Source organism: Ipomoea nil, unplaced genomic scaffold, assembly GCF_001879475.1.
Source record: "Ipomoea nil cultivar Tokyo-kokei standard unplaced genomic scaffold, Asagao_1.1 scaffold2219, whole genome shotgun sequence".
Lineage (NCBI taxonomy): Eukaryota > Viridiplantae > Streptophyta > Magnoliopsida > Solanales > Convolvulaceae > Ipomoea > Ipomoea nil.
In genome coordinates this window covers 66,428-136,554 of record NW_017618647.1, presented here as the reverse complement: position 1 = coordinate 136,554, position 70,127 = coordinate 66,428, and the positions used below count along the sequence as shown (strand labels likewise).

General features: G+C 36.6%; 3 protein-coding genes and 2 non-coding genes across 5 annotated transcripts; 2 read left to right on the top strand and 3 right to left on the bottom strand.

Annotated features, from left to right (window-relative positions):
• The first annotated feature begins 1,589 nt into the window (after positions 1 to 1,589).
• LOC109150196 lies at positions 1,590 to 2,978 on the top strand. Its single transcript, XM_019298111.1, has 2 exons — positions 1,590 to 1,884; positions 2,539 to 2,978. The coding sequence occupies exons 1-2, from the start codon at positions 1,638 to 1,640 to the stop codon at positions 2,766 to 2,768; spliced, it is 477 nt and encodes a 158-aa protein (XP_019153656.1). The 5' UTR covers positions 1,590 to 1,637; the 3' UTR covers positions 2,769 to 2,978.
• Positions 2,979 to 8,543: 5,565 nt separating this feature from the next.
• On the top strand, positions 8,544 to 8,624 carry TRNAL-CAG. Its single transcript has one exon. It is a non-coding gene; the product is annotated as a tRNA-Leu (tRNA).
• Positions 8,625 to 20,040: 11,416 nt separating this feature from the next.
• TRNAL-CAG lies at positions 20,041 to 20,121 on the bottom strand. The gene has a single exon. It is a non-coding gene; the product is annotated as a tRNA-Leu (tRNA).
• A 12,600-nt stretch (positions 20,122 to 32,721) lies between these two features.
• Positions 32,722 to 34,788, bottom strand: LOC109150202. The gene has a single exon (XM_019298119.1). It carries the CDS (start codon positions 34,786 to 34,788, stop codon positions 32,722 to 32,724), a length of 2,067 nt encoding a protein of 688 aa, XP_019153664.1.
• A 20,040-nt stretch (positions 34,789 to 54,828) lies between these two features.
• Positions 54,829 to 57,002, bottom strand: LOC109150201. The gene is made up of 4 exons (XM_019298118.1): positions 56,898 to 57,002; positions 55,557 to 56,792; positions 54,998 to 55,349; positions 54,829 to 54,848 (listed from the first exon to the last, which is right to left on the bottom strand). Exons 1-4 carry the CDS (start codon positions 57,000 to 57,002, stop codon positions 54,829 to 54,831), a joined length of 1,713 nt encoding a protein of 570 aa, XP_019153663.1.
• Between the last annotated feature and the right edge of the window lie 13,125 nt (positions 57,003 to 70,127).

Genomic DNA, 70,127 nt, shown 5'->3' with positions numbered 1-70,127 from the left:
TGTTACGTGGACCATGGTCCAAAATAAAATTTTCCATCACAGATGAGGCCCAAATTCCATGGTAATTATGCGAAATTATATTTGATCTTCAAGCTTGAAGTTTCAACGCACGCAAATTTTTCTGTGAGTCCGGGTCTAAATATTCACAATTTACATACTAAATGTTCAAAATTTACTTTTTAAAAATTCATAATTTGTATACTACGAACACACAAGTATTCACAAGTTCTTTTCAAATATTGCAGTTACACAATATTAATATATTAGTATTTGATGACCCAGTATTATATCCCTTCTATAATTGTTATGTGTTTTAACTTAAAAACACAATTTATATTTTGCAAATTCACAATTTCAATATTAAAATTACACAATTTATACATTATAGGACCAAAGTCCACTTTGCAAGGTGGACACTAGTCCATGGTATAATAACTCTTCCGTGCAAATCCCAAGTAGTACCAACTTCACTCCTAAGTAAAATGCTATGTATTCTACATTTATAATTTCTTATCAAGTTTATTTATTTATTTATTTATTGTTAGTTTTACACTCACTATGTATAATACAAAAAAAATACCAAAACTAACACTTAGATGTACCACCATTCCAAGGTAGTACTTTACTTCTCGAATCTATAGCACTTAGATAAATTTATCTTTATTTCATCTCAATCATTCCCAACTCAAGTCTTAGAATTGAAAATCTACTATCATTCAAAGATTTTGTTAGGATAATCAGCAATCCGTGTTGACATAGCAAAAAAAAAAAAAAAAAAAAAAAAAGTCCCCACGAGCACAAGGCACCCCAACAACATCCTTATGGATAATCAAATCCAGCTCTTTATGAGGCAGGGCGACAAAAGCACTAAACTAGTTTCCATTCTTCGATTCTTCGCAAGTCAATCAGAAGCCTGGTTCTGCCCCTGCAACACGAGGTAACATCTCATATCCTAGTCCTTCATCATCCAATTCCTTCACTCAAAAAAGATATTGTTCAAGGAGCTTCTGCCAGATACAACATTCTTGGGATCGTTGATCCATATTTCAATTGTGCTTCAAACCTTCAACAGAAATTATTTTATATTTCCCTGTTTTAATTAATTAATGGGATAAAGCTCAAATAAAACTTGAATTATTTATGGAAACACAATTAAGCACTCGAACTAGAAATAAAATTCTATTAGACGCCTGAATTTTAAAAAAGTACAATTAACCTCATTTGACTTGTTATTGCAGGTAACTTTCAAGTTGAAGCTGATTGGAATGCTATATCAATATGTTTTGGTGACTTATGCCTTATTCGCATAATAATAATAATAATAATAATAATAATAATAATAATAATAATAGTTATTGTTGTTGTTGGGCATCCAAGTCATCAAAACATATTGATATGACATTTTAATTATCTTTAACTTGAAAATTAACTATAATAACATGTCAAATGAGGATAATTACACTTATTTTCTAAGTTCAGATATTTAATTCAAACTTTTTTTTTTTTTAGTTTGATGACTTAATTCCACTTTCATGAATAATTCAAAAATACACTTATCCCTTAATTAATTAATTTTTCTTCCATAAAACTAAAAAATCCTCCCAAGTCCTAAAACCCTAACGACCAGAGATTCGAAAATGAAACGTTCAATCTCAAGAGCGATTTCACTCTGCTCTCGCAATGTTTACCCCATTTTGCCCACCAATCAAACCCCTATACGCTTCCCGTCACTACGACCTCCACCCTCTTCAATTTTGATGCACTATCGGTTTTTCACCTCCGAAAATCCTAACCCTAATTGCCCGATTCCTGAGTTAGAGCCGGAGCAATTCGAAAGGGTGGCTGACACCGACTGTAATGATTCCCAAGACCTCAGCAATGAAGGTTACTTTTACAAATTATAAGAAATGATCGAGCTTTTCTGATTCTGTTTCTGACTTTTTTTTTTTTTTTCGTTTAATTTACTTGTGATTGTTGGTGATTGATTTTGTAACTTTAAAAAGAATGGGAGTGAGTAAAAGTGGACATTTATTCTATCTGAAGGTGACTTCATTGTAGTGTTTCCTGAAATACTTTTTTTATTTTTTATTTTTTATTTTTTATTTTATTTTATTTTTTCCCTGAGAGAGAGGAGACTATATTTTGTTTCTGTTGCAGCATTGAAGAAGAAGATAGAGAGATGAGTAGGAATAAATGTTTATGAGAAATTTTAGTAGTCTTATTATGCTCTGAATGACATTAAATTCTTCCAAGATTCTAAACTTGTGTGTGTGTATCTAAGACGTAGTGAATGATACCAATTGTAGAAATTACTGTTGTAGTGAATGACCAATTCTTATGATGAATGTATAGTGTTTGCTTTGCTTTCCCCATACTTGTTGTATTGCAGCTGAATATGGATGGGATCAAGTGGTTATGATAGTTTAAAGAATAAGAACAGATCATTGAGAATGTATTGCATCTTTACTTAATGGTGATGAGATTTTATAGTTTGATTGCCCTGAGAGAGGACTGAGAATGTATTTTGATCTATTGCAGCATTGAAGAAGAGGATAGAGAGGCTAATTGAAGGAGATGGGGAAGCAATTCCCGAAATATTTGAGGTCATATTGAAGAGGAAGTTGAGTGGGAAAAGTGAAGAGGCAGATGAGGAGCTGATGAAAGATATTCGGAGCCATCCTCAACTTGATCGGATTTTTAGTGACAAAGAGTTTGACGTAAGTGATGAAGATTATGATGACAGTGGCAAAGAGGATGAATCAGATTGACTGCAATTCTGAAGAAAGAAGTTGTGCATTGATATAGAATGAATTATCTATGTATTCCTTAAAAGAGGTAACTGCTTGTTGGAAAATTGTCAACTAAATGTTTTGGTAATTATCTTGGTTCTGCTAGATTATAACATGGAAACCCAAACTGTCACCTTTGATGCTATCTGATGAACATCCTTTATAAATCTGGATGGCCATAGTTTCTGATATTCTGGGAGTAGTCACCATATCTGGTATACCCAAGAAATGGGTTCTCCCCAGCAAAGTCTATCCTTAGTTTCAAAATGTTTCACTTTTACCATGAGAAGTAATTAAAGATGGTGTCTGTAGGGTGTTGTGGTTATATCCTGCCTGTTGAAAAAGTGATTCTGGCATGTATGTCATGCTGAACAGAATACTTGTACCAATCAGTCTATTGTATTGATAACGAGCAAGAAACCTCAACATTGGTATTCTAAGAGCATCTCCATTAGTGCATAAGAGCATCTCCATTAGTGCATTTTAGTGAGGATTTTTCTGACTTTTAGCTTAAGTGGAGGTGAGAGTAGAGAGAAGAGAAAAACACATTTTGCAAGAAACCTTTTTTTTTTTTTTTTTTTTTTTTTTTTTTTGCACGTGCTGGTTGGGTGTGTAAAAGGTGTCCAAATTAATTATTTTGTTTGCTTTTTGTATCAGTAACATATCGAAACAATCTCTTCATTAAAAGTCAAATGATCTTCAGTAGGAGCGTGCATATGTTTATATAGTTTATTAATTGCAAAATTGATATTAGGTTGAGTCCAAGTAAGATATTGCAAGGCACCTACCAATTGACGATAAAAGGGTAAGATCAACAAACAAGGCACCTGTGGCTGAAATCAAGGTTGCAAAATACGCTAAGCACTAGTTGGGAGCTAAAGGCTCACCTAGCACCTAGGCCTGCCTAGGCGGAAAACACAAAAAAAAAAAAAAAAAAAAAAAAAAAAAAAAAAAAGGTTGTGCGTGTGTGTAATACATTAAACACACACACGCACAAAAATAAAAAAATTATTACACATGACTCTAAAATTAAAAAAAAAAAAACAATAAAAAAAACCAGTCGAGTCAATCGAGTTAACTCAGTTGACTCGGTCAAGTTAGGCACCTAATCGGCCAACCGACTAGGTGGCGCCTAAATGGTAACTTGCTACGGTCGAGTGGAGCCTATGCTTGATTTTTACATCAGTGGTTGAAATAGATGTTGAAGTTGCAATAGGTGTTTCTGTGGGTGTACAATTACGCATACCCACATGGTGCATAATGTCTGTCTAGTCACTTAAGACCTCAAAGTCAAAAATAAATAAATAAATAAATAATTCAGGTCTCCAAGATCTCGAATCTTGAAGGTGTCTACAAGCTTGGAGATAATAGAATTTAAGAGCACACGCTTATTGCCAATAATTAAAATATTATCAACATACACAAACTGATATATAAAGTCACCATTAGCCGAATAGATGAACAAAGAGACATTCGTCTTGGATGCTCGAAAACCAATGGCAAGGAGATGATCATGCAAACATTTGACCTAAACACGAGATACTTGCTTTATTTAGGCCATATAAGGAGTGCCGAAACTTGCACACATAATTAGGGAAGTATTTATCAACATAGCTAAGGGGTTATTTCATGTAAACAATTCATCAAGATTATCATTCAGGAAGACGTTATGAACATCCAACTTTCGAATTAACCAACCATGAAATACACAACAAGAGCGATCATTGGCCGAATAGTAATGGGCATCATAATAGGACTTGAAGTGATAGTGTAGTCTTCACCTTCAACTTGATTGAATCCTTTGGCCACAAGCTATGGCTTGCCTTATGGCGATCAATGGTCCCATATGCCTTGCATTTCACACAAAACAACACACTTGCAACTAATGACGTTCTAAGATGGAGTTCGAGGAACTAATAACCAAGTCTAATTATGAACCATGACATTGAATTCTTGGTCCATGGCATATCGCTATTCGAGGAACTTGACTACTTGTATATAACAAGTAGGCTCAACTGTATAGGGCTCTATGGAGATGCTAGCAACCAAAGATGTGTGACCTATGTCTTGTCCTCGGGTCATATGCCAACCAGGATATGAAGCACCACGTCCTTGTGCAGTTTGCACCACATGCGTAGGTGTTGAAATTAACTCTACTGTTGCAGATTGTTAGTAAAGTAAACACATCTGTATGTGGTCATCAAATCAAAAGGGCATTTATTTATAAACACATCTGTATGTGGTCATCAAATCAAAAGAGGAACTTCAAGGATTGAAGGAAGGATCACTACAACAAAAATAACATTCAACGGCGCACACACAATGTTGGTTTTTACCAAATCGACGTCAAAACAATAAGAAGGAAAATCACGCACTTTAAGCACAAAAATCACGCACCTTAAGAAGGAAAACTACTCACCTTAAATTTGACTTAGATGCAAATTTTACTAAATTGACACCAAATTTTTTAATTATTTTTAATCTTGGACGTTGATTTCGGCAAGATCAATGGCTCTTCTCTCACCGCACAACCTCACCTGCGCGCAAGAACTGCATTTGAACCTAATTATATATATATATATATAGAGAGAGAGAGAGGCCGGGCTTTCGTGTGTGTTGCTACGTCTTAATTTCTTACATAACTTTGAAATTATTTTCATGTTATCTATATAACCGGGTTTTGAAAACGTGGATTGCATCATGCTCATATATTGTTATTTTTTTTTTTATAAAAGTGAAAAGAGATATCATTGTAGAAAATATTAACCGGATAATATCTATTAAAATTCTAGACAAAATATCATATCCATCATGCATATTATGTTGTTGTTTTGGAGGTTATGATACATGGGCCTTGTGGTTAAGCAAGGAAGAAATCTCTGTGTATATATGTGCAACGGCTGTTGTACAAAGTATTTTCTAAAGAAATTTGTTGATGCGTCTAACTTCGATGATGATAGTTATCATGTTCGGCATAGGCATCGACTGTTTGTTTGGGCATTTTCCTTGCATGATTTGAAGCAAATAAGTAGTATGTTGAGGCAAGAGTGTTAACTTATGTAGAGGTATCTAATAATTTTTTCTGAGAAAACAAACTGTAGGAATGACATCCTTGAAAGATGGGGTTTACTATCAGACAAATGTTCTATGTACCCCTAGTAGTGGTGAGATATATTATATTAGATGTGTTTTGATTATAGTATGCAATGCATCATGTTAGTGTCCAATATAATTTGTAGGAAGATGTCTATTATGCTATAGGGTTGTTTGATTATGATAGAGATTAGAGAATATATATATTAATGCAATCGATAAGTCGATTGGGCGTCCACTCATCCCCTTTGGAAGTTGTTTGCAACACTTTTCGTTTCAAATTGTTTAGAAAGGTTGAAAGTAATTTAAGATGCTATGTGACATCATTTGTCAGATGATGTGCAATTAGATTTACATAAAAAAATATTGTGATCAAGCTAGGTGTGTTGTTATTTCTTCATGTGATATAGCTCATGAAGTGTGGACGAAATGCACTAGTTTCCCTGTCATGACCATGAAATGAAAAGTTTTTCTCTACTCCTACTGTTGCAACAACCATATATGGCCATTGTGCAGGCCATAACTCTCAATTCTTGCTTAGGTGCAACAACCATATATGACCATTGATTATTTAGTATGCCCAACTAATGGTGGGGAATTATGTCTTCATTTGTTAGTTGGTCAATAAATCAATTATGAGTATGTATATTATTAAGTTCATTTATTAATTTCGCTGAAGAATATTTTAATCAGTGGGAGTGATCATTTAGAAAAAGATCATTAAGATACTCCACTAAAGTTTTTGGATTTAATTATTGTATTCATACATTCCAAATTGGGTTGTATGTTACACAATAAGTCCAAAATATTCCACAAGTATTAATCTTGTATTTGTTCATATAAATTCATAAGTTCAAATTATTGAACATTTGGTTGTACAACATATTTATGAAAATGTTGTAACAATATTAAGGAATTTATTAGAATAAAAGCATTTCACTTGTGGTGCACTGTAATTTAATAAATTCTTCAGTGATTAATAGAGTCTTTAGTTTCTTCAAAATTAATCCTGGGCCATTTTGATTTGTAAGGCTCAAAACAATTTTGTGGGACACAAAAGTAAGACTCATTATGTTCAGTTCATTTAAAATGGACATTGAAGTTATTTGGAAAGTTATGGTGTATGATTAAGATTCCAAATTTATGGACTTAGACCTTTGGTTTATTGTCTAAGTTATTGGAATATTTCTGTGACTTGACTATCTTTTGGCTATTTTTGATGAGTGGGAGTGACAGACGTGTCAACTCCAAGCTCTTAGCTGTTAGAGATAGTACTTAAAGTTAACTTATAAAGAAGTCATGGAATATAGTTAGCATTATGCTAACATGAAGAGATCTCTACTTAAGGCATGCTTATAAAGTTTTAGAGATCATACAGTGTACTCTTTTGTACAATTTGGATGCGTTTTCTCCTTCAGTTGTGCACATAATGTATTTTGAGAAACATCCCTTAAGGTACCGAGAATAAACATAGGGTTTGTTCATTAAGGACCTAAGTTGGAGAATTAAAATGCATGTGATCATAATGGATACTACTCTGATTAAATAGAGGACATATCACTATGATTCGTGTGTTTTGTTCTTTGATGAAGGTTGTGCTAGTACTTGCACCAAGTGGGAGAATGTAAGATTTTCCCTAATAATATATATTATATATTATATATTAGGGCCTTAATTAAGTGGTGCAAGTTGACTAGGCTTATTAAGTGGTCTGGTTGGACTTAATAACTAGTAGTTGTTAATCAACCAAACTTTGTGCCTAATATAACCTGGATTGATGGGATACAGGATTATGGATTTAGATAGCACATTCAGTTACGGTACTCAGACCGCTCAGTAGATACCGATACACCATCTAGGGTTCTGAGTCAGGTCTGAGACAAAACATGGCTGACGGTCTACCGTTAAGAGGCAACACAACAGGAACATCAACTATGGTTGGAGATCAACACGGCTACGCTTCCGCTATCATACGAGGTTAGATTTCTCGTATACTATGGTACATATAATTAGACTATTGTATATCTAACACTTTTCGTATGCATTTTGAGTCTTAGCGTCATGTCATAATGCTTCCAACATGGATCTTTATCTTTCTTGGGCCTCAACATCGATGTCAAACCCATCCTTACACCTAAATGATGTCAAACCCATCTTTACACCTAAATGAGTAAATGACTTCAAATTTATTCGATTGTTGAACATAATATAACTATTAATGTGCAATCTAACTATTAACTTAGACTATTAGTTGAGATAGAATACGTGCTTCAATTTGGTACCAGGGCTACCCACGTGTTGCTTGGAGCCCAAAAGTAACCGGCTCGCACACGTGAGGTGGCGTGTTGAGCATAATATAACCATTAATGTGCAATCTAACTATTAGCTTAGACTTTTAGTTGAGAAGGAACACATGGATTAGGCTCAATCTTTCATAATTTAGCCATTAACACCTCCAACTCATTTAAACACAATCAATTTGCTCTAAAATATATAAGCAACAAGCAAATCGATAAATAAATAAAAAAGCATGGGTAAAGGTAAAACAACAAAAAATATGGAATTCATCAAAATCTAATTCCCAAATAGGAATAAATAATACTCGGTAAAACCTTTTACAAGAAGTTTGAATGAATATTTTGTAAGAAGTTTACAACAAGAGTCAAGATGGCCGAGTTGGTCTAAAGCGCCAGTTTCAGGTACTGGTCCGAAAGGGCATGGGTTCAAATCCCATTCTTGACAATTCATTTTCATCCTGCAAAACCTAATACTAAAGTGACAAAAGAAGATGAAACTAGAAACTGTAGAGGCCCTTCTAGTACTTAGAAATTTTTGATGTCATTCCTGTTCTCGAAACGAACATCGGTTTCCATGTCTGAGAACAATGAATATCCCTGCAGCATGAATCTCTTCTCCGATGCACAGCATCCTCCATTTCTGGCATGCCTTACCAACCAGCGCGTGATCTTTACGCAACAACACACGGCAGAGAAAGGACAGCAAACGAAGAATAGGCCAATTGTGCAGGTTGTCTCCGTCACCTCGTGGCAGCTGCAGGAGGTGGCCGGTGGCGCGTCTTGGAGGCGGTGATGAGGAAGTGGTGGTGGTGGAGGTGAAGGAAAGCATGAAGAAACCCAAGATTTAGAATGTTTTCCCATCATGATGCCAACATTGGATTATACCATTTGATCTGAGATGAGCATTATTGGAGAGCCTTATAATATATATATACCTATATATATAGACTTAATTTTCATGAACATAATTAGCAGCGCATTATGAAATCTTATTTGACATTTATTATTACAACTTCTGGAGCTTTGTTTACACTTTTTCTTATCTTACTTTGAAGAATTCTTTTGCTCTGCTGCTTTCTTATCAAGTTGGAATAACAGAAGTATTTGATTCCCTCCACCATAGACATAGAGATTCTTGAGTCAAGACCACATTTGATTGAATTGGTAGCTTAGAAAGTTCAAAGTTTCCCGAGAATTTAAAAAGTGATGAGAAAATCATTTTCACGTTTTATGCAATTTATGACTTAGGAAAGTTGAGATTTAAATTGTAAGGCACACTAAAAACTAAAAGAGTTTCAAACAGACGTTAAAGTTCAAGTCTAAAACATTTCATGCATAATACAAGGCATTCAAGGCAAACTATTATGTATTACACTAGGCATTTCAAAACAATGTTAGATATGAAGGGATTTACAGAACCAAGTATAATTCAATGTTAGATAAAAATAGTCGTGGAGGAATTTAAAACTCATTTCTCAAAACATTTTTCAAGTATGACACATATTACACATATATACAGAGGTATCCAAATCTCTCTAGTGGGTAGGAAAATCACCGCAGCGAAGTCCCAAGTGAATAGTAAGTCCCTATTGAACACATCGCAAGCCCCCACTTACCAAGGTGGAAATAGAACCGCTATCTTAAGTGTGCACATCCCCTAGAGTGATTCCAAGCCCAAAAGAGTAGTGAACCAACCCTTAGCAACCCAGGATGTTTTCTACCGGGTTACCCCTCAACTTATAAATATCCAAGATGTTTTCTACCGGATAGGACCGCAACCCTATATAGAGCGGCCCGAGCATCAAGTATCCAGGATATTTTCTACCAGATACAGTTCACAGTGATATGACCACAGCCCAAATCACAAATCCTCCAAAATATGTACATTTTTATAGTTATTTCCTCCAAGAGTAAAATATTTCAGATATACCCTCCCAAAATAATATTTGTAACATAATCATCTAAAATACATTTTTATAATAATAATACCCTCCAAAATAAAGTAAGTCTTTTTCAATGCATAATGCCCATAGGCTATAAAAAAATACCCTTCCCGAATGCAACCCGAAAACAATACAATACTCATGTATTTTTCGTCAAAATAGATTTCGAAAACGTGCATAAAATCCCACTTCAAAATAATTATGGTTATCCAAAACAAGGCAATTTCAACACACGGTATTTCTAAAACCATTTATAGACATTTCCAACACAACATGTATTTTTAAAATAAGTTTTGGACATAAAAACACCATACCAACACACACTCGCAGGACAAACCCGAATGACCTTGCGGGTCTAGGGGACTTGCAAGTTGTTCTAGGCTAGGGGCTCTTGATGGGACTAGCGGGTCCTGCCAACAGAGCCCCGCGGCTTGGTGTGGCGGGACCTATTGATCTGCCACACCTTGTCATGGCCTCCTTGCGGGTCTAGCCGGCAGCGCTCCCAAGCCCGCGGCTAGTCCCAAAAGGCAAAATAGACAATGAGGTAATGGCCTCCTTCTCCGGCAAACAAACCACCAGAAATCCACCATTAAGAGCCACAATAACACCTCAAACATTTTATAACTAAGTATAAAGTCATAATATAGTCTTAATTAACACCATAAATATACTAATATATCACCATCTAACAACATTATAAAGACCAAGTGTAACACCCCTAATTTTTAAAATAATTAAAGCTTATATAAATAATACAAACTATCAATAATTATCCCAAACAGAGCATAAAACTATCCATAAGAGTTGGGGTGTTATGCCACACCTAGGTTTGAGAACCTAGATGCACAGGCTAAACTAACCAAGCATATTTAATCCGTAAATCAATACTCAAATACAATCCAAGGCACGCAGGCCATTTACTATGCTAAAGCTAAGTCCAAGGTTCCGACTAGCGCGCTCCGTGGCTAATGCTCATTACCTGAAAAACATTCGGTGTACAACCGTCAGCGCAACTGGCTGCCCTCAGCGCATATGTATACAGTGAGTAAGCCATTAGCAGGATTGATTTATAGGATCGGGACCAAGAAGCTAGTCGATCTAGGTAAATGGATCTTTGATCATGTGCTGACCTTAGTGCACCCAAGAGAACAAAAAGTCAAACTGCCATACCCAAATCTGATTTATGGTATGCTGACACAACAAGGCTTAGTTCCCCTGGCTAATGAGACGATTCAAGCCTCTCAATCTACACTGTGGATCCTCGTCTCCTCACTGGAAAGCATGTTCGTGATGTGAAGCCTGTTGAACCTGTCCCTGTTGTTTCAGATGATCCCTCAGACAACACTCCATATGTGAATGACCTCCAGCTGTCCAAAATTCTCAAAGTTCATGTTGATGAGCTGCACATGGCAAGCACTATCATCAATACTCAGTTGCATATTGCCAGGATTGAGCTAGCAGCCGTGTTACTACGCTTAAGCCTTACCGGAGCTGAACCTGTTCCAGATGCTGCTCGTGAAGGAGAAGAAGAAGGCCCCTATGATGTTTGATATTATCTTTGTCTATTTTGTGGCAAAAAGGGGGAGTGGAGTAAGGGGGAGTTGTGTTGTGAGCTGCTGCTTTTTGGAAGTTGTTGTTGATAGGGGGGTGTTTCACTCTTTGTTTGATGTTTAAGTCCCTTCTGGCCCTGTCTGGGCGTGTTATGGTTGGAAGTTTGTAAAACTTTAATTGGGTACTTTTTGGTACTTTAATCCTTTCCAGCACGACTTGTGTGCTGTGTTATTTTCAAAGTTTGTAACCTGACGTTGGTCTAGAATATTATGATTGTTTCTGCTAGCTTATGTTTTGGCCTTTGATCTTTTGATTCATATTAAAATGTGTATTTCGTTTTTATTGAGTTTTTTTGTCAAATAACAGTCAAAGGGGGAGTTTGTTAGTGTTTTTGTTAGATAGATAAACCCCAACTTTGTAATTGGCTTTATTATTATAGCAAAATAGTTAGGCCGTGTTAGAGTCTGTTTGAAGATTATAAGATGAAGACCTGATTGATCAGGGAATACATCAGAAGCTTGTGAAGACTAGAAGTTGATAAGAATACTGACTGTTTGAAGAGCGTTTGCGCTAGCAGAAGGCAGTTATGCCTTGAGGTGTTTTTACAAGAAAGACCTTCGTCACCTTTTCACCTCAAAGGGGTATCTACGTAATCTAGCTAAGAAGCAGTTGGATGATATAGATTGCGGATACCTCCCTGAACCAGAGATTATATATTCTGAAGTGCTGATTCACTGAAAGGTTAATGAATCCATCTGATACACTCCAGAATAAAAAAGAAAGCACTTGAGTATTAAGTTCTCTCTCTGGTTCGTAAAAGCTCTTCTCAAAACTGGTTATTCATGGTGATTCAAGTTGATGAATTTGAGAAGAACATTCTGAGCTTAAACCAGCGGACACCAAGATCACGTAGCTGTTGAGTGAAGGATTACATCACGAAGCGGACTACACCAGAGATCGATCTCCGTAGAAGGGACTTTCGTGGACCTCTGAGTGCGTAGCTCTCCGACTTCACAATCCACTAAGTTCAAGGTAGATTGGGTACTTACCTTGTGTAGCAACTCGGGTGAGATTGTACTTCTCCACCTTTGTACTTTGAAGTTGAGTTAGTGGATTGGACAGATCAGTGATCGTCCCCCAGATGGAGATACGCATTGTATCGAACTGGGTAACCAAATTTTGTGTTGCATGTTTACCTTTTCCGCACTTTTCTTTGTCTGGTGTTTTCTCTGATTGACTATCTGTTTGATAATCTGGGATTGTTATTGCACACCATCTGTTTGTCAAGAAAAGTAGGTAATAATAGTTAGTCTACCAATTCACACAAAATTACAAGATTGTTTAAAATATCGGGGTGTCACAACTCAATACACTAAGAGCTCTATGATCACACTTATTTTTTACTATATTTTCCCTTGTGCTTTTGCTTATTCTGTGCATAAAATGATGTGTTTAATATAGAAATTGGACTAACTAATGTGTCCTTATGTATAGTTTCTCCTAATTGCACAATAAAAGTGCATGGAGGGGAGCAGAAGGCCACTTGGAGGTAAACTGGGAAGAGAGCATGCGAAAATGAGAAAAACAAGGTTGTGGGGCGGTTTCAACAACATTCATGAGCGTCGTCACGCCTATGAGGAGGACTTGCTCCGGTTACGGGCGTCGTCACGCCCGTGACGTGACCGTTACCATTGTTAGGCTTCGACACGCCTGTGTCGATGCCCCTGTGCTTCTGTTAATTTAAGATCCAAAAGAAGAGGCTAGAGAGATAGTGAACAGTAGTGCAAGGTAGAGAGAATAGAGTGAGATTTTCACTCTTTTGGTCAAGAAATTACTTTTTACTTTATTAAAAAATGATAGATTATCTTAGTTTGCAGATTTATTGGATTGTGGATTCATTCTATTTTAAGAGATAAGTTTTTAATGCTTGGTTTCATATTGTTGATTTATAATGTTGTACTTTAATGTTTATGCTTTATTGGGCTGAAACGATGAGTGAGTAGTCTTATTTAGGACTTGGGATTAATGTTAATATGAGATTCTAATGCCTATTTGATGTTTATTGCATAAAAGAGGTAAAACTCAATCTAAGGTTCCAAATGTTGTTGAAGATCTTTTGTATTATTGTGTTAAGGTGTGATGCACAACATCTTTAACACTAATCTTGTAGGGAATTCAAATGCAACGAAAGTTGGGTTGACATTCCAAAGCCGGTCAAAGTACCTATAAAATCCTTGTACTATCGTGTTTTGTTCAATTTAGTCCTTGTACATTTATTCTGTTCAATTTAGTCACTCTACTTTAAAAAGTGATGAAATTAAGGACAATAGTTAACGGTGTTACTATTTCCGAGGACTTAGGTTACGTGGCGCTGACGATATTTATATTCCTACACATATATTACTTTATAAATATTTCAAATTAATTATTTTTACCACCAATATATTAGATTAGTATGTCTAAAATAAATAATTACAACCATGTTCGTAATAAGATTTGGACAATTGTCATTAATTTCACCACATTTTTAAAGTAGAGGGACTAAATTGAACAGAATAAAGGTACAAGGACTAAATTGAACAAAACACAGTAGTACATGGACCTCGTAGATACTTTGACCTTCCAAAGCCCCATCTCACAACCCCTCTATTCCTCTACAAAAGTATGAAATTTTGTAGACTGAATTGCTTGGACTTTGTTGAGAGGATTGATGCATCACGATAGTGGGGCAATCCTCGCAATTCATTCGGCCTAGCATAGATCACGAAAGTGGCATGTTAGCCCTCATATTGGTAATCGCCAATCTTGGAATCCAACATTGAGTTTGTCTTCTCTTAATATTTAGTCATGGCATTTGAATCATGTGTTACCTCATCCCAAGTCATTCTTTGTTATTTTACATATTTATTTGTGTTGATTGCTATTCCCCAGCTTCAAATTATTGCTTTGATTCCACCAGTTTCATTAACCTTGTGTCTAGATATTTTTCAAAATCATGCCTAAACGTCATCTCGGTGAATGATAAAAACAAAATTCTTTGTTTGATTTCCACCCAGATCGACAAATGGCTCCGTTGCAGGGGATAACACATTCGGAAAGATTTTTTGAAAATGCTTTTTATCTAGCATAAGGCACTTGAGAGACTTGGGAGTGTGAGTTTTTGTTTTTACTTTGTTTGCTTTTATTAATTCAATTCTTACAAGAATTGTGTGTTTGTTTTGATTTTAGGTTGATCCTTTGGTGCATGCAAATACGATTGAAAGTTAGCCAAGGATTGCATCTGCTAAACCAAGAGATTTCTAAGGATTTAAAAAGAAGAAAGAGGGAATTACTTGAAAGATTGAAAGGAAGTGGAGAAGGAAGAGGCACAATTGAAACTGGAGACTGTAACTGGCCTATTAATAAGTCTCCTAATGGAATAAGTGCTTAGATCACTACTGGAAATTATGGAATTTCCGACCACCTGAAAGTGATCTTAAATCAAGTTGATACCAAAAAGTGGTCGGAAATAACAACAAAGGTTTTTCCGGATACTAAAAGTGGTCGGAGCAAGACTTTTGACTTGACTTAAGATCACTTTCAGGTGGTCGGAAATTTCATAATTTCCAGTAGTGGATTTCACCAGTCCCACATATACCCAATCCCAACATGTAACAACACTTTGAAGGAGGAGCCAGACCTCAAGCTTATGAGTAATTCCAAAATGTGTTCCAAGGAGGTATACCCCAGTTTTACACCAACAAGGACCCATGCATGCAGGGCATAGGAATGCAAAATTTGCTAAACTAGATGCATCATAATTGTGTTCCGAGGCTTGAGAATTTCATGTCACAACAGTTTCAACAAGGTGTGTAACACCTCCATTTTAAAACCCGAATTAAATATTAAAAGATCATCATTTTTTATTAAATATTCATTAAAATTGCGGAAGCGTAAACAACCCACAAGAAAATAGGTGTGTTACCGCCACCCGTTCAGATATCCAAACATAAGGCTTTAACTAAAAGATCAGGATTTAAAACAACTTCCAACTTTATTCAACACCCAAAAATAGGTTCTGATACAATAAAATAAATTCAGGTTACTAACCGATAGAATAATGAATCTAATTCCAACTAACTAACTAACTAATTAATTCCAATATTAACTTCATTCTAGGTGATACGTTTCGCTCACATGTCCAATGTTCATGAAAGGTCACCTGAAAAGAATTAAAGAATGAAACACTAAGGAACACACATGATTAGTGTGATACTCCAAAATTTCAAAATTAAATTATTTTCCTACAAAGGAAGGTTTTTGAAACAAAATTATTTTAATTACTACGGATATTGTGTCAAAATGATTTTTTTAAAATCAATATTTTATACTTTAGAATAAAATATTTATAAGGTTACTTATGTTTTTATAAGCCCTATTTATATGATATAATTTCTATCTGAGATGAACCTGTGATCCTTATATTATTCATTTTAAATCTAAGTTGAACTCAAAACAAATCTAACCTATTTTTGTACTAATCAAATTGTATTTTTGTTAAAACTTGATCTAACTTTTGACCCAAAATTATAACCCAAATTTACCCGTTTAAAATTGCCTACCCGTGTGTTTTATTCTTCCCAAGGGTTTTGAGCCCACCTATAAATACAATACTATTCCATTGTTATTCTTCTTTCCCTCCATTTGCCTCTTCTCCATTCCTCACTTGAGAGTTCAAGGCCAAGCTAGCTTAGGATTTAACAAAACAAAGTAAGCTTCTTCTTCTCTCCTCTTTTCTTCTTCTTCTTCTTCCTTCCTCTCCATTTCTTTTTTCTTTCCTTGTTACTTGCTGCCTCTATTGTGTGTGTATGTTGTTGTTCTTGTTGTTGTATTTGTTTGGTTTTTGGGGGTCTTAGGTGGTGGTGAAAGAGGAGATCTAGCTTGAGGTTAGAAGAGAGGATTCTTGAGGGCTAGCTTTGAGGTAACTTCCACGGCGGTACAAAACCTATATTTGCTCATTTGGCTTTGTTGACTACTATGTGTGTATTTTATGATTCTTGGTCTTTAAAATGTTGTTAAATGGTGATATATTAGTATATTTATGGTGTTAAGACTATATTATGACTTTATACTTAGTTATAAAATGTTTGAGGTGTTAATGTGTTATTGTGGCTCTTAGTGGTGGATTTCTGGTGGTTTGTTTGCCGGAGAAGGAGGCCACTACCTCATTGTCTATTTTGCCTTTTGGGACTAGCCGCGGGCTTGGGACTGTTGGGGAAAATTGCAACGCCAACGCGCGATCTGGAAGCCTTTTAAGACGCACGGACACTACGGATGTATGGTAGAAAGAAAATCTATGCCGTGTTATAATAACACTACCTTAAAAGCGTTATTTGCCCGGTAACGGTGCAGTTAGAACCCTGGCACGCTTTCGACCGGCTACACAGACCTACTACGGATAGCTTGCACTAGCAATCGCGTAGGCGAACCTCACTATTGCTCAGACGACGGGAGGGAGAAGGAGAATCGAATAAATGACTCGAATTCAAGGTGTGTTTTGAAACGATGTTGAGAAAGGGTGGTTTTGATGAGACAAACCTAATGAATTCACCGCAGCTCCCAATTGAGAAAGGGTCTGTTCCCAATTCGTCATTCATTTGTGACAGCAAGTATCCTCTGGCTGCCGCATTGTCATTTCTAAATTGAATCAGAGTTACACCCGGTTCTTGACCCGGAATGTAATCTATTTCAGGACTGCTTTCTCTCGATTCTTCACCCGGAGTGTAATCAGGTTCATGATTACATTTTGTAGCACCAAACGGAGAGAACACTGTTGGAGTAGGTTCAGGTGCAACTGAATGTAGCACGTAAACCAACTTTAATTGTTCAAAAAGAATAAACATTCTTTGAGCCCATCTGTTGTAATTTCTCCCATCAAGCGCGGTGATCTTTGATAGATCCGGTATGACAGAAGGTGTCATAATGCTAAAGGTTGACTGTTGCAAAATAACGCTTTTAACGATGTTGAGAAAGGGTGGTTTTGATGAGACAAACCTAATGAATTCACCGCAGCTCCCAATTGAGAAAGGGTCGTTTCAAAACACACCTTGAATTCGAGTCATTTATTCGATTCTCCTTCTCCCTCCCGTCGTCTGAGCAATAGTGAGGTTCGCCTACGCGATTGCTAGTGCAAGCTATCCGTAGTAGGTCTGTGTAGCCGGTCGAAAGCGTGCCAGGGTTCTAACTGCACCGTTACCGGGCAAATAACGCTTTTAAGGTAGTGTTATTATAACACGGCACAGATTTTCTTTCTACCATACATCCGTAGTGTCCGTGCGTCTTAAAAGGCTTCCAGATCGCGCGTTGGCGTTGCAATTTTCCCCAACAGGGGCGCCGCCGGCTAGACCCGCAAGGAGGCCACGACAAGGTGTGGCAGATCAATAGGTCCCGCCACACCAAGCCGCGGGGCTCTGTTGGCAGGACCCGCTAGTCCCGTCAAGAGCCCCTAGCCTGGAACAACTTGCAAGTCCCCTAGACCCGCAAGGTCATTCGGGTTTGTCCCGCGAGTGTTTGATGGTATGGTGTTTTTATGTCCAAAACTTATTTTAAAAATACATGTTGTGTTGGAAATGTCTATAAATGGTTTTAGAAATAACGTGTGTTGAAATTGCCTTGTTTTGGATAACCATAATTATTTTGAAATGGGATTTTATGCACGTTTTCGAAATCTATTTTGACGAAAAATACATGAGTATTGTATTGTTTTCGGGTTGCATTCGGGAAGGGTATTTTTTTATAGCCTATGGGCATTATGCATTGAAAAAGACTTACTTTATTTTGGAGGGTATTATTATTATAAAAATGTATTTTAGATGATTATGTTACAAATATTATTTTGGGAGGGTATATCTGAAATATTTTACTCTTGGAGGAAATAACTATAAAAATGTACATATTTTGGAGGATTTGTGATTTGGGCTGTGGTCATATCACTGTGAACTGTATCTGGTAGAAAATATCCTGGATACTTGATGCTCGGGCCGCTCTATATAGGGTTGCGGTCCTATCCGGTAGAAAACATCTTGGATATTTATAAGTTGAGGGGTAACCCGGTAGAAAACATCCTGGGTTGCTAAGGGTTGGTTCACTACTCTTTTGGGCTTGGAATCACTCTAGGGGATGTGCACACTTAAGATAGCGGTTCTATTTCCACCTTGGTAAGTGGGGGCTTGCGATGTGTTCAATAGGGACTTACTATTCACTTGGGACTTCGCTGCGGTGATTTTCCTACCCACTAGAGAGATTTGGATACCTCTGTATATATGTGTAATATGTGTCATACTTGAAAAATGTTTTGAGAAATGAGTTTTAAATTCCTCCACGACTATTTTTATCTAACATTGAATTATACTTGGTTCTGTAAATCCCTTCATATCTAACATTGTTTTGAAATGCCTAGTGTAATACATAATAGTTTGCCTTGAATGCCTTGTATTATGCATGAAATGTTTTAGACTTGAACTTTAACGTCTGTTTGAAACTCTTTTAGTTTTTAGTGTGCCTTACAATTTAAATCTCAACTTTCCTAAGTCATAAATTGCATAAAACGTGAAAATGATTTTCTCATCACTTTTTAAATTCTCGGGAAACTTTGAACTTTCTAAGCTACCAATTCAATCAAATGTGGTCTTGACTCAAGAATCTCTATGTCTATGGTGGAGGGAATCAAATACTTCTGTTATTCCAACTTGATAAGAAAGCAGCAGAGCAAAAGAATTCTTCAAAGTAAGATAAGAAAAAGTGTAAACAAAGCTCCAGAAGTTGTAATAATAAATGTCAAATAAGATTTCATAATGCGCTGCTAATTATGTTCATGAAAATTAAGTCTATATATATAGGTATATATATATTATAAGGCTCTCCAATAATGCTCATCTCAGATCAAATGGTATAATCCAATGTTGGCATCATGATGGGAAAACATTCTAAATCTTGGGTTTCTTCATGCTTTCCTTCACCTCCACCACCACCACTTCCTCATCACCGCCTCCAAGACGCGCCACCGGCCACCTCCTGCAGCTGCCACGAGGTGACGGAGACAACCTGCACAATTGGCCTATTCTTCGTTTGCTGTCCTTTCTCTGCCGTGTGTTGTTGCGTAAAGATCACGCGCTGGTTGGTAAGGCATGCCAGAAATGGAGGATGCTGTGCATCGGAGAAGAGATTCATGCTGCAGGGATATTCATTGTTCTCAGACATGGAAACCGATGTTCGTTTCGAGAACAGGAATGACATCAAAAATTTCTAAGTACTAGAAGGGCCTCTACAGTTTCTAGTTTCATCTTCTTTTGTCACTTTAGTATTAGGTTTTGCAGGATGAAAATGAATTGTCAAGAATGGGATTTGAACCCATGCCCTTTCGGACCAGTACCTGAAACTGGCGCCTTAGACCAACTCGGCCATCTTGACTCTTGTTGTAAACTTCTTACAAAATATTCATTCAAACTTCTTGTAAAAGGTTTTACCGAGTATTATTTATTCCTATTTGGGAATTAGATTTTGATGAATTCCATATTTTTTGTTGTTTTACCTTTACCCATGCTTTTTTATTTATTTATCGATTTGCTTGTTGCTTATATATTTTAGAGCAAATTGATTGTGTTTAAATGAGTTGGAGGTGTTAATGGCTAAATTATGAAAGATTGAGCCTAATCCATGTGTTCCTTCTCAACTAAAAGTCTAAGCTAATAGTTAGATTGCACATTAATGGTTATATTATGCTCAACACGCCACCTCACGTGTGCGAGCCGGTTACTTTTGGGCTCCAAGCAACACGTGGGTAGCCCTGGTACCAAATTGAAGCACGTATTCTATCTCAACTAATAGTCTAAGTTAATAGTTAGATTGCACATTAATAGTTATATTATGTTCAACAATCGAATAAATTTGAAGTCATTTACTCATTTAGGTGTAAAGATGGGTTTGACATCATTTAGGTGTAAGGATGGGTTTGACATCGATGTTGAGGCCCAAGAAAGATAAAGATCATGTTGGAAGCATTATGACATGACGCTAAGACTCAAAATGCAATCGTTATATCCTACACCACGGCGCACCTAGCACTGTGCGCCGCGCGCCTCCCAAAACGACGTCGTTTTGGGGTCGTGTTAGGAGGCGCGGTAGGAAGTTGCTGAGATTATGTGTATTCGTTCACAACGTTATGTGTATTCGTTCACAACGTTATGTGTATTCGTTCACAACGTTATGTGTATTGGTTCATACAGTTATGTGTATTTTTTATACAATTATGTACATTGTTTTTATACAATTATGTACATCCGAATCAAAAAATTTGTGTGTATTATGTTAAGAGTTGATGTGTATTATGTTAAGAGTTTATGTTTATTATGTATTATGTTAGATTATGTGTATTATCTTTTAAAAAGAGTATGTATATTTTGTTATAACATTATGTGTATTCATGTATAACATTATGTGTATTCAAGTATAACATTATGTACATTCTTGAACAGCGGGGTTTTTTTTAAAGAAAAGCCTACTGCCATTCACTGGGGCGGGAAATTTCAAAAAAAAAAATAATTAAAACGACGTCGTTTTGCATCTGGGCGCATAGTGCAATGTACGCCGTGGTGTAGGATATAAATTGCCCTCAAAATGCATACGAAAAGAAGTTACACCTAAGCAAGAATTGAGAGCTATGGCCTGCACAATGGCCATGGTTGTTGCAACTGTAGGAGTAGAGAAAAACTTTTCATTTCATGGTCATGACCGGAAAACTAGTGCATTTCGTCCACACTATCATGAGCTATATCACATGAAGAAATAACACAACACCTAGCTTGATCACAATATTTTTTATGTAAATCTAATTGCACATCATCTGACAAATGATGCCACATAGCATCCTAAATTACTTTCAACCTTTCTAAACAATTTGAAACGAAAAGTGTTGCAAACAACTTCCAAAGGGGATGAGTGGACGCCCAATCGCTCGACTTATTGATTGCATTAATATATTCTCTAATCTCTATCATCACCAAACAACTTTTAGCATAACAGGCATCTCAGTATAAATCATATTGAACACTAACATGTCGCACTGCATACTATAATCAAAACACATCTAATATAATATATAGATTACGACGTCGGCCAATTACGTCGGCTATGCCATTGACAGTTGCAGAGCAACTATGACTTTATTCCTGTCGTGTTTCTTTAATTATATTACTAGACTAGACAATTATTTAGCTCATGCTTTAGCTAATTCGGCATACCAGCAGGATGCTGCTATGTATTGGGATGTTCACCCACCTGACATTATTTCGGCTTATTTCTAATGAAGTACCATATATATATATATATATATATATATATATATATATATATATATATATATATATATATATATATATATATATATATATATATATATATATATTAGGTTCAAATGCGATTCGTGCGCTCAGGTGCGGTTGTGTGGTGAGAGAAGAGTCATTGATCTTGCCAAAATCAACGTCAAAGATTAAAAAAAAAATTAAAAAATCTTGTGGCAATTTAGTAATTTTTGCATCTAAGTCAAATTTAAGGTGCATGGTTTTCCTTCTTAAGGTGCGTGATTTTTGTGCTTAAGGTGCGTGGTTTTCCTTCTTATTGTTTTGACGTCGATTTGGTAAAAACCAACGTTGTATGTTATTTTTGTAGTAGTGATCCTTTCTTCAATCCTTGAAGTTCCTCTTGTTTTGTGGGAGAATTGAAGAGAACTTGAGCTATAAGATGATCTAAACCTAGAGAGAGAAATATCTAATCTAAAAGCTTTGCAAATGATAAAAGATACAAGATAGAGTGAAAAGTAGATAGCCAATCATGCCACAAGGCTTTATTTAAAATGCTGATTTTGATGGGCGTAGGAGCAGGCGTACCCACGTACGCCAGCTCGTACGCCGCCCAGCTTTCAACATTCGGTTCCCTGTCACAACCTGGTCACGAACGTGGCTCACTCATGACAGGGTCTGCAGCATTTTTCTCCATTGCATTCTTCCTCGGTTGTTCCATTTCAAGCCTATATGCCTTCCTTTAAGCTCAAAAACCTACAAAACACTAAAGTGTACATATTTATAGAGCTTTGCAACACATTAGCACATTTCAAATCATTTCCATCATAAATCAACAACAAAGGACTCCAAATAAGCACAACACAACCCCAAAATGACCCATAAAAGATAGCATCTTTGCCACTTATCATCCATACATACATGCCAAATTAAATATCTTAAGAACAAAGATATCCTAGCTTGGCATCCTTTTTAACAGTTCAATTATTATTGACACATGTATCCTCGCTAGGTATATATTTATATTTGAGTACTTCCTATGAATTATGTCGTTTGAAGAATTAGATTAAATTTGATGAGTTAGGTATTTTGATGAATTATATTGATTTGGATGAATTAGATATATATTCCTTGATTATAAACTAGGTCTTGATTACGAATTAGGTTCTTTGATTACGATATAGGTAATCATCAGATTTCAAATTACCTAATATCGTTTCAAAATGCGTCCATAATCGAGTATCTAAATCTGATTTTCATAGTACTATCAATTGACAGATATGGATCAGAGTTTGATGTATGAGAAACGCATTACACCCAAATATATACAAGGGGTTCAAGAGTTTATGCAATATGCTTAAGAAAATAAAAGCAAAAAGGCGGAAGATTTTATAACGTGCTCGTGTTGTGATTGTAAAATATTTAGAAGATATCGTAGTTCTAAAGAAGTGAAGATCCATTTGATACGCCGTGACTTTATGGAAGGGTACGATCGATGGATATGGCATGGTGAAAGCTTACCTCCTAGTACAAGTATTAGTAAGAATGAAGCTCATGCAGATAGTGAAACTCATGCAGAGAGTGAAACTCAAGCAAATAGTCAAACTCAGGCAGATAACGAGGAGAATAATGAAACTCATGTTAGCAATGATGAGGATGATGGAATTAATAACCGAATAGATGAAATGATGTGTGATGTGCAGGGAGATTTTAGTGAAATACCTCCCGAATTTAAATGCTGAAAAATCTTTGTCTCTAAGTGTACCAAATATACTAAGTTATCTGGTGTGCTTAAATTATATAATTTAAAAGCAAAGAATGGATGGAGTGATAAGAGTTTCACAGGATTATTAGAACTACTAAAAGACATGCTTTCTAGTGATAATGAACTTCCAAATTCAACCTACAAAGCAAAGAAGTTGTTGTGTCTGTTGGGTATGGACATTGAGAGGATACATGCATGTGCAAATGATTGAAATTTTCGTAGGGGCCCACAAAATGAAGATAGCTAATTATTAATTGACACATCATGGAGTAAAAGTGAGGGAGTATAAATATGGAGTACATTTAATAGAATTATTTGTTGAAAAAATAGCTTAAAATGGCATTATAAGTGGTTATTTTGTGGTACAATTATTAGTGGGGTCCACTTCCAATTTGGATCGAGTCAAAGTGGATTCGGGTTTTTCATAGTGAGACGAAGAGATTGATATATTGTACGCTCAAAACGGATAATGGGTGAATGAGAAATTGATTCTCAAAGTAGACTCATTTGAGTTGGAAAAAATGAAGGGGAAAAAGGAAGCTTTTGTCCCACATTGGTTTGGGAAGTAGGTTTGCACAATTGCACCAATATTTATATAAGAATCTTTCAAAAGCTTATTGAATTGTATAGAATAAAGCACTTTTTTGCACACGAGGTGCAAATCAAATTTCAAAATGAGATTGAAAAAGCTTTACTCGTGCACGCGGGGGCATGAACCGTAGTATGTTTTATCCTGGGAAATCTACACTACAACGCTCATAGCACTTTTGGGAGGTAGCAAATAAGGTTTTACGCTCATAGCACTTTTGGGAGGTAGCAAATAAGGTTTTAAAGAAATGGTGATTTGCTCGACTCGTGCTAACCACCAACCTAAACCTACACCATATCCCTTTGCCATAAAATAATAATCCTTTTTTCGTAGGATTATTGTTGAATTTTTCCAACGTGATTTCCAACATTATTTAGGCCATCCACATATGTGGATAATGCACAAATTATATATATACATATACATACATATATATATATATATATATATATATATATATATATATATATATATATATATATATATATATATATATATATATATATATAAAAGAGCCAAGTTGGCGGAGAGAGAGGCAAGAGAGAGAGAGGGCTGGAGATTTAACCAAAGATTTTTTGCTATGCTCTTATTTGTAAGTTTTGTTTTATAAATTTTTATTAAAAATTAGTACTTAATTATTAATTATAATAATAATGTAATTCTCTATAAGCTCGTTTGGTTTTAAATTATTTATTCATTTTTATAAAATATAATTTTTTTATTTATGAAAGCACTGGTGTAGTTATTGACTATTTTAGCTTTAAGAAAGCATCTAGAATTGTTTTCATCTGTATGTATAATTGTTAAAAACTTGTTAATCTTATTTCAAGTTATTTGATATTAGTATTTTTTTCTTATTTAATTTAAATTTTAGTTATTGAAATATATATTAATTTAATATAGAGCCCATTTTTGTTCATACGCCCTGGGCCTATAAAATGATAGGACCGACCCTGGCTGTTACAAGTGTGCTCAGCGGGTGCGTGCAATAATTGGGCGCGTCAGGCGCGCTGGCAATATTTATTTTTTTTATTATTATTATTTTAAAATTAGTTTACTTTTTTTTTTTTTCGTTTTTTCTTTTCTCAGCCATATTCTCTTTCCTAATCACACTTATAAAAACTACAAAAAAATCTCACTATTATGGATGCTCTTAGCACATATGAAAAAGGTGATATGAGCATATGAAGCACTACAATATTGACTATTGTCACATTTAAGTTGGTACGTGTCATTTTGAGGGTATAGAAATTCACGAAGCACTACAATATTGACTATTGTCACATTTAAGTTGGTACGTACATTTCTTTTGGAGGGTATAGAAATTCACGAGTTATACTATATGTACTTCCAAATTCTACTTCTTTATTTGTACTTTCTGAGGTGACAAGTCAGGATTAGTTTTTTTTTTAACATGTGGATCCACAGAAAAGTGTTTACATCAAGAACATATGAGAGAAAGTACAAATTGAGAGTATAAAATGAGAGTACACCAAGTATTTTCCGAAATTTACTCAGCTTTAATTTAAATTCCGATCTGACACATTGTCACATTTGATAGAAGAAAGTGATGGGTGTCCAAATGATGTGGAAAATCATGCACCAGCAAACACACCTGTCATTCTGTCAATATTGAGGGCCATATTCACATTTAATAAGGTTGCATTCATGGGAATTGAAGAAGTCATGCACCTTTGTCATCAAGTTATGATTTGCTAGTTTATTTTTTCTTTATTAGTATTATTTTTTAAGATACGGGTGAAATAGACGCTTCAATTATAAATTAAAATGTAATTAAAATTTAAACTAATAAAAATTTCAATTAAACCATTCATCTCTTCACTTTTATGCAGTTAAATTAATTAATATATTCATTTAGGTCACTGATAAATTTCTTTTTTATTTTAATTCAAAAAATTAATTAAAATAATAAATATATTTTTAATTCAAATATATTAATACAAAAAAAGAAAAAAAAAAAACCCTCCAGCGACTTCTTCTCCATCTTGTTGGTGTTGAGAATTAATTATAAAGATTATCTCAATTCTCCTTCGTTCCGTTGGTGTTGAGAATATATTAATTAGAGTTAATTACCGAAATGGTCCCTTGATTATAGTGAAATTACCAATTTGATCATTGACTATTTTTTTATTAATTAAGTCCCTCAATTTTAAAAATCTTAATCAATTTGGTCCTCCGTTTGTTTGACCGTTAGTCAACCGTTAACTTGGTTAAAATTTGACTAACGGTCAAACAAACGGAGGACCAAATTGGTTAAAATTTTTAAAGTTGAGGGACTTAATTGGTTAAAAAAATAGTTAATGACGAAATTGATAATTTCGCTATAGTCAAGGACCATTTTGATAATTAACTCTATTAATTATAATGATTATAGTATCCGACTTCAATTAGACCTTCATCTATTTACTTTTATGCAGTTAAATTAATTAACAGATTATATTTAGGTCACAGATAAATTTCTTTTTTTTATTTTAATTAAAAAAATTAATTAAAATAATAAATATATTTTTAATTCAGATATATTAATAATATTCAAAATAAAAAAAAAAAAACCTCCGGCGACCTCTTCTTCATCCTGTTGGTGTTGAAAATTAATTATGATGATTATCTATTTTCTCCTTCGTCCAGTTGGTGTTAAGAATTAATTATAATGAGTATCTCTTTTCTCCTCCGTATCCAATGAAATTCTGGTATCCGAATTGATAATGGTTTACACTCACTCACTCAGCCACAAAACATGCAATGAGTACAATTCAATAACTCAACACAACAGAGTAAAAATTAAAGTTCTCATCGTTAGCTACTAAATCGACAAATAAAATTCAATAACAGAAAAAAGAAAATGATGGTGCCATCAACAAGACCACCGGCGATGAGGCCGAGAGAGAATTCTTCGGAATTGGGCAGAGGCTTTCCCTAGGAGAAGCGGTTGAACCGCTCCGATCTGGCCACCGAGCCGGCCAAGATGAGCTCCCGATCATCTGATGTGAAGTCGAGCTCGAAGATGTCGAGTTTGGCCGATGAACTGAATGATATATCGACTGCACCCGCCATGGTTCAGGTGCGGACGCCGATGTGTTCACCGCCTTCATAATCGCCATGGCGCACCACCAGTCACCGATCAATCCAACAACGAAGACGTCCCTTGTGTGTAGAGATTGCAAAATGAATCTACGGTTGGGTTTGAGAATTGGGGAGAATTCACAGCAGACAACAGATCGAGGCTGGACTCCATTTTTTATTATTTAAAAAAAAATTAATTATTTTACCTACTATTACCTTGTGTTTGCCAGTAAATTGTGCTAATTGTACAAATTTAAAAGTTATAGACTTAGGTATCCTCAATAGTGGGAATTTTAGTGTAATTTTTGTAGGTGTGATTAAAAAAGAAAAAATGATAGGGAAAAATAAAATAAAATCAAAAGCAGAAAAAGAAAAAAATAAAATTAGATTGATTTACGCGCTCAGGCTAGCGCGTGCAGTGCAAGCACTTGCCTGGGCGTGAGAGTTGCGCCTCACATGCAACTCTCCCTTCCTCACTGTGGGACCCACATTTTACAAAATTTGGGGTGCTTGCAGGAGCAATCCATTTCATCTCTCTACTCCTCTCTCTTTCATGTAACAAAAGCAACTGAAAAAGTCATGTAAGATCCCCTTAATGGGGATGCCTTAATTGCATAAAAGTGAAGAGCTAAATGGTCTAATTTAAGCTATTGTTAATTTTTGGGGCTAAGGAGAGCCTTTAAGATTGAAAATTCAACTTTTTTAGAGAAGACATAAAATGATGGGACAATTTGAATTGTGTTGCAAATGATATTGTGACGGGTGTATGATGGGGTGATGATTACATTATAAAATATGTGATGTGATAACGGCAATGCTAAAAAAAGAAAAATATGTTTTTTTTTTCAATACCGCCTCAACTAGGCTTGAATCTACAACTTCTTATATGAAAGTGTAACTTGGTGTCAAAAGACCATAAGATCCTTGGCAAAAGTTATGTTTAAATATGTTATTATATATATATATATATATATATATATATATATATATATATATATATATATAAATCAAATAAGAAACTATTGTACCATACGAGAGGAAATTAATTAATAACCAATCAGAATCGATGTAGAATTTAGATTTAACTACGTTAAGCAAGAAGAAGAGAAGTGAAAATATGGTGATATTTTGATAAATAACTCAAACTTTAAGTGCAAGTAACAACACTACTATGGTTTAGTTTTGAAATAGCAATACTATGCAATATCTTAAAGTGTATCCGGCGATATGTTTAAATGCGGTGAAATGGTTCACCTTTGAGTGTTTATGGTTATTTTTCTTTTAATTTGGTTTAAAAGTTCACTTTAAAGTTTAGTAGTTATAATTTATCTTTAGAGTGCACTTAGTATAAAAAGTTCACCTAACGATATTATTAATTTCACCCAATGTGAAAGTTAATTGCACTTAGGGTTTCAGTTTATATAATTTTTTGTTTTAAGTTTTTTATTTTTTATACTTTGGTTTAATGTATTCATTTTTTCCTAATTAGGAGTTTAGTATTTATGTTTACCTTTGTATTTAGTCTTGTGGTTTGATTTTTAAGGTTTATCAACATATGTACTTTGTTGTTTTGTTCAATTGTACTTTTTTTAGTATTAAAAGTTGTACTGTGCAACATTGCAATATTGCACTTTAATTTAAAGTTTAAATTATTTACAAAAATGTCACTATATTTTTTCTTCTATTTGCTAGCTTTAGATCCATTATCTTTTTAGATCAACAGCTTTGATTAGTTTATAGTTCTCTTCTGAGCAGTGGTTCTTATGAGAGTGAGAGTCCCTATATATTGTTGAAAATTTTTACAAAATTGACATTTTGAGTGGTCATTTTGTGGGACAAATATATATGAGTTTCAATTTCAATTTCAATTTGGGGTGGATCAAAGTGAAATCAGGTTCTTTTAAGTGAGACAAAGAAATCGACATACTGTGCACTCAAAATAAGTAATGAGTGAATGAGAAAATGATTCTCAAAATATATCCATGAAGTAGGAAAATTGGAGTTAGGAAGGCTTGGAATAAGTTTTTTGACCCACATAGGAAAATGGATTTGAGAATGCATTAGTATATAACAATTTCCCTTTTAGAAGAATTTGAATTATATAGCACATAAACTCGATCTCTCTCCTGCGCTGATGATGCTGGACTAAAGTCAATCGTTATGCCTTGGACCCGTGTCCAGCATGCTTGCTGGACACGGGTAACAGTGCCGTTAGGCACTGTTATCTCCTCTTTTTTTTTTTTTTTTTTTTTTTTTTTTTTTTTTTTTTTTTTTTTTTTTTTTTAAATTTCAGATCACTTTGTTATAGAAGTATATGTTCATAATTTTATTACTATATGTTAATAACTATACATTCATAACTCCATAATTGTACGTTCATAACTCTATAACTGTACATTCATAACTCTATAACTGTACATTCATAACGTCATAACTGTACATTCATAACTCCATAATTGTACATTCATAATTTTCGAAGCTCTATGTTCACAATTTTAGAGCTCTATGTTCATAATTTTATCACTATATGTTCATAATTGTAAGTTCATAATGTTAGAGCTCTTTGTTCATAATTCGATCAATAACTGTACATTCATAATTCCATAACTGTAGATTCATAATCTCATAACTGTAGATTCATAACTCCATAACTGTAGATTCATAACTCTATAACTGTACATTCATAATCTTCGAAGCTCTATATTCACAATTTTAAAGCTCCATGGTCATAATTTTATCACTATATATGTTCATAATTGTAAGTTCATAATGTTAGAGCTCTGTGTTCATAATTTCATAATTGCATAACTGTACATTCATAACGGCATAACTGTACATTCATAACGGCATAACTGTACATTCATAATCAAAAAAAAAAAAATAACGCCGTTAACGCCGTTAACGGCAAAACACGCGCAATTTTTTTTTTTTTTTTTTTTTTTAACTAAATGACGCGTTTTTTTTTAAAAACGACGTCGTTTTGGGCCCGTGTCCACAATTCAATGTGGACACGGGTCCAGAGCATAATTTGCCGACTAAATTCCTTATGCTCTGCCTATTGTTGTTAGAGTATCTTTATCAATTGGGGTTATTTCTCAATTTTTTTTTGTGGGCCCCAGCATCCACCTCATCCTCCACTATCTCACCCAATCACAAAAACACTCTCTTCTCCACATCAGTTTTAAGTTATTTCTCAATTTTTATGAACCCACTATTTAACCCACTATATTTTAATTGTTTCTTTATCTATTTTATTTATAAATTTATAATTTTAATACAAAATAGTGAAACATGCCTACTGGATTTGCAAATGAAACAAAAAAGATGGATGTGAAAAATTTGTAAATAATAAAACAATAAAAAAACAAATTTGCAAATGAAAAATTTTAAATGTGAAAAATTTTGAAATTTGTGAAAAATTTAAAATATAAATAATAAAACAATAAAAAAACAGATTAAATGTTAAAAACAAAAAAGATGATGTATACTGCATGCCTGCGATTCTACGAACCAGATATGAAGTTAACAACATAAAAAAAAAAAAAAAAAAAAAAAAAAAAAAGAAACTCAATCGCCCAGCTGGTGGCCACTGCATTCTTTCTTTATTTCTTTTTTTCCCTGACATTATCCTCTCCTTTGCCGGAGGACGATTTCTCAAATAACTCACACTCACATCATATTTGAACTTGGACTTGAGAGATTTACTGTGCAAATAACTTGGAATTATGCTCTAGTGTGGATGTTTTTATATACTTTTATTTATCAGCCTTCGGAACTAACACACATACTGCTGTTAAAGAACCGAACATAAATGAATGAAGGTTATTCGTGTTCATTTGTTAAGATTTTTAAAAATTTGGTCAATTCGTGTTAGTTTGTTAAGCGTTAATTAGTGTTTGTTAACGTTAACAAACGCGTTCACGAACATGTTTATTAATGTTTGCGAACACGTTCGTGAATGCTTGCTTAATAACCAAACACATGCTCATGTTAATCATCACAATTCGTTCGTGAATAAGAAATAATCTATGTTCACTGAAATTGCACCGTAACACTTGAAATATAAAAGCTATGTGTTTTTACTTGTTAATTAGTTTTGCATCAATTTAGTTAATTAATTAAACTTGTTTATGCAAGTATAAATAATAACTGCAGAAAGCATAAAGTAAATTAAAAACACAAAGAAATTGTTACGCAGTTCGGAGCTCCTTCTCCTACGTCTGCGGGGCAACCCACGTCTGCCCAATCCACTATAGATGTTCACCAAAAGGAGTATTACAAGAGGTAAATGAAGACGGCCTCCAGCCTTTACCACTACCACTCTTTCTAACACCTATCCAGGACTGACACACGAATACCCGAACAATCTTCACAAGTTGCTTCAGCAGTACCACGTACTGATCATGTAGTACAATTTAAATACTCTTAAGAATTAAATCATAAATCACATTAAAACATAAAATAGCTTTGTAAATTCAGGATAGCTCTTGCAATGTGTAAGAATCAAATTGGCAATGTCTTCATTCGAGCAGTATGTTTTTATAGTGCTTCATGAGCCTTTTGTTTTGATCCTCAATTGTAGCCTCTTCCTTAGCCTTCCACTGTTCGAATAAGCCACATCCACTCATTTTTGTTCTTTGAATGCTTCACCGTAGACTTAATTATACACTGCATGCTGGCCACTAATTTTATACTCACATGGTCCATAAAAGAATTAAGCTAACAACACTAATTTAATTTAAATCTAGTACAACCAATAAAATAGCCAATAGTGTAAATTTATTTTACACTTACAATCTCCCCCTTTGGCATTTTATTTAGAAAATTTGAGTATCAAATACTTTGGGCAAGAATCAATTTAAGTTTTATTTATAGCCCTTAGTATAGGTACTTAACATAACATAAAAAAATAACAAATTAAATTCTTTTTGACCATTTGTGAGTAGAGAACCTAATTGGAAATCTTCAATTCTTGAATCACACACAGAAGCATTGAAAACATAGCATACCATATCAACGATTAACTTGTGCATGTGAGATACCATACCAAAAATATCCATACAGTTAGTTTGGAGCACCAAACACTACTATTACTCCCCATAACTAATATAAGTCCATTATTACCATACTGACTAGCATTAACACTTCCAAAACTAACCAATACCAACAAACACTGCCAAATAAAACCGTACCATAGTCATAAAAAAAAAAAACAGTAGTCATCCAAAAAGTAGAAGATTTCATCCAAAAAGAACCGTAATACTCCTCCTTACTCCTTACTCCCCCTTTTGCCAAATAAATGACAAAGGAAGGTGAACATCAAATAGTGGATTAGAGTTACCGTGCAGACGGGTGCCCGAGTCTGAATCATCTTCTTCATCTTCAGAGTCAGAATCCGAGGAAGCAGCTCCAGTGTCAGCTAAAACCCGAGCGTGAATAGCTTCCATGCGAGTGATTTCTTCGAGCTGTGCATCACGAAGCTTTGCAAGGCCAGAGATGGTGGCTTGTTGAGAGGTGACTGACTGTTGAACTTGTGCAACAGAGGCCTCAAGAGTGAGCACAATCTGCCTACGATCAACCAATGTTGGGGGCTCTTTGGGAACCAGTCTTGAGCCTGGACGAGAAGCTGACGCAGTGTCAGTAGATGAAGCTGGCGCAGAAACCAGTGGCGCTGGAGGTGGAATAGCAGGAAGCTGATCAAGTGAAGCTCGATCATCATAATGGCCCCGTTGTGTAAGTCGATCATAAAAAATGTAAGCATTGTCAGGAGTTGTAATCACTTCTTCCTTATAGGGCTTAAAACCATGATCCTGAAGCACCGCATAAATCAAACACGGATATGGGAGATGGACTTTGGCTTCTTTCTTCTGCAAAAAAGACATTAAGTGAGAGAAAATAACCATGCCGAGGTTGAACGGAAGATGGTTCCTGATTTTGTATAGAAGGCCAGCTAGATGTTCTGGTACTTGGTGGCGACGGACTGCCGGGACCCAATTTGCCGATGCAAGGCGAAGAAGCACGGAGTAGACAGTTGTGAGCTTCAAGCTTGAAATTCCATCACTCGCCCATGAAACCACTTTATTATGAGTGAGTGCAGTTGCCAACAAGTGAGGATTAGGATCCGGAGAAGCAGGATGATTTGGTGTGCCCAAATATGCATTAATCTCAGTAGGCCCGAAAGGATACCAAGTGCCACGAATGAAAACCTGATGAAATCGTGCTGAGCCTTCAGTGAATGTGTCCAAGGTCAAATTTGTGTAAAATTCTGCTGTCAACCATGTGGAGTAGGGACCAATATGGCGTAGAGAGGCAAGCAAATTTTGATCACGTAACAACGGGATAATATTGCACTTGGCAGCCAAATCCTCTTCATTGATGGATTTTTCGACGATGAAAACACGGTTGACATGAGTTTTCCAAACAGCAAATAAATCGGGAGACAGAAGATGCGGTTTGTAGACCTTGCTTGATCCTTTCGATTTGGAGCCAGATGGCGTAGGAACAACATGTGTGTCAACTTGGGCTCTTGACCGAGTGGTTCTGGGTGGCAATGTGGAACTCATCCGTTGAAGTTTACGGTCAGTTTGAGTTTCAACATCATCCAACTGTGACAATCCTCTCTTTTCTGCAGTACCTGAAACAGAGATTTTCTCGTTTCCCTTTCGGGAAGATTTAGCAATAGGAACAGAGATAATGGGAACCGATTCTTGAGTAGATGAAACAGGAATGGGTACAGGATCAGAGTGACTTTTAGACGCAGCAATAGTAACGGGGATAGAAAAGGCCGAACAAGATACAGTTGGAACAGACACATGTTGGGCAACATTTCGAATGGAAAACGCAGATGGCAAAGAATTTACTAAGTCAGATAAAGCAACTAAATCAACATTTTCCCTAGGTAAATTGTGAGTCAAAGGATCATAAGGATCACCAGGTACAGGCAGAGTTTGAACATCAAAAACATCATGAGATATGGGAAACACAAATTGATCAGGCAAAGATACATCAAAATCAATTTTTCTAGATGTGTTTAAAGGTGAAGAGAGGGCAGGGAGTACCACTGTCTGAGATGAGGCAAGAGACGCTGGACCGGGAAGAGTGGAATCTGGGACAGCGGCTAACACAAGTGGAAACAGCCAAGGTGTGGCTGAGATATGGCGAGCTAGAGCAAGCATTTGCCTCTGTTCTTTGTCCGTGAGCCCTTCCAGTAGAAACCCATCTGATTTAATTGTTGCAAGAACCTTATCGGTAGCTTCAGGAGATAAGGGAGACTCGGCATCAATGATTTTTCGAAATAGGTTGGCTCTTTCGGATCGAGTTAAGGTGAGAAATGGATTTTCCATGGGTGTAGCTTGTAGAGAGCAACAATAGTGGAAGGTGAAGAGATGAAGATGATGGTGGTGATCTCGGGTTAGAGAGGAAGACCAAGAGAGACAAAAAGTAATGGGTTGATTTGATGTCTAACTTGAAAAGGCGTGAGAGAGTTGATGGCTAGGATAGATATAATGATAGACATAGGTTTGTAGATGAGTGGAAAAAGGAGAGATTGATGGTGTTTGACTAGAATTAGTCTTCTAGATGCAAGCATGAGACATCCGAAAAAAATGAAGAATAAAACACCCCAAGGAAAAATTAGTAATTCATAAATAGATAAGTAAGACCGGAAATATTAAATAATCCCAAACAAATTCATATCCCTTTGTCCCTGGTAACAGAAACCAATTAATCAGTTATTTCAAAATAAAAAATAAAAAAAATTAAAAAAAATACCTGCTGGAGAATTTAGACATTAATCGTACAAACTCCGAGGGCTGCACAAAGTAGTTCAAACCTGGATTTGTCTAATGGTTTCGTGAATAAATCTGCAAGATTTTTGTCAGTAGGAATGTATTCTAACTTAATTTCTTTTTCTTCAACTAGTTCACGGATGAAATGATGACGGATGTCTATGTGCTTCGTCCGGGAGTGTTGGACCGGATTTTTAGATATATTGATCGCACTCGTGTTGTTGCAGAAGAGGACCATATTTTTCTGATCAAACCCGTAATCGGACAGCATTTGACGCATCCAAAGCAGTTGTGTACAACAACTGCCTGCAGCTATGTACTCAACTTTTGCAGTGTTGAGCGATATTGAATTTTGTTTTTTACTCAGCCAGGCAACCAGATTTTTCCCAATAAAGAAACATCCTCCGGACGTGTTTTTTCTATCATCGGCGTTACCAGCCCAGTCAGCATCACTAAAACCTATAAGACTAAGATTAGTATCAGTGGAATACCAAATACCATAATTTATTGTACCTTTAACGTATTTTATAATACGTTTGACTGCCTTCAAGTGCGATTCCTTTGGATTTGCTTGATAGCGTGCACACATGCCAATACTTACCATGATGTCAGGTCTACTAGCAGTTAGGTACAGTAGACTACCAATCATACTCCTGTACAATGTGGAGTCAATGGAAGTTCCTTGATTGTCTTTAGATAATTTTGTAGTTGTTGAGACGGGTGTCCGGGCATCTTTCGCAGATTCTAGACCGAATTTTGATATGAGATTTTTCGCATATTTCGCTTGAGAAATAAAGATCCCTTCTTTTGACTGATTGACCTGTAATCCTAGAAAATAAGTCAGCTCTCCGATCATACTCATTTCGAACTCTTGTTGCATAACTTTGACCAGTTTGTCCGTTTCACCTGTCTGTGTGGACCCAAACACAATATCATCAACGTAAACTTGTGCAATGGTTATGTGTTTACCTGATCGTTTTATGAACAAGGTTTTGTCCGAACCTCCTCGTTTGTAATTATTCTGAAGTAAATATTGGGCAAGTCTTTCGTACCAGGCTCTTGGAGCTTGTTTTAGCCCATATAGAGCTTTTTGAAGCTTCTATACATATTCTGGATGTTGCGGGTCTTCAAACCCTTTCGGTTGTGCAACATATATATCCTCTCTGAGATAGCCATTTAGAAAGGCTGTTTTAACATCCATCTGAAAGAGCTTGATCTTTAAAGCACAGGCAATGGAGAGTAGCAATCGGATGGATTCCAGGCGAGCCACTAGAGCAAACATTTCGTCGTAGTCGATTCCCTCAATTTGGGAATATCCTTGAGCGACTAGTCTTGCTTTATTTCGAGCGATATTGCCAGTTGCGTCAGTCTTGTTTCGAAAAATCCACTTTGTACCTACAACATTTACGTTATTCGGTTTAGGAATTAGAGTCCATACCTTGTTCCTTTCGAATTGCCCCAATTCTTCTTGCATGGCCTTGATCCAGTGTTCGTCGGTTAAGGCTTCTTTGATATTCTTTGGTTCAAACTGCGACGTATAGCACGAGTATCCAGCTAGTTCAAGATAGTCACGCTTTGGTTTACCTCTAGTTTTCATACCTGAACTGGGATCTCCGATTACATTTTGGATCGGATGATTTTTCTGGATACGAGTTGGAATATCAATGTCATCATGATCATTTTCTGATTCTGTCTCAGGTTCAGATTCAGGTTGATTGTCTATGGGCAATGAAGTAGGTGACTCATGGTCTGGTTCTGGAGTACCAGCGTCAGGAGTTTTAGGTCGGTCAGTTTCAGGTTCTGTCACTGGGTCGAATTGGATAGCTTCAGTAATTTCACTAGGTTGATCATCAATGACGACATTTGTGGACTCCATGATGGTTTTGGTCACTTTATTGTATACTCGATAGGCTCTACTGTTGGTGGAATATCGGAGAAAAATTCCTTCGTCGCTTTTTGGTTCAAATTTAGAAGTAGGATTCCTATCTTTCAAAATAAAACAGTGTGAGCCGAAAATGTGAAAATAAGTAATGTTCGGTTTCTTACCTTTCCAAAGCTCATACGGAGTTTGTATTGTACCCGGACGTAGGTAAACTCTGTTGATGATGTGACACGCGGTGTTTACAGCTTCTGCCCATAATTTTTGTGGTAGTCCTTTGGCGTTGAGCAATACTCTACCCATCTCCTGGATAGTGCGATTTTTCCTTTCCACAACTCCGTTTTGTTGTGGAGTTTTTGGGGCTGAATACTCATGTGTAATCCCTTGTTGATTACAAAAGTCGTCGAACAACTTGTTCTCGAATTCTCTGTCGTGATCGCTTCGGATTCTACTGATGGATTCGTTTCTTTCTTTTTGAAGTTTTAATCCCAGTGTCTTGAATGCCTCAAGTGCCTCGGATTTTTCCCTGAGAAACATAACCCAAGAAAAACGAGAAAAATCATCAACGCATACTAGTATATATTTTTTACCTCCAAAACTTTCTGTCTGAGTTGGTCCAACGAGGTCCATGTGAATCAATTCCAGGCACCGGCTTGTGTTTATGGTGTGTTGAGCAGGGTGAGCTGATCTGATTTGTTTCCCAGCTTGGCAGGCACCACAGATAGGTGACTATACTTTCATCTTTGGTAGCCCACGAACACCTTCTATTTTTACAAGTTTATCGAGAAGTCTATAACTAAGATGACCCATTTTTTGATGCCATAGCTCATCTTCATTCACGCTGGTCCTGCAACATAGCACATTATTTGTTAGGATATAGCAATTATCAGTTGATCGTTTACCTTCCATGACACATTGATTTGTGTTGTCCATCACACTGCAGCTATTTTTAGTGAAACACACGTTCCAGTTTTTGTTGCACAATTGACTTATGCTAATAAGATTAGCGTGAAGTCCACGGACAATTAACACTTTCTCCAGTTTTGGCAAACCAGTTACATTTAAAGTGCCTACGCCAGTCACTTGACCTTTGACACCGTCACCAAAAGTAACTTCACCGTTACCGATATTGACGTTGTTCAGGAATTTTACATTCCCTGTCATGTGACGGGAACACCCGCTGTCAAAATACCATTTCTCTTCTCGTCCTGCACTTTTAGTATGAAATGAAACAAAAGATATATAATCAGCCTTTTTGACCAAAATTTGTTTTGTGAACGGGTGAATGTTCTTGTGCCTGAACTTCTCAATCCTTTGATCTTTGTAGAAGTAGTAACATTCAGGTCTGGTATGTCTGCGTAACCTGCAATAGTGGCAAATAGGATTATATAGCTTATAACTCATCTTATGTACGTTTACTTTACCATAGGAGCGTTTCACAGTGCTGCATTCAGGGATGTCATTTGGATCAGGTCCAGATGCTTTGACAAATACAGTCTTATCTTTGGAGTTACTGCCAGTAAAGCCCAAGCCAAATTTTGCAGAAGTTTTCCTGCCGGAATCAAGAATCTTATCGAGTGTTGAAGTGGTATCCATCATTTGGATTTGTCGTTTGTAGGTGCTGAGCTCCTGTTTCAAATTCTGAACTTCTTGTTGGAGTTTTGCTTCTCGGTCAGCTTCTTCCTTAAGAAGTACCTTTCCGGTTTGTACTTCGTGTTGTAGTCTTTCTTCTCGACCTGCTGCTTCTTTAAGCAAAACATTCCTATCAGCTACTTGATTTTGATATACTTTTTTTGCATTCATTACAATCTCTATTTCACTAGCTAGTTTGCAGTTCATTTTTCTTAATGCTTCCCATTTGGGATACAACTTATTAAATTCAGCTTCAAAAGATAAAACATTTTGTTCCACATCTTCTGCAGAGACGTAGTCACCACCTTCTGAGTCTTCAACAGGTTCTGAACTGTCAGTAAATCGTGCTGTGAATGCAACAAAATTACCCGAAATTTCTTCGACATCTGACCCAGTTGGTTCAACGTCGGGCTCGTCATCGCTCCAAGTAATGGCTGACATAGACTTTTTGCGTCGAAGATAGGTGGCGCATTCAGCTTGTACATGCCCAAATCCCTCGCATTCATAACACTTGATGCCTTTATTTTTGGATCTTTCTTTGGACTGTCCTGGACGTGAGACAGACTGCTTATCGTTTGACGCCCCTGTCCTAGGTGCAGTTTTGAACGACGTTTCTCCCTTTTGTGAATTTCTGTTGCGAGTGTTTTTGGATACCTGTTTCAAAATTTTAGAAAACTGTTTAGTTAAGAACGCAACTGTATCATCACTAATTTCATCTGTATCGGATACAACATTATTTTCTTCAGCGGCAAAAGCAATATTTTTTTTTGTTTTTTTCGTGTAATCAGTTAAAATCTCCATTTCATATGTTTTAAGATTTCCCATTAGCTGAGTAACAGATTTTTTCACCAAGCCATCATGCTCTTGGATGGCTGTGACTTTCATTCGAAACCTGGGCGGTAAAGATCTCAGTATCTTCTTAACAAGTTTTTCTTGCGAGAATGGTTCACCAAGGACCATTGCGCGATTCGCCAGTTCCTGTATGCGTGTATGAAAGTCGATGACTGTCTCATCCTCGTTCATGCGCAGTTCTTCGAATTCTGACTGGACCAGTTGCAGCTTTGACTGTTTTACCGATGTAGTTCCTTCGTATGTAGACTCAAGAGCTTCCCAAGCACCTTTAGCCAAAGGAATACCTGCAACAATTGAAAACTGGCTTTCATGCATAAGAGAATAAATTGTGTCTAAGGCTTTGTCATTATTTCCTGCATTGGTTATTTCTGTTTGAGTCCACTCAGTCTCTGGTTTAGTGACTTCTGTTCCATCAACACTGGAACTGGGTTTAGTGGGATGTGTCCATCCTGACACCACAGACTGCCATACAGCTTCCCCTTGAGCCTTTAGATGCGTACGGGTGCGCGCCTTCCAATATGCGTAGTTGTCGCCAGTCAACAGGGGAATGGCTTTAGTTCGATCCATTCTGCAAAACTCAATACCCCGTGAGATCAAACAAATAAGCAATAAACTTAAAAATAAAAAGAGCCGCTGAAGAGATAAATTCAAGATGCACGGATTCGCCAGATCGATAGACTAATAGATTAAGTCTATAGGCTCTGATACCAATTGGAATTGCACCGTAACACTTGAAATATAAATGCTATGTGATAGGAATATTTTTGTAAGTTTTGATGAGCCAAATGTACTTTAGATCCCCTGTGTTTTTAGGTCTTTTAGTACAAGCATCATAAATCAGAATATCGAGTCAAAAGGAATCTACCATAGGAAGAACAAAATTAATTTGAGAAATTAATTTTGGTCATACGAGTATTCATCTGAGAAAGAAGCATAAAGGAATGGCGTTGCAAAAAATGACCGGATGAGCCTAACGGCGAAATGGTAGAAATCCTTACTTAAAATGATCACACCCAAGATTGATTCCCCTCAAGGACTTATTTTTTACAAGTCCACAAAAGAGCACAATGCTACCGAAGGAGCACAATGTACTAAGGAGCACAATGCTACCAAAAGAGCACGATGCGGACAAGCATAATGTGTGCTAAGGAGCACAATGTATCAAAAGGAGCACGATGTGTCCAAAGAAGCACAATGTGACCAAATCAGAAAAGCACAATGTTCAAGTTAAGAAGCACGATGTTCAAGTCAAAGGAGCACAATGTGGCAAAGAAGCAAGATGATCAGAAATTGGATTAATTCGAAGGAATTTATTCCAAGTCTACCCACATGCCACAAGAATCCAAAATTGCCTGAAAGACATTTGATCAGAACGGTAAAATATTTATGAAGACGTGAATATAAAAACTTATCCTAGAAATAAATTCTATCAGATGAATTTATTTCAAAGATACGTTGGATATTCAATATGACAAGAAAAATAATATTTTAAGAAACAACTAGAAAATCAAGTTGTGATAAAATATTATTTGTCAGGCAAGTTGACAATCAAATCAAATTGAAGACCTACTATTGTCAACAATATCAGGCTATGAAGATTCAAAATTCAAATATCAAATTGTCCCACTCCAACGGATATATTTGATTGCCTATAAAAAGCCATGAAGACTTGAAGACAAACAGCGTGTGGAGCAGAGGTGAACAAGATAGACACAAGATAGAAGTGCAATACACACGAAAATTCAAAAAGTGCAAGTGCTCAAATATTCTTAGAGACTTAGTCTGAATAGTCTCAAATCTAGTTGGAGAGAGATACAATTACCTTTGTATTTGTAATTGTAAAAAGAGTATAGCTGTGTGCAAAATACTCTAGTGAGTGTAGCTGTGTGCAAAACACTCGTAGTTGCTAAGTGTAGGTGTGTGCAAGACACTTAGTTGGCGTTGAGTATAGCTGTGTGCGAAATACTCGGAGTTGAGTGTAGCTGTGTGCGAGACACTCGGAGTTGGGTGTAGCTGTGTGCAAAACATCCGGAAGAAGTGCTTGTGTAGCGCTTATTCACTATTGTAACTGTGTGTGGAAAAATAGTGAATTTCTCCTAGACGCAAAAGGAGAAAAGTGGACTAGGAAGATTACGCCACTTCCGAACCACTATAAATTGCCTCTCTCATTTACATACCGCACTTACATAATTTGCTCTATCTATCTATCTTATCCGACTAACCCGTTTACTATTCATAATCAATCTTAATCGTTCGGGTTTAGTGTGCTTTCACGTATGCATGTGACTCAAACTTCTCGAGCTTAAATAGTGATTTATTCTAAGCAAGTTTGACGTGTTGCATGTAACATTCGTCACACGTTCGACGTGATACGATATTTATTTACAATCTTGAATATTGTTATTATATATTGAGTGAACCATCTTCTTTATATATTCAAGATACCTCTGTTACTTTATTCTATCTTACATGCGTATTTAATTCATTATTTGGGCATAACTCTTTACATACTACCTATTCCGCTGTGCAGTTTAAATTAACTCTATTTACTTGTTACTGAGAGTTGAAATTACCAAAGAGTTATTTATTTCGGAAAAAGCTTGAAAGTCTATTCACCCCCCCCTCTAGACTTTCACCACCCTATCGGGACCAACAATTGGTATCAGAGCGGTTGTCTATTTGATTCAATTTTGACTGCTAGACAGATCTCGAAAAATCAAGATGATGAAAAGAGATATGATCTTGCCCAAAACTTATTGTTTTCTTTAGAAAAATTTGATGATTGGAAAATTCGCATTCAGGTACATTTATCCGCATTACATGATGAAATGTGGGAAGTGGTTACGAGTGGTCCTATTGAGATTTTGCAAGTCAACACCTCATCCGTACAAACAAGTGACACTCCACAATACATTCCAAAACCGAAAGCGGAATGGTCTCGTGAAGATAGAACAAGAAATAACTTGGACAATATTGCCAAGGATATTTTGTTTAAATCTATCGATGACACGATATTTCCAAAAGTTCGAAAGTGTCAATCCGCGAAGGAAGTTTGGGAAACGCTCATTCAAATTGGTGAAGGAGACGAACAAGAAAAAGATAATAAGCTCACTATAGCATTAAAGAAATTCGAGGATTTCAAAATGCTAAACGGCGAGAATATTACCGACATGGAAACGAGATTTGCAAAATCTTAGGAGAGATTAATGATCTTGGAAAATATATTAATCAAAAAGAAATCTCACTCAAAATTCTACGTGGTCTACCATCTACATGGGACATGAAGGTCACGGCCATGAGAGATCATAGGGATCTAAAAACCCTATCGACCGATAAGCTCTTTAGTGATCTAAAAGCTTATGAATTTGAGATGAAATCAAGATTAGAGGAAGATCATGAAGAAAAGAACAATGCACTTATAGCCGAGCAACCATCAACCTCAAGGTCAGTACAAAATGTTGAATTATTACCTAATGATCAATTTGCTCTCTTTGTCAAGAAATTTAGGAAATTCATGAAGAGAAGCAACTACAAGAAAAATCCACAAGGGAAATCGTGGAATGCAACAAAGAATTCGAAAAAAGAAATTGTTGAGGAAGATTCGAATTTATGCTACAACTGTAGAAAGCCTGGACACTTTGCAGCAAGTTGTCCACACCCCAAGGTAAGTAAAAGTCAATATACGAATATCTCTAACTCTCAACAGGAAGAATTCAAGCCCAAAGATAAAAGGTTCACAAAGGAGAGAAGAAAAACACTCATTAGTGACCCACTTGAGATAAGTGAGTCAGAAGAATCTTCAAGTGATGAAAGTGACACCTCAAAGGATGACAATGCAATGTTTTGCATGAGCATCTCCAACAACTCACCCTACGAGGACATGTGTCTTATGACAAATGGAAATGAAGAAAATGAGGTAACATCTTACTCTTATGATTTTGTCAATTCTTCATTTTCTAGAGAGTCCTTCTTTCACTTAATGGAAGAATGTCAAACCGTAATGGACACTCACTCTCAACTCAAAGAGCGCAATTATCTTTTGATTCTCGAAAAAGATCAAATAAATGAGAAATTGCAAAATGCTCTACTTGAAGTGAAAGACTTGAAAGATAAAATTATTTGTCTTCAAGAAGAGTGTAAATCAAGGGAAGTGAGAGAACACAACCTTAGAGAGGTTATAGCAACATTTACACATTCATCCAAAATAATGGACAAAATGGTAAATATGCAAAAACCCTCAAGTGATAAAACCGGACTCGGTTATGATCCATCGTGTTCTCAAGCCTCCAAGAACTTGGCCAATTCTACTACTACTTTAAATAATAAAGTCCAAGTAGTAAAATTTGTTAAATGTCAAGAAAGCACAGTGAGACAAGGAATTGGTTACCAAACAAATGTCAAAATTAATACTGTTAGGCCGAATATTTCGCCTAAACAGTATACAAAAAGGCAAAAGTTTGTTCCTAAATGGAAATACACCAATGAGTCTAGTGCACAAAGCCCTCATAGGAGAATGGGAAGGAATCCAAGAATTGAGGCAGAGAGATTTTATCCCCCTAGACAAGATTGGTTTGATAATATTAAACCATGGACTAAGTCCAGATTTAATGCTTATCATAGGCTCAAACAATCTACCTCCCACGTGCCAAAAAATTGAGTCAATTTTCAAAAACCGGCACAAAAATTGTTTTCAAAAATTAATTATGATTATAATGTGTTTAATGGTTACCAATCACCTAAACTTAGATCAGTGAGTACAAGGTGGATTTGGGTACCAAAAATGACTAACACCCAAGGACCCAAATCAAGTTGGGTACCTAAAAATGTTTAATTTGTTTGCAGGAAGTTTGGTACTTCGATAGTGGATGTTCTAGACACATGACTGGAAATAAATCTAGTCTTGTGAATCTTAAAAATATCGAAGGACCAAAAGTCGTATTCGGTGGAAATGAACGATACGGCATAACAAAAGGAATTGGAACAATTTTTCGAAATGGTTTGAAAATCGAAGATGTATCCTTTGTTGAAGGTCTAAAATTCAACTTGTTGAGTACAAGTCAATTTTGTGACAAAGGATATCTAGTAGAGTTCTTCAAAGACAAGTGCCAAGTGAAGAATAATTCCTCGGGAGAAGTTGTGCTCGAAGGAATAAGGAAGAAAAATATGTATGTTGTGGATTGGAACACAACAAAAGAATCAGTGTGCCTACTAGCAAACAACTCACACGCAACAAGTTGGGAATGGCACAAGAAGTTGAATCATTTAAACTTCAAGACAATCAACAAGCTAGCAAGAAACAAACTCGTTGAAGGTTTACCCGACATTATCTACAAGAAAGATCAAATATGTGATGCTTGCCAAAGAGGAAAGCAAATCAAGTCATCTTTCAAATCCAAAGCCCAAGAATCTACAACAAGACCGCTGAGTCTACTACACATGGATCTATTTGGTCCAGTAGACCCTGCAAGTCTAAGTGGTAAGAAATATACACTAGTTGTTGTTGATGATTTTTCCAGGTACACATGGACGATATTTCTCAAAAAGAAAAACGAAGTCGAGCAAAAGTTGCCAGAACTACTCAAGCTGCTACAAAACGAGAAAGACTTGAAAATTGCAAAAATCCGAACTGATCGAGGAACAGAGTTCGTGAATCAAGTAATTAAAGCCTACTGCAATTCTCAAGGAATTCTACATCAATTATCTGCCGCACGTACACCGCAAAAAAATGGTGTAGCCGAAAGAAGAAATAGAACGTTAAAAGAAGCCGCACGAGTGATGATTACGTCAGCCGAACTACCTAAAAGATATTGGGCTGAAGCAATCAACACCGCCTGCTACACGCAAAATCGAAGCTTGATACACAAGTCTTACAATAAGACTCCGTACGAATTATGGAAAGGGAGAAAACCTAAACTCAATTATTTCCATACTTTTGGCATCAAATGTTTTATTCTTAATAATGGTAAAACATATCTAAAGACTTTTGATGAGCGTGCAGATGAAGGAATATTTTTAGGATATTCATCTACCAGCAAAGCATTCAGAGTATTGAACAAGAAATCAATGGTGGTAGAAGAATCAATTCATGTTACATTTGATGAAGCTCATAAGAAGAAAACCCAGAGCAACAAAAATGATCAGGAAAGTTGTCAAGTTGAAAAGTCATTTAATGACACTGACATATCTTTCAAAGATCAAATTATACAGGGTATGGAGCAATTGGACATTGATTGCAATAGTGAAGGACACGTGGAAGTCAATGAAGATCCCCACGTGGAAAGTCAAAATTCTCAAGTTGAAACACAAGTTGGAGATCAATCTGATGAGCAAAATGTGTCTACCTCCAACTTACCTACTGAGCAAGGAAACGTGGAAAGCCCATGCAACCTACAACCTGACTTGAGATGGCTCAAAAATCACCCTCCAGAGCTAGTGATTGGAGATCCACGAGAAGGAGTAAAAACAAGGTCCTCAAATATACATACTTTATTTTCTTGTTTTCTTTCTCAGGTGGAGCCCACAAACATTGAAGAAGCTCTAAGTGATCCAGATTGGATTAATGCAATGCAAGAAGAGCTTGATCAATTTAAAAGAAGTGACGTATGGGAATTAGTTCCAAGACCTGAAAATTATAATGTAATTAGAACAAAATGGGTCTTTCGGAACAAGGCAAATGAGGATGGAATTGTCATACGAAATAAAGCACGTTTAGTGGCAAAAGGATATTCACAAGAAGAAGGCATAGATTTCGATGAAACGTTTGCACCCGTTGCAAGACTGGAAGCCATCAGAATATTTCTAGCTTATGCCGCGTACAAAAATTTCACTGTCTATCAAATGGACGTGAAAAGTGCATTTTTGAACGGCTTACTTGAAGAGGAAGTCTACGTTGAGCAACCTCCTGGTTTTGAGGTAAAAGGTGATATTAATAAGGTCTACAGATTAAAGAAGGCGTTATATGGGTTAAAACAAGAACCGAGAGCTTGGTATGACACTCTATCAACGTTCCTAATTAACTGTGGTTTTACAAAAGGCCTTGTTGATAAAACCTTGTTTAGAATTCAAGAAAATGATCACATTTTATTGGTACAAATTTATGTTGATGATATTATCTTTGGTAGTACTAATAAAACTTTATGTGAGAAATTTTCCAAGCTAATGCAGAATAAGTTCGAGATGAGCATGATGGGAGAGTTGAACTACTTTCTTGGTTTACAAGTAATGCAACTCAATGAAGGAATATTCATCAATCAGGCCAAATACACGAAAGATCTTATAAAGAAATTCGGTCAAGATGGAAAATCCTCAATCAAGATCCCGATGAGCACATCTTTAAGATTGGATAAAGATGATGAAGGCAAGGACGTTGACGAAACAAAATATCGAGGAATGATTGGATCATTACTATACCTCACTGCAAGCTGACCAGATATATCTTATTCAGTGGGAGTATGTGCCAGGTTCCAGTCAAAGCCAAAAGAAAGTCATTTTCTTGCTACCAAGAAAATCATCCGATACCTAAAAGGAACAATCAATGTGGGATTATGGTATCTCAAAGAAGGTAATTTTACACTAACTGGTTTCTCAGATGCAGATTTTGCAGGATGTAAAATCGATCGAAAAAGTACCTCAGGGACATGCCAGTTCTTAGGGGGAAGATTGGTATCATGGTTTAGCAAAAAGCAAAACTCCATAGCCACAAGTACAGCCGAAGCTGAATATATTGCTGCTGGGAGTTGTTGCGCGCAAATTCTTTGGATGAAACAACAGCTGAAAGATTATGGCGTGAATTGTGAAAATGTCAACATATTGTGTGACAATACAAGTGCCATAGCTATAACACACAATCCCGTGTTACATTCAAGAACAAAACACATTGATGTGAGACATCATTTTATCCGGGATCATGTCGAAAAGAAGGAATTATCAATTGAATACATCCCGACCGAGAATCAAATAGCTGACATTCTCACAAAACCTCTGTGTGAATCAAGATTTTCAAAATTAAGACACGAGATGGGCATGATTGAATTGAGCTAAGTTTCTAAACTCTATTTAAATTAAAAGCTCAAATTTTTTATCTGAAAAATTCGTTACTATCTGATTTATTTAAATCTCTTTCGTGCCTATGTGTCTCACATGCAAATTTGTCACATCCTACATATTTAAGTCTACATTAAATGTTGAAAAAGCATATATTGCATGCATGTCTATCCGTGTATCTATCTATTTACTTCTTACACAAATAAAAATTATTAAGATTTACACAATCTTACCATTTAAGAGTGACAAGATAGTATGATGATGGTTTTTACCTTAAATGAGAACACCTTTTTATGGTAGTTGTATACAATAAATTGTCTAAAAAGAATCAATTCTTTTTCTTTCTTCCAACTACATAAAAACATGTATATATGCACATATTATTTTCGGAACAGATTTAGTGCTCTATGAATTTTATTTCAGGTAAAATCAGTCCGAGTATATCTAAATTTTTGGCGCCACATCAGCAGACAAATTGGATGGAGAATATATAACCTAAACTAACTATCAGTTAGGTCAAAGGTTGGAAGCTATTGGAATATCAAAAATACCCCTCACTTATTAAAAGTCAAATTTTAAGTTGTGAGGATATTTGTGTAAAGACACCTCCCTTCCACCCAACCGGTTGGAAGAGCCACTATTACACTCAAAACTCTCAAAATCTTTTCACCTTCCATAGCCGAAACACTCAATCTTCACCTCTTTCAAAATCTTCAATCCCTCAATCTCTAAAAATACCAAGCACATTATGGCTGCCATTGGAGATTCAAGCTCTCAACCGAATGAAGAACACTCTACACAACTCAACCTCTCGAAGCTAGCAGTTGGAATCAAGGCCGGAGGAAGTTTTGACCCTCAAGGATTTCTAAAAGAAGCCGAGAACTCTCATCTTGCACAAAAGATCATCCATGCACTTCAACAAAGTAATCTCATGAGGTTATGTTCTTATCCATACTCAGGATTTTATGATGAAGATGTAGCAGATTTTTATATGAATGCCAAGGTTGTTGGATGGACCATTGAGTCCACCGTGAATGGAACTCTCATCACCATTGATGAACAAGAGTTGCACACAACCTTTGGACTGCCTATATCTAGTCCAGAACAACCACTGTTGGACTTAGATGTTCACACATATGATCACATGGAAATTTGGTCAGAAATTCGGAATGAGAATGCTTCTCTCGAACCAAATATTTCTGGTCAAAAATCTGACCTGAAGCATGAGTATGAGATGCTAGTTAGAATTCTCTATAAATGTGTATTGTGCAAATTGAATAGTATGGAGAATATATCACCCGTGAGAATTGGATATTTGCTTGCTGTGATGAATGGAGTTAGGGGTGGCTGGAGTAAACTCATTTTGAGCCGGATTGCACATTTTGTGAAAGGTGCGAAAATTAGGAATGGGAAGTTCAATCGCATCCTAGGGTTCGGTTTGCTTATTGGTGAGATTATAAAAATGAAAGGGTTACCAATGAGATCAAGAAAGCCTTTTGGAAGTAACCGGATACTGTTTAAGGATCATGAAGAATCAACTGATTTGAACTCCAAGAGAAAAAGGAAACCGAGAGGCATTCCTGCTAGGAAAAGGCCAATTGTAGAAATTCTTGGTTTATCCTCTCAACCCGCAACTCAATCCCATGAAAACCCTACCTCAAGCCAAAATCCAAACACAAGCCAAAATCCTACCTCAAGCCAAAATCCAAACACAAGCCAAAATCCTACCTCAAGCCAAAATCCAAACACAAGCCAAAATCCAACCATAAGTCAAAATCCAAATACAAGCCAAAGTTTCATAAATCCTTTTTCCCAAATTGCCGAATTGGAAACAATGTTGAATGAGGAGATTCATCAAGTTGATGGACTTGATTTGGTGTTGGTGAGTGAATACCGAAGAGTCCTAAATTGGAGAAAATGGAGACTTGGTTCCTACCAAGATTTGATGACAAAAGGACCGAGTATGCAAGAAGAAGAAATATTTTCCTTGAATTGGATTGGTAACTTTGATGTTGGCCATGCAACTTTGATGTCTACGGTGAATGGAATATTTGTGAATAAATTAAAAGCTAAGTTGGCCGAAGCTACTGTTGATGTCACAGTCCAAGGAGAAATGCCTACGGAAGACGATTTCTTAGTTGACATTGATGAATTTGTCACAAGGAATGTAGAAGAAGAAAATGTCACATGTGGTGCACATTTAATGGACAGTGGTTTATATGATGTGAGTGTTTTGAATTTCACTGAAATAAGTCAAGATCAAAATGCCATGCAAGCTAGCCAACACACGAAGGAAATTCAATCCATTCATGCAGAAAGTGCACAAGGTGACACGCACGTGTTACACACACCGGAAAGAGAAGGATATCAAGTGGAAAATCAAGCACAATCTCACATGCTTGAAGTCAATTCTGCTCAAGAAGGAGCAAGGTGTGTTCCCACAACCCGAGAAGAGCAAGACATTGATGGCACAACCTCAAAGGAAAAATTGGAAAATCTGGAGAAAATTGTACTAAGCCTTGTTGACCGAATGGAAAGCATGTTTCAAGGCATCTACACTCATGTAGATCATGTTGTCAATACTCAAGGTGGAAAATTCGAAGCATCTTTTGATGAAAATCGGAGGAGTCAACAACATTTGATCGACACCCACCAAGCACTTGAGAGACAAGTTGGAGGACTGAATACAAATGTCAAGGGGCAACTCAATGAGTTCTACATCCAACTCTCTCAAATCCTCAAGAATTCTGGAAAGGCAAATGAAGCAATTGCCGTGAGTCAAAGCCAAGGAATCCTCAATGTTGTTCATCAACATGAGAAGCAGATTAGTGATGTCCACACGGATCTCATCTCCGTCAACACCAAAGTGGGCTGCCTTCGGGGATCATATGAAAATATTTCCGAATCTATTTCATCTCTTCGTGAATCGGTTCATACACTCCTTGATTACGCCAAAAAGGGGGAAGAGAGATTCAGTCATTTGGAAGGCATGCTTGAGATGATGATGACTGCCATGGCCACCCGAAATGTTGGCACAAGCAGTAGTAGAGGTGGAGGAGGCAGATCTGCTGGCAGAAATGTTGCTAGAAGAGGAGGACTAGAATATTGGTTCGGTAGTGGTGAGGCTAGCAGTCCAGGAGGATCAAGCAGCGCAAATACCACTAACCGTTCTTTTCGTGACATTGTTTGTGCAGGTGGAAATATTGAGCAAATTAATTGGTATAACCGTGCAGCTCTCTATTTGGAATCCACACCAAGAGATGGTAGAGTTGAAATGCCAAAGTTGGTGACTTTGAATAATCTACCAAAGGGTATGAAGAAGAGTGGTCCAAGTGATCAAAATTTGTGGGTTTCAAACGAGAATTTCAGAAGAATCCAAAGCTATGCTAGAGCTTTGATGATCGTGGTTCTAAAGGACTATATCAAAGTCAATGATGCCGAGCTACAAAATGGAAGAAGCCTAGAAGAATGCATCATATGGTATGAAGAAGGTATACTGCCTGGGAACAACATCATCGAAGCATTCAACTATTATTCAGTTGGGCAGGTATGCAACAATTATGCCATTAGTGACAATTTCATTGATGTTCAAAAACATATAAATCATGTGCTTAAAGAGAAGAGAAAAAAAGTCATTAGATGATTTGTATGATTGTCACATTTGTTTTTGTATGGTCCACGAGAAACATGAACCCATGAACAATTTGGAACAAGTTGGAATGATTCGAATTATCTGTTTATGATGCTATTAAGTTTTCCTTGTTATTTATTATTATTTTGTTTGTCTTGAAAGGTAACATTTTTAGCTTAGATTGTATCAAATCGCATAAATTGGAAAAATGCAAAAATTCATTATTATTAAAATCCAAAAATGCGAATAGGAATTTCAGTTGCTAAAAATACCTTTCTTAGAGTCAAAATCAAATGTTAAACTCGTCTTGGCTATGTCTAAGTTAATAAAATCTTTTGAAAAATAATTGTTTTTAAAAGACAAGCCAAATGACTGAGTATAGGTTTTGGCGTCATCAAAAAGGGGGAAAATTGATAGGAATATTTTTGTAAGTTTTGATGAGCCAAATGTACTTTAGATCCCCTGTGTTTTTAGGTCTTTTAGTACAAGCATCATAAATCAGAATATCGAGTCAAAAGGAATCTACCATAGGAAGAACAAAATTAATTTGAGAAATTAATTTTGGTCCTACGAGTATTCATCCGAGAAAGAAGCATAAAGGAATGGCATTGCAAAGAATGATCGAATGAGCCTAACGGCGAAATGGTAGAAGTCTTTATTCAAAACGATTACACCTGAGATCGATTCCCCCCAAGGATTTATTTTTTACAAGTCAAATTTTCGGACAAGCACAATGCTACCCAAAGAGCACAATGCTACCAAAAGAGCACAATGTATTAAAAAGAGCACAATGTACTAAGGAGCACAATGCTACCAAAAGAGCACGATGCGGACAAGCATAATGTGTGCTAAAGAGCACAATGTGTGCTAAGGAGCATGATGTGTGCTGACAAGCACAATGTGTGCTAAAGAGCACAATGTGTGCTAAGGAGCACAATGTGTGCTAAGGAGCACAATGCTCAAAAGAAGCACAATGTATCAAAAGGAGCACGATGTGTCCAAAGAAGCACAATGTGACCAAATCAGAAAAGCACAATGTTCAAGTTAAGAAGCACGATGTTCAAGTCAAAGGAGCACAATGTGGCAAAGAAGCAAGATGATCAGAAATTGGATTAATTCGAAGGAATTTATTCCAAGTCTACCCACATGCCACAAGAATCCAAAATTGCCTGAAAGACATTTGATCAGAACGGTAAAATATTTATGAAGACATGAATATAAAAACTTATCCTAGAAATAAATTCTATCACATGAATTTATTTCAAAGATACGTTGGATATTCAATATGACAAGAAAAATAATATTTTAAGAAACAACTAGAAAATCAAGTTGTGATAAAATATTATTTGTCAGGCAAGTTGACAATCAAATCAAATTGAAGACCTACTATTGTCAACAATATCAGGCTATGAAGATTCAAAATTCAAATATCAAATTGTCCCACTCCAACGGATATATTTGATTGCCTATAAAAAGCCATGAAGACTTGAAGACAAACAGCGTGTGGAGCAGAGGTGAACAAGATAGACACAAGATAGAAGTGCAATACACACGAAAATTCAAAAAGTGCAAGTGCTCAAATATTCTTAGAGACTTAGTCTGAATAGTCTCAAATCTAGTTGGAGAGAGATACAATTACCTTTGTATTTGTAATTGTAAAAAGAGTATAGCTGTGTGCAAAATACTCTAGTGAGTGTAGCTGTGTGCAAAACACTCATAGTTGCTAAGTGTAGGTGTGTGCAAGACACTTAGTTGGCGTTGAGTATAGCTGTGTGCGAAATACTCGGAGTTGAGTGTAGCTGTGTGCGAGACACTCGGAGTTGGGTGTAGCTGTGTGCAAAACATCCGGAAGAAGTGCTTGTGTAGCGCTTATTCACTATTGTAACTGTGTGTGGAAAAATAGTGAATTTCTCCTAGACGCAAAAGGAGAAAAGTGGACTAGGAAGATTACGCCACTTCCGAACCACTATAAATTGCCTCTCTCATTTACATACCGCACTTACATAATTTGCTCTATCTATCTATCTTATCCGACTAACCCATTTACTATTCACAATCAATCTTAATCGTTCGGGTTTAGTGTGCTTTCACGTATGCATGTGACTCAAACTTCTCGAGCTTAAATAGTGATTTATTCTAAGCAAGTTTGACGTGTTGCATGTAACATTCGTCACACGTTCGACGTGATACGATATTTATTTACAAGAATATTGTTATTATATATTGAGTGAACCATCTTCTTTATATATTCAAGATACCTCTGTTACTTTATTCTATCTTACATGCGTATTTAATTCATTATTTGGGCATAACTCTTTACATACTACCTATTCCGCTGTGCAGTTTAAATTAACTCTATTTACTTGTTACTGAGAGTTGAAATTACCAAAGAGTTATTTATTTCGGAAAAAGCTTGAAAGTCTATTCACCCCCCCCCCCCCCCTCTAGACTTTCACCACCCTATCGGGACCAACACTATGTGTTTTTACTTGTTAATTAGTTATGCACCAATTTAGTTAATTAATTAAACTTGTTTATGCAAGTATAAATAATAACTGCAGAAAGCATAAAGTAAATTAAAAACACAAAGAAATTGTTACGCAGTTCGGAGCTCCTTCTCCTACGTCTGCGGGGCAACCCACGTCTGCCCAATCCACTATAGATGTTCACCAAAAGGAGTATTACAAGAGGTAAATGAAGACGGCCTCCAGCCTTTACCACTACCACTCTTTCTAACACCTATCCAGGACTGACACACGAATACCCGAACAATCTTCACAAGTTGCTTCAGCAGTACCACGTACTGATCATGTAGTACAATTTAAATACTCTTAAGAATTAAATCATAAATCACATTAAAACATAAAATAGCTTTGTAAATTCAGGATAGCTCTCGCAATGTGTAAGAATCAAATTGGCAATGTCTTCATTCGAGCAGTATGTTTTTATAGTGCTTCATGAGCCTTTTGTTTTGATCCTCAATTGTAGCCTCTTCCTTAGCCTTCCACTGTTCGAATAAGCCACAACCACTCATTTTTGTTCTTTGAATGCTTCACCATAGACTTAATTATACACTGCATGCTGGCCACTAATTTTATACTCACATGGTCCATAAAAGAATTAAGCTAACAACACTAATTTAATTTAAATCTAGTAAAACCAATAAAATAGCCAATAGTGTAAATTTATTTTACACTTACAATCTCCCCCTTTGGCATTTTATTTGGAAAACTTGAGTATCAAATACTTTGGGCAAGAATCAATTTAAATTTTATTTATAGCCCTTAGTATAGGTACTTAACATAACATAAAAAAATAACAAATTAAATTCTTTTGGACCATTTGTGAGTAGAGAACCTAATTGGAAATCTTCAATTCTTGAATCACACACATAAGCATTGAAAACATAGCATACCATATCAACGATTAACTTGTGCATGTGAGATACCATACCAAAAATATCCATACAGTTAGTTTGGAGCACCAAACACTACTATTACTCCCCCTAACTAATATAAGTCCATTATTACCATACTGACTAGCATTAACACTTCCAAAACTAACCAATACCAACAAACACTGCCAAATAAAACCGTACCATAGTCATCCAAAAAAAACAGTAGTCATCCAAAAAGTAGAAGATTTCATCCAAAAAGAACCGTAATACTCCCCCTTTTGCCAAATAAATGACAAAGGAAGGTGAACATCAAATAGTGGATTAGAGTTACCGTGCAGACGGGTGCCCGAGTCTGAATCATCTTCTTCATCTTCAGAGTCAGAATCCGAGGAAGCAGCTCCAGTGTCAGCTAAAACCCGAGCGTGAATAGCTTCCATGCGAGTGATTTCTTCGAGCTGTGCATCACGAAGCTTTGCAAGGCCAGAGATGGTGACTTGTTGAGAGGTGACTGACTGTTGAACTTGTGCAATAGAGGCCTCAAGAGTGAGCACAATCTGCCTACGAGCAACCAATGTTGGGGGCTCTTTGGGAACCAGTCTTGAGCCTGGACGAGAAGCTGACGCAGTGTCAGTAGATGAAGCTGGCGCAGAAACCAGTGGCGCTGGAGGTGGAATAGCAGGAAGCTGATCAAGTGAAGCTCGATCATCATAATGGCCCCGTTGTGTAAGTCAATCATAAAAAATGTAAGCATTGTCAGGAGTTGTAATCACTTCTTCCTTATAGGGCTTAAAACCATGATCCTGAAACACCCCATAAATCAAACACGGAAATGGGAGATGGACTTTGGTTTCTTTCTTCTGCAAAAAAGATATTACGTGAGAGAAAATAACCATGCCGAGGTTGAACGGAAGACGGTTCCTGATTTTGTATAGAAGGCCAGCTAGATGTTCTGGTACTTGGTGGCGACGGACTGCCGGGAACCAATTTGCCGATGCAAGGCGAAGAAGAACGGAGTAGACAGTTGTGAGCTTCAAGCTTGAAATTCCATCACTCGGCCATGAAACCACTTTATTATGAGTGAGTGCACTTGCCAACAAGTGAGGATTAGGATCCGGAGAAGCAGGATGATTTGGTGTGCCCAAATATGCATTAATCTCGGTAGGCCCGAAAGGATACCAAGTGCCACGAATGAAAACCTGATGAAATCGTGCTGAGCCTTCAGTGAATGTGTCCAAGGTCAAATTTGTGTAAAATTCTGCTGTCAACCATGTGGAGTAGGGACCAATATGGCGTAGAGAGGCAAGCAAATTTTGATCACGTAACAACGGGATAATATTGCACTTGGCAGCCAAATCCTCTTCATTGATGGATTTTTCGACGATGAAAACACGGTTGACATGAGTTTTCCAAACAGCAAATAAATCGGGAGACAGAAGATGCGGTTTGTAGACCTTGCTTGATCCTTTCGATTTGGAGCCAGATGGCGTAGGAACAACATGTGTGTCAACTTGGGCTCTTGACCGAGTGGTTCTGGGTGGCAATGTGGAACTCATCCGTTGAAGTTTACGGTCAGTTTGAGTTTCAACATCATCCAACTGTGACAATCCTCTCTTTTCTGCAATACCTGAAACAGAGATTTTCTCGTTTCCCTTTCGGGAAGATTTAGAAATAGGAACAGAGATAATGGGAACCGATTCTTGAGTAGATGAAACAGGAATGGGTACAGGATCAGAGTGACTTTTAAACGCAGCAATAGTAATGGGGATAGAAAAGGCCGAACAAGATACAGTTGGAACAGACACATGTTGGGCAACATTTCGAATGGAAAACGCAGATGGCAAAGAATTTACTAAGTCAGATAAAGCAACTAAATCAACATTTTCCCTAGGTAAATTGTGAGTCAAAGGATCATAAGGATCACCAGGTACAGGCAGAGTTTGAACATCAAAAACATCATGAGATATGGGAAACACAAATTGATCAGGCAAAGATACATCAAAATCAATTTTTCTAGATGTGTTTAAAGGTGAAGAGAGGGCAGGGAGTACCACTGTCTGAGATGAGGCAAGAGACGCTGGACCGGGAAGAGTGGAATCTGGGACAGCGGCTGACACAGGTGGAAACGGCTAAGGTGTGGCTGAGATATGGCGAGCTAGAGCAAGCATTTGCCTCTGTTCTTTGTCCGTGAGCCCTTCCAGTAGAAACCCATCTGATTTAATTGTTGCAAGAACCTTATCGGTAGCTTCAGGAGATAAGGGAGACTCGGCATCAATGATTTTTCGAAATAGGTTGGCTCTTTCGGATCGAGTTACGTAGGTGAGAAATGGATTTTCCATGGGTGTAGCTTGTAGAGAGCAACAATAGTGGAAGGTGAAGAGATGAATATGATGGTGGTGATCTCGGGTTAGAGAGGAAGACCAAGAGAGACAAAAAGTAATGGGTTGATTTGATGTCTAACTTGAAAAGGCGTGAGAGAGTTGATGGCTAGGATAGATATAATGATATACATAGGTTTGTAGATGAGTGGAAAAAGGAGAGATTGATGGTGTTTGACTAGAATTAGTCTTCTAGATGCAAGCATGAGACATCCGAAAAAAATGAAGAATAAAACACCCCAAGGAAAAATTAGTAATTCATAAATAGATAAGTAAGACCGGAAATATTAAATAATCCCAAACAAATTCATATCCCTTTGTCCCTGGTAACAGAAACCAATTAATCAGTTAGTTCAAAAAAAAATAAAAAAAATAAAAAAAAAAATACCTGCTGGAGAATTTAGACATTAATCGTACAAACTCCGAGAGCTGCACAAAGTAGTTCAAACCTGGATTTGTCTAATGGTTTCGTGAATAAATCTGCAAGATTTTTGTCAGTAGGAATGTATTCTAACTTAATTTCTTTTTCTTCAACTAGTTCACGGATGAAATGATGACGGATGTCTATGTGCTTCGTCCGGGAGTGTTGGACCGGATTTTTAGATATATTGATCGCAATCGTGTTGTCGCAGAAGAGGACCATATTTTTCTGATCAAACCCGTAATCGGACAGCATTTGACGCATCCAAAGCAGTTGTGTACAACAACTGCCTGCAGCTATGTACTCAACTTCTGCAGTGCTGAGCGATATTGAATTTTGTTTTTTACTCAGCCAGGCAACCAGATTTTTCCCAATAAAGAAACATCCTCCGGACGTGCTTTTGTGACTCTACACCCATACTATTATTCAGGGCCGGTTTTTAGATTTTTGTGGCCCTGTTCGGGTAAATAAATAAGGCCCTACCAAAATTAAAATCTATAAAACTAATACCGTAATTTTATTATCTAAATATATAACAAAAAAAAATTATCCGTGCATCGCACGCACACTGCACGGATAATTTGGCAATTATTTGCTCGAATTCAAGCAATGATAACATAAAAAAAAACATAATCGATAAAACTCATTTCATCAATTGCACTATATAATATTCATTGTTTTAATTTAAAGATTATAACAAATCTTTTTCGTGTAACGCACAGGTAAAAATAGACATATTATGGAATAATAATAATAGTGTGCACAAGTTTTGAACCTTAGACCTCAAAGTTAAAATACAATAAATACATGTTCCTACCATTTCTTTATAAAACCTTTTAAATTTAATTAAAAAATTTTAATTTTTATTTCTAAACTAACTAGGTAAAAATAAAATATTGAGCTTCTAAAATTTGGGGCCCTGTGCAGTAGCCCAGGTTGCACAGCCCAAAATTCGGACCTGCTATTATTGAGCTTCCTTGTGCATCTCAGAAATTAGAAGTTGTCTTCACGGAGTACCATTCTTGTCCTTGTCCACATTTTTCATCTGATATGTATGTTAGGGATTTTAGATGTTAGGATTTAGGGATTTAGATTTTAATTACTCTCAAATGAGGCGTCAACCATCTCGGTTCGAACTAAAAATGCATGAAAAACAAAAGCAGTTTACAAAATACTGTGTGCACTTAGGATAACGAATGTGTGTGTGCACCAAAACTATATTGGTGTTAAAGACTATGTTGTGCACTTGCGTTAAACGGTGTGTGTCATAACGTAAATAATGAGTGCGTGGATGAAAAGACGTAAATCAAATTGGTGTGCACCTATGTTGAACTATGTGCACTTGGGTTGATAGATTAGGGTGTGCACTTGGGTTGACTGTTGTGTGCACTTAGGTTACACTGTGTGTGCCATAATTTGTAGAATTAGAAAGAAAACTAATATATGAAATATCATGTGTGCACTTGGGTTAATGAATGTGTGCGTGCACCAAAACTAGATTGGTGTTAAAGACTATGATGTGCACTTGGGTTAAATAGTGTGCGTCATAACGTTAATAATGAGTATGTGCAGTGGATGAAAAGACGCAAAACAAGTTGGTGTGCACTTGGGTTGATAGATTAGGGTGTACACTTGGATTGACTGTGTGCACTTAGGTTACACTGTGTGTGCCAAAATATGCAGAATTAGTTTGTGTAGGAAAAGATGTTAAACATTTTGGTGTGCACTTCGATTGTGCTGTGTGTGCACTTAGATAGAAATGTGTGTGCACTTGGGTCAACGAGTTTGAGCCATGATATTCAAGAAAACTGATATACGAAATACCATGTGCATTTAGGTTAACGAATGTGTGCATGCACCAAAACGAGATTGATGTTAAAGACTATGTTGTGCACCTAAGTTAAACTGTGTGTGCATAACGTAAATAATGAGTATGTGGATGAAAATATGTAAAACAAATTGGTATGCACTTGGGTTTATAGATTAGGATGTGCACTTGGGTTGACTGTGTGCACTTAGGTTACATTGTATGTGTCATAATTTGCATAATTAGTCTGTGTAGGAAAAGATGTTAAACATTTTGGTGTGCAATTGAATTGTGCTCTGAAGAGACTCTCAAAATGAGAAGATTACAATAAGATAAACCAAGACCCACCAACAAAGACAAATTAAAGAAGGAAACTAAATGAGAAACCTTATACTAAAAACACAAATGAAAGACAACACAGAGACCAACATAACCAACAATCTACTGCAACTACATCAATTAAGAAGGGGTACGAATCATTTCCTCATCATCATCAGGTGCGACAACTCGAACACTACTCCATCGGAACTGCTCACCATCACATTCTTCTCCTATGCAGCCTCCGACGACACCGTTTTCGTCATATGCTTATGTTTTCAGGCAATATGAAATGTTGCAGTGAAGGTGGGGATTCGAGAGTTCTTAAACGAATCTACATAATTTTGGCAAAGGCTGCGTAATGCATAAGGACTGTACTATGAAAGGGTTTACTGATAATAGAGCTTAGGAATTAGGAATTTAGGATACTATCAATCTCTAACTCTGTATAATTAAAATAATTAAATAAATAAATAATATATATATGCACTAAAATACCCTTAATACCCCCAACTACCTAAAATAAATAAAAATCAGCCCTAAATAATAGGTTTTAATCTAAACCATTGATCACCCTAAATAAATGACTATGATGAGTTCCTAGGTTCCTACCTAAAGATAGGTTCCTATATGATTGTTCATATATATAGGGTAGGGTTCCCGTGAGAACATGTACTTAGGTGAGAACATGAGAACACATCATGTGCATCCATCTAATATTTTTTAAAGGTATAGATTAGATTAAGTGTGTGCGAACGCGCATTAAATGTGCGCAAACACACTTAATCGCGTTTGCACACATTTAATGCGCGTTTGCACACACTTAATCTAATCTAGACCATTAAAAAATATTAGATGGATGCACACGATTTGTTCTCACATTCTCACCTAAGCCGATGTTCTCATATGATCTTAAATCTATATATATATATATATATATATATATATATATATATATATATATACACACAAACTAAATTGTTCATGAACTCTTAGCAAATGAGCCTACAAATGTTCAGATTCTCTTCATTTATAAATCAAGCTATAAAATTTGTTCATTTATGTTCGTTTAGCTAAATAAATGAACGCTTAAAAGTTCTATTTGCTAACACACACACACACACACACACACACACATATATATATATATATATATATATATATATATATATATATATATATATATATATATAATTTTATGTTTTACTACGTAGGAACTAAAATTCTAAGAGACTAATGTTACAAAGATCCTACGATCCTTTGTAGGTAATTAATCGATTTTATAGAGTGTGGGTACCCCGAGTTAGATTTGTCTTCATGACCATTCTTATGAAATTATTTTCTCAAAAGTATTAAATTCCATTTATTTTATTTTTATTTAAACAACAATAATTAAGTTTTTTGTACATAGAATAGTTGAAGATAGTCTTATCACCCTTGTTTCCTACTACAGCTATGAGGAGAATAAAATGAAGAAGAAGAAAAGTTAGCTTTTGCTTCTCAAAATGACCGAAAGTCCGCCGCAAAGTGCCAAATGACATCTTATACTAGGTAATAGAGAAAATTTCAATTTTGATCCACTGATTATTGGAGTTGTGTTAATTGTAACACTTGACTTTCAAAAATGTTAATTTAGTACCTTGACTATGTAATTTCTATCAATTTTGATCACGCCGATCAAATTACCGCCGAATTGTGACCGAAAAATATTAACAAGTAAAATAATGAAGGTATTTTAGTCATTTAACTACTTTTTTATTCTCCTCTGGTGAGTCCACCATGTTTTACGGCGAATGCTTGTGTTTTCCACCGCAATAAAACACTTGCAACCAACAAACTCTGCACAACAATAATAATAACAATACTTAGCGAAATTATTGAGAATTAATCAAAGCCAGAGCCAATCAAGAATGCACCGCCACCACCTCCAAGATTTTGTCTCTCCAATCCCTCTCCGCTCATGTCTGGCGATGCATAACCAGAGCTCGAAATTTTCCGGCGACCACAATCACGAACTGTTGGACGCGTTCTTCAACGGCCAGATCTGCCCGGTTTACCTGCTGTTCAACATAGATCTCTTACTGGGGCCGTCGATTTCGAGGGATTGAACGGAAGATTTAGAAGCGGGCCATGATGGCCGCCGACTGATGAACTATATCTGTGTTCAGTCGGAATCTATGAAGGTCGTCGGCTGATGAACTAGACAGTAGGGAGAAGCAGAAAACTCAAGCATTCGTCGAAAAACATGGTGGACTCACCGGAGGAGAAGAAAAGAGTGGTGAAATGACTAACATACCCTTATTATTTTACTTATTAATATTTTCCGGTCACAATTCGCTGGTAATTTGGCCGGCGTGACTAAAATTGATAGAAATTGCATAGTCAAGGTACAAAATTAACATTTTTGAAAGTCAAGTGTTGCAATTAACACAACTCCAATAGTCAGTGGACCAAAATTGAAATTTTCTCTAGATAATATATATACATACACAGATACACTATAATTTATAATTTACAAGATAAGATGAAATGATTGGTTATCACTTATTCACTTATCACACCATCTAATTTGGAAATATTATGTGTACTCTCACTTTATACTTCGTATTTTTATTCCTACACAAAAACTTTTGATGTAGACACTTGAATAGGAATAGATAAGTAATAAAACATGAATTGTATTCTATTATTTGGTTCGTTAAAGGAATAGACTTTAAGAATTATATCACAAAGTTTAATTGGTTAAAAGAATATAAATGGAATAGGTTTTAAAAACATAAATACTCTTATACAAAATAATAATAATAATAATAATAATAATAATAATTATGATTATGATATACTAAATGGAAGTAATTGGTTAAAAGAATATAAATGGAATAGGTTTTAAAAACATAAATACTCTTATACAAAATAATAATAATAATAATAATAATAATAATAATTATGATTATGATATACTAAATGTTTTATATATATATATATATATATATATACATATATATATATATATATATACATATATATATATATATATATACATATATATATATATATATATACATATATATATATATATATATACATATATATATATATATATATATATATATATATATATATATATATATATATATATATATATACTTGAGTTCAAATGAGGACAAGTATATTATAGAGGACTTTGAGGACAGATGTAGTGTGTGCCATTAGCCTGTATGTCGTGTGCATGGCCAAATGAAGTCCTATCGCAGGTATCAGGATGAGACTAGTCCGGGTGCTCAGAGTTGGTTCCCTGACACGGGTGCCACTGATCATGCCACGCCCGATATTCATGCTCTTACTACCTCTGAGGATTATATGGGTAATGACACTTTGCGTGTCGGTAATGGTAAGGCCTTGTCAATTTCTAGTGTTGGACATACTTCGTTCTCTACCCCGTCTAGGTCTTTTACTATGTCTCGTGTTCTTCATGTCCCTAAGTTGTCTGCATCTTTACTTTCGGTTAAGAAATTTGCCTCTGAGAATAACGTGTTCTTTGAATTTCACCCCTCGTTTTTTGTTGTGAAGGATGTCTTAACCAAGGAAGTTCTTCTTCGGGGTAAAAGTACCGGTGGTCTCTATTCGTTGCCAGTTTCTTCGTCTTCTTCGTCTGCGTATTTGTCTGCTCGTGCATCGGCTTCCGTATGGCATGGGCGTTTGGGTCACCCTCATCAGCGTGTTCAGAGTCATATTTTAAAGTCTTGTTCGATTAGTCAGTCTGGTCGTTTAAATTCGTTATGTACTGCGTGTCAGTTGGGGAAATCTGCGCGTTTCCCTCTATCTCGTGTTGTGTCTTCTAGTAGTCGTGTGTTAGACTTGGTATACACTGACATTTGGGGCCCTGCGCCTGTTTACTCTGTTAATGGATATCGTTATTTCGTTATCTTTGTCGACGATTATTCACGTTACACTTGGTTTTATCCTATGCGTTTGAAGTCTGATATATATGTTGTTTTTGATCGTTTCCGTGCTCTAGTCGAGCGTTCGTTTAATTGTCGTATCCGGGCTATACAATCTGATCTTGGTGCCGAGTATAAAAAATTGCACTCTTTGTTTCTTTCCCTTGGTATTAATCACAGGCAGTCCTGTGCTTACACTCACGAGCAGAATGGTCGCGTTGAGCGTAAGCATCGGCACATTGTTGAAACTGGGCTTACTTTGATGGCTCATGCGTCTGTACCCTCTCGCTTTTGGGACTTTGCGTTTGAATCTGCTGTTTACCTAATAAATAAAATGCCTACGTCTGTTCTACAAAATTCCAGTCCTCATTTTATGTTGCACAAGTCTCCGCCGTCCTATTCTTTTTTGCGTATATTTGGTTGTCTATGTTATCCTTATCTGCGTCCTTATAATCGTCACAAAATGAGTTTCAGGTCTGCTCCGTGTGTCTTTCTTGGGTATCCAGAGTCTTTTAGGGGGTATCGTTGTATGGATCTCAGCACTAACAAGGTCTTTATTTGCAGGCATGTTCGTTTTGACGAGCATGTGTTTCCGTTTGCTAAGCCTGTTTTGCAGAAGCCTGTTGAGGATCCGGTGCAGCCGTGGGCGTTCTCGAGGGTGGTGCCTCGGGATATGTCTATGTCTCCGGTGGTGTCTTCTGTTGCTGCTCCATCTGTTCCGCCTGTAGCTCGTGCTCGGGTGCCTCGGGTGCGTCGGGCTTCGTCTCGGCCTCCAGTTCGGCCACCAGTTGTGACGAGGAGCAGGGCCAGGGCTGATGGTTCTGCTCTAGTTGCTTTGTCTGCTGAGGTGTGTCCTGCGGAGCCTACTTGTTATTCGCAGGCTGTCAGGCTTCCGGAGTGGAGAGAGGCTATGGATGCGGAGTTCAATGCTCTCATGCAGACTCAGACTTGGCGGCTTGTGCCCTATTGTGCAGGCATGAATGTTGTTGGTTGTAAGTGGGTCTTCCGTACCAAGCGGAAGGCTGATGGCTCTATTGATCGGCACAAGGCGCGTCTGGTGGCTAAGGGGTTCAACCAGGTAGCTGGGCAGGATTACTTTGACACGTTCAGTCCTGTGGTCAAACCGACCACGGTTCGGTTGCTGTTATCTTTGGCTTTGAGCTCGGGCTGGGTCATTCGTCAGCTTGATGTGCATAATGCGTTTTTGAATGGGGCGTTGGCTGAGACAGTATATATGCGTCAGCCGCCTGGGTATGCGGATGACAGGTTTCCCACTCATGTGTGTTTATTGCAGAAGTCATTGTATGGTCTTAAGCAGGCTCCTCGGGCTTGGTTTAACAGGTTGCATACGTTTCTCCTATCTGTTGGTTTTTGTGCCTCGAAAACGGATGTGTCTCTGTTTATCTTTTCGCAGGGGGAGCTCCGTGTTTATTTGCTGGTTTATGTGGATGACATCTTGGTTATGGGCAGTGATCCGACCTTGGTGTCCACTCTCATCTCCAAGTTGTCTGCTGCTTTCAAGATTCGTGATCTTGGTGCGCCGGGTTTTTTCTTAGGCATTGAGACGGTTCGCAGTGATACTGGTTTGCTCCTTTCTCAGAGGCGTTATATGGTGGATATTCTCAAGCGTGCAGGCATGTCTGAGTGCAAACCGCTAGCAACCCCGGTTCCTGTATCTCGTTCTGTAGATGGGTTGGATACGCCTTTTGTTGATCCCACGAAGTACAGGAGTTTGGCTGGTGCCCTGCAGTATCTTACGGTCACTCGTCCTGACTTGTCTTATGCGGTTAACTTGTTGTGTCAGCATATGCATGCTCCTACGGATGCCCATTGGTCTCAGCTTAAGCGAGTGTTACGGTATGTTCAGGGGACTTTACACTATGGTTTGCAGCTGCGTAAGTCTTCTAACACTGATATTCATGCGTTTTCTGACTCCGATTGGGCTGGCTGTCCTACGGATCGGAAATCCACTAGTGGGTTTGCTGTCTTTCTGGGTTCGAATCTCATTTCGTGGGTCTGTAAGAAGCAGCGTACAGTGGCTAGATCTTCTACTGAAGCCGAGTACAAGGCTCTTGCTGATGTCTGTGCTGAGGTTACCTGGGTTGTTGCGCTGTTGCGTGAGTTAGGTGTCTCTTCTGGGACTGTTCCGAGGTTGTGGTGTGATAATTTAGGTGCCACCTACATGTGTGCTAATCCGGTCTTTCATGCCCGTACGAAGCACATTGAGATTAATTATCATTTCGTTCGTGACAAGGTGGCTGCTGGTGATTTGCAAGTTAATTTTATCTCCACTAAGGACCAGTTGGCAGATATATTTACCAAGCCTCTTGCTGCTCCGCGATTTGTGTTCTTGCGTGACAAGCTGTAGGTCGTCGCCCCAACCTGAGCTTGAGGGGGAGTGTTAGGACTCTCATTGTGTTACATTCCTAGTATGCTTATATGTCTGTATTCTATATATATTCTCCGTATGTAATCCTTGGATAACTGATCATCAAATACACAATCCTAATCCTTTCGACACAAGACAAGAAAAAGGGAATTTTCTCTACCCCTTTCTTGTGTCGAAGACTAAGACAAGGAAGACGAGGCATCTCTCCTAAAATTATTTGTTCCCTGCATTTATCTGTTCCCCTCTTATGCTTACTTATATACTTATATCTAGTATTTAGACAAAATTTGCTAAAATTGAGACTGGTAAGAAAAAAAGAGTATATAAATTTGGAAGAAGAGTCTAAATAAGCCAAAGGTTTTTCCTCATTTCAGTTTTTTGATCATCCATAATCACTAACAAGAATTTTATATATATATATATATATATATATATATATATATATATATATATATATATATATATATATATATATATATATATATATATATTGAAGTCGCCCCCTTAGCCTCTATGCCCAATTGATAAATTTCAGTGCTGCACTATATTTACTTTCCCTTGATGGATTTCAGTGCTACACCACTTAAAATCAATTCGTGATGATCAGTGGACATTAACCATCATTAACCATTTAACAACATCCCTCCTTGGTAAGCCACAACGCCACGTCTCGAATTAAGCAGGGCTGAACTCGACCGACTCCTTATAGTGATCTTTTGCCGATTAAGGTAAAAAAGTGTGAGTTTACCCTGTGCAGACCCTCAAGTAATGACTTGGGTTTTTCTCGTCATTCAAACAAACATAAGTAGGGAAAGGAAATTGTAATGATTTTATAATTAATAAAAGATTTGCATCCCACCAAATAGTAGAATTGAATAGCAAAATAGACAAATAAATATGTATATCAAATTTAACAATAGGGTACAAAAAGTCATCAATCAAATAATGCATGTGAGTTGATTTTGCAAACCAAATGGAATCCTAAAACTAATAACCATAAAAAAAATGCAATTGCCCACTGTATGTGTTGTTGTTCATACATGTCAATCTCACTATGCACAGTACATGATATATCCTAGTTGACCTTTACAAACATCCCACGTAGCCAGTAGGTGACGGTACCCAACATAGTGAGGGGGGAAGTGAGAGAGATTTTCCTCCTTTGCATCATTAACACAATCATATATGGAGTAAATAAACTTTTCACATTACTAGTTTCACCATTTCTTACCAAAGTTCTCTCTATAAATTGGCCCAAACACTGAGCCAGAGATGCATCACATACTCAAATATACCAAAAATGAAGGCCTTCAACCTCATGATTGTAGCAGTGCTACTTGTGGTGTTGGCAGAAGCCCAGTTTTCGTCGGCTGCATGCGACGTGCAGCAGCTGACTCCTTGCCTAAGCGCCTTCACCTCCGGCAGCCCACCATCCCAACTCTGCTGTCAGAGGCTTAATGAACAGAAGCCTTGCTTCTGTCAATACCTCAAGAATCCCAGTCTGAAGCAGTATCTCTCAGCCGCCAAGAAAGTCGCTAGCGCCTGCAAGGTTTCAATCCCCAACTGCTGATGAGAGATCCAAAACCTCCATTTCCTTTCATCTATCTATCCTACTTTAATTATATATGTCTGCACTAAATCATTATGAAGAATAAAACACCTTTCTCTTTCTCTGTATGTGTGTTAACTACATATACTATGTTTTGTAGTATATTAAGATCATGGCTGCTATGATCTTTGTACTGGTTACACGTTAATTACTTCTATATGAAAGAGATTATATTACCCCTTATCATTTCTCAATCTTATAATTGTCATTTATCGAGATAATCCTTTTGATTTTGTTTTGCAAATAACCACAAGGAGAGAACACAAGGTAAATCAGTACCAGCCCCACGAGACTTAGAGTAATTGGTTCATCGCTTCACTTAAAGGTCACAACGAGAGGCGGCTGTGTGTGGTTCGAATTTCATTGGTAGCTAGCATGTAAGGGGAAAAAGCTCAAGGATGCTAGTTCGGATTAGATCCCTTGTGTAGGTTGAATGTGACTCGTGATTTATTTCTGTAGTGACTCTAGGAGCAGGATCCTGTGGACTTAAGATTAGTCCAAAGAAGTTGGAATTACCTGATTTTTTTTAAGGTAAATCAATACCAATTTGACTAGAATTGAAATAGTATTTTATGGATCAAAAGTGAAAAGTTAATAATAGTTGGGAATTAAAATAAAAATACTACTAAGACCAAAATAGTGGTCTCTTTCAGTCTTTCTCACTCCCTTCATGTAGTGATTAGTTGGACTTAAATATTCAAAGACCTTGGGGCAGTTGGGGGTACGCCGTACGCGTCTTTAGAAACAGGAGCTAAAGTACTATTTCCTCTTTCTTTCCCAGTTTAGTTGCAGCATATTGGGAAATTAGATCAAATGTTAAAGGAAATTCATATTTTAATTTCACTTTATTCTTAACACGTCACAGCTTGTACATTAGTTTCATTAGTTTCTTATATTTTGAGTTCAGTTATATATATATATATATATATATATATATATATATATATATATATATAGCATAAGTTGTAGTAATCTTCAGAACATGAAAAGTAAATAAACAATGGCATACCAAAGATCTTGTGGTCCAATAGTACCAAGTTGCTCCCCAATGTATGAGGTGTTGGGTTCGAGCTTTGGGTATTCTCTTCTTTTATAATAAAAATAAACAGGGACATGATCGGCAATCTCCTTTATTTTTTATTCTGTTATTCAAATTTAGATGAGTAAAAGAATAACTAATTTTGTAATTGTTAAAGAATTTGAATTCAATAATAAAATCACAAAAAAAAAGACAAACAAATATAATAAAGAGTATCAAAACCCTTAATAAAGTACAAATGTCTCCGATCAAACAGTCATCAACAGGGTCTCCTTTGAATAATTTGTTAGAACAAAAAAATATGTGGCTCAAATTCATGGCTGATTAATTCCGAAGGCTTTCGGACCACATTTGTACTATGGTGTCTCATGATTCACCATAATTTTTTTTTTTTTTTCTTTTTCACTAGCTTTAACGATTTCTTCTATTTTTTACCCCAGAAAGCTGAATCCCCAACCCGACAGAGCAGTACAGTGACTCAATGGGTTAGTAGGCAGGGACAGAGCAGTGACTCAATGGGTTGGTAGGTAGGGCCAAAGGCTGAATCCCCAACTCGACAGAGCAGTGAGTAGGCAAGAAACACTGGCACTCCGAGGTTCGAACCTTGATCTTTTACTCCAAATACTACCCACTAAACCATTGAGCTAAGCCCGTGCGGGTTTCTTCTCATTTCTTAATGTATATTATTAGCGGCTCAAGCGCGATGCACGTACCATGCCCAACAAAGATCGAATAGAATTAATGATTCAACATAATTTATATAATCTGCAGTCTAATATTCATGTATGAATGAGGTGTTGTTTTAGACAATTATTGACTTTATTCTGAGAGAATGTTTAAAAGATTATATAATTGTGCGAGATTTTAAAATTATAATATTTCATTTGTCTATAACAAATGATTTTTCACGTAAATGTTGTTACTAAATATGAGTAATATGCATTTGACGAAAAAGATTTGTGAGCCAGGAAATGTAACATACGAGTTAGTGTACAATAGGAGGCAAGAAAGGAATTATCAATTTGTCCACATTTGGTTATGTATTAATGCATATACTTCAATCATGTGTTGAGGCTTAGACTTAGTTTAGGTTGTTAGTCTTTTGTCTAGTCCTTTGGGCTGATACAACTTGTTTCTTGTTTCTGTGGGTTGCTCCCTATTTATTCTCTCTATTAGATGTTTAATAATACAGTCAGTTCTCACTCTCACATGGTATATGAGCCATTACTCTAGTGAATTTCTTTTCCCCCCTTGTCCTTTCTTTTTTCGTTCTATTATGGCTGCCACAACTCAACCGATTGTTATCCAAATCTATGCCCCATCTCACCTCCCAATCAAACTCACAACCTCTAATTTTCCAATTTGAAAAAAACAAGTGGAGTCCTCTAATTTTCCAATTTGGAAAAAACAAGTGGAGTCTACGCTCACAGGACTAGACCTCGTGGGGTACGTTAATGGAATGATTCCTGCACCAGCTAAATACTCTGACCCGGCGCGAACAACATTAAACCTAGCCTATACGGCGTGGTATAGACATGATCAAATTACCCCGAGTGCAATCC

Coding starts and splice junctions, on each gene's coding strand:
- LOC109150202 (XM_019298119.1), bottom strand. CDS start 34,788: ATGGAAAATCCATTTCTCACCTTAACTCGATCCGAAAGAGCCAACCTA.
- LOC109150196 (XM_019298111.1), top strand. CDS start 1,638: ATGAAACGTTCAATCTCAAGAGCGATTTCACTCTGCTCTCGCAATGTT. Junction 1,885..2,538: donor CCAAGACCTCAGCAATGAAG/GTTACTTTTACA, acceptor GATCTATTGCAG/CATTGAAGAAGAGGATAGAG.
- LOC109150201 (XM_019298118.1), bottom strand. CDS start 57,002: ATGGAAAATCCATTTCTCACCTACGTAACTCGATCCGAAAGAGCCAAC. Junction 55,350..55,556: donor TTCCGTTCAACCTCGGCATG/GTTATTTTCTCT, acceptor TCACTTGATCAG/CTTCCTGCTATTCCACCTCC. Junction 54,849..54,997: donor CTCGGGCACCCGTCTGCACG/GTAACTCTAATC, acceptor TTTATTTGGCAG/TGTTTGTTGGTATTGGTTAG.